Source organism: Helianthus annuus, chromosome 7, assembly GCF_002127325.2.
Source record: "Helianthus annuus cultivar XRQ/B chromosome 7, HanXRQr2.0-SUNRISE, whole genome shotgun sequence".
NCBI lineage: Eukaryota > Viridiplantae > Streptophyta > Magnoliopsida > Asterales > Asteraceae > Helianthus > Helianthus annuus.
In genome coordinates, this window is record NC_035439.2 from 9,362,489 (window position 1) to 9,434,577 (window position 72,089).

The 72,089-nt window shown below is 37.2% G+C and overlaps 1 protein-coding gene and 2 long non-coding RNA genes across 21 annotated transcripts; all 3 read right to left on the reverse strand.

Annotated features, from left to right (window-relative positions):
* Window positions 1–13,421: 13,421 nt before the first annotated feature.
* Window positions 13,422–57,422, reverse strand: LOC110890239 (ubiquitin carboxyl-terminal hydrolase MINDY-1). Of its 4 annotated transcripts, XM_035975476.1 has the most exons (13): window positions 57,137–57,422; window positions 55,052–55,170; window positions 54,814–54,920; window positions 54,653–54,740; window positions 52,890–53,409; window positions 52,425–52,814; window positions 52,285–52,339; window positions 51,937–52,018; window positions 51,772–51,852; window positions 51,551–51,655; window positions 51,390–51,439; window positions 51,075–51,213; window positions 49,837–50,069 (listed from the first exon to the last, which is right to left on the reverse strand). In XM_035975476.1, exons 1-13 carry the CDS (start codon window positions 57,276–57,278, stop codon window positions 49,971–49,973), a joined length of 1,977 nt encoding a protein of 658 aa, XP_035831369.1. In that variant the 5' UTR covers window positions 57,279–57,422; the 3' UTR covers window positions 49,837–49,970. The 4 variants fall into 4 exon arrangements, with proteins under 4 accessions (XP_021993524.1, XP_035831369.1, XP_021993523.1 ...); XM_022137832.2 differs by lacking the exon at window positions 49,837–50,069 and adding an exon at window positions 13,422–13,637 and having other exon boundaries at window positions 52,425–53,409; XM_022137831.2 differs by having other exon boundaries at window positions 52,425–53,409.
* On the reverse strand, window positions 15,393–17,667 carry LOC110890241. 2 transcript variants are annotated; one of them, XR_002564349.2, is made up of 7 exons: window positions 17,526–17,667; window positions 17,250–17,364; window positions 16,719–16,859; window positions 16,114–16,197; window positions 15,820–15,915; window positions 15,625–15,733; window positions 15,397–15,544 (listed from the first exon to the last, which is right to left on the reverse strand). It is a non-coding gene; the product is annotated as an uncharacterized LOC110890241 (long non-coding RNA). The 2 variants fall into 2 exon arrangements; XR_004863098.1 differs by having other exon boundaries at window positions 15,393–15,544; window positions 15,820–16,197.
* Window positions 17,788–20,548, reverse strand: LOC110890240. Of its 15 annotated transcripts, none has more exons than XR_004863097.1 (7): window positions 20,371–20,548; window positions 19,997–20,269; window positions 19,761–19,909; window positions 19,077–19,152; window positions 18,346–18,434; window positions 18,031–18,180; window positions 17,788–17,896 (listed from the first exon to the last, which is right to left on the reverse strand). It is a non-coding gene; the product is annotated as an uncharacterized LOC110890240 (long non-coding RNA). The 15 variants fall into 15 exon arrangements; XR_004863093.1 differs by having other exon boundaries at window positions 19,077–19,158; XR_004863092.1 differs by having other exon boundaries at window positions 18,346–18,456; window positions 19,077–19,158.
* Window positions 57,423–72,089: the final 14,667 nt, after the last annotated feature.

A 72,089-nucleotide genomic window follows, 5' to 3' on the forward strand; every position in this document is an offset into this window, starting at 1 on the left:
TGTAGGTTTAAAATCACATTATATTAGTATCTAAGTATGTTATTTTGTGCAAACCATAGGGACTAACTATGTTAATACCCTACAATTTAATACCTCCAAGCGTTACAAAATGAAAAGTTAATACCCTAGAAGGTGATTTTAAACTATTAGTATCTAAGTTTGTTATTTTGTGTAAACCACAGGGACTAACTATGTAATTAACTCAAATATTAAAAAACATTAACTACTAGAGGACTACATTAAATTTCAAATCAATTTTTTATGTAAGTTAAAAATCAATATACTTGCATATAAATTGAGAATCAAGGTACTCGCAAAAACCAGCTGATTTATTAGCCGCTGCCGGTTTAAAAATGCGTAGCTTCTTATTCAACGTTTTCTTCTTCTTCTTCGCATCAATTTCAAATACTTCTGTCGTTGCTGATGAATCCATAGACACTCCATGTATTATATTTGACAGATTTCATATGTATGTAATCAACAATATCCCTGCAGAGATCAAACTTCATGCGTATTCAAAAGACGACGATCTTGGAAACCATATCCTTCCTTACAATGCATTTTATGACTGGTCTTTTTGCTTTGGACCCAAGACACTATTTTCGGGCCAGCTTTGGTGGGGATCAAAATATATAGCTTTAAATTTGGTTGATAACCATGTTCACAAAATGTGTGACAGGTAAATGTTTGGAATTATACATTGTTACTGGTTGGTTAGACTAGAAGGTTTCTATATAGGTGTGAAAAACAACACATGGCCAGATGCAAGCTGGATATTTCAAACACCTTGGCCTTGAAAACCTTGTAAACTCTTTCTTTCATAAGAAAATATGATATTAAATAAGTTATAATATTCTGTGTCTTTGTTTTTATAATATTCTTTGTCTTTGTTCTGACTACCCCCGTCTTAAATATTATGTTATTATCTTTTCACCTAACTAAATTCGGATAATCGGATATGAAGTTGTTTTATTTATTTAGAATTTTAAATAATTTGTTTTGAAAGAATTTCAACATTGAAGGAAATCCGTGGTATAATTTTACTTTTATTTCATGAACCTGGTTCATATTATTTATGTGTTTATTTGTTACAAATAAAAAGTCGAAACTCTTTTGACAAGAAAGTGTACATGTATATATATATATATGTTAGTTAACATAAACTTTAACTAGTTAAAACTATATATACATTTTTAAGCAACGGAAGCGTATGTAGCAAAATCACACGAATATTTTATACCAAGGAGCACCCGTAATGGAACAAGGTCACCAACATGCAAACACGAAATAGAACAACAACCATAGGGGGTTTAGATATACCTTCAGTTAGTGAATAACCGGTTTAGACATTAAGGTTCAACGAACAAGGGATAGTTATACGAACTATCGAAACGCAGGAATGGGTTGAGTAGCGGCGAAGGTAGCCGGGGGTCTTGTGGTAGCCGGCGAGCTCTTGGCCGGTTGGGGTCTTGGTCGGTTTTGGGGTTATGGGTGTAGTGAGAGGTGTTGGTAAATTCTTGTAACCACACTCTTAAAACATCCATACACCTCCTACATATATATTTGAACCTCCATGCATGCTTTATACATGGTGGACATGCAAAATGAAACTTGGACAAGTGTTGAGAAGACTACTTGCATGTAATCCCATTGGTCGAAATCTAGGTGTGCGCCAAATGGCGATGCAAGAGAATTCTTGTCCTACCCGATTTACAAACCCGTCTCACAGTTCAATACCCGCGTATCGTTCGTAATTACCAGTTAAATTAGTTAAGTGGATTTTAGTTCGTTGACCACGGTGTAATCCTTACAGGTCAAGACTCGGTCGGCAGCGTTGACTTATCGAACCGGACATAAATATCCAAAAGCTCCCACTTGGACAGTCTCTAATAAGATCTCAACGCAGACAACTAGCGGTGTTCTAGCTACACATAGCTGCCCCCAACAGGTCATGACACTTTAAAGTCACTAACCAAGGTATCTTCCCTTTAGCAACGGCTTGCTACTTGACGACAATAAACTTATGGCAATCGTTGTCATCTATCCTTTCTGTAAAAGACATCAATTGAACAATGAGACATGGATCAGATTCAATCTCATATTGCGTTCAATCATTATCGTTCTCGTTCGCAGAATCAAAGTGGTCCAATCAAACACACAGTAAGTTTGGGTAAGGCCTTACACTTCACCAGTTTGAATCAAGGAGGGCGCCCAATGTCTAACTGTTACATATAATGTAAGAGTACAGAATTCCATCTTGACTACATACAACTCCCACTGAACTTCAGAACCATTCCCAACCAATGCCTTTATGAATGGCAGTTACGCGACAGCGGTTGACACTGATCAAAGATTAGTCTTTAGTAAACGAAAGTTCTAGTATGTATCTCAGATCAGAGGATACTAAATGAGTATGCCCAAATCAAAACATCTTATGACTAAGATCCATGAAGATGATTTGATGCGAGTTACATCCAGTGTCATTCATAATGAAGCCTGTGAATTTGGAAGTCAATTTCTTGAGTCCAAAATCAGATTAGTCTTAATTCAGAGTCGTTCCCACGAGTCTGCTCGACTACGGATAATTTAGAATACAAGATTCACAGATTAAACGTATCAAAAATCGAACATAGTTGTAGGATTCAAGAATTGCATTTAACTAATAAATCAAAATGAATACAGGAATACAACTGTTTGATGTTCGTACATCCAAATACTAAATCAAAACATTTCACTAGCTAATCTAAGCCCAATAGCGTCCATGTGACGGTCATGTTTTTCTTGAGTCATTGGCTTAGTAAATGGGTCAGCTAAGTTTTGATCTGTGTTAATTTTGCTTATAACGATGTCTCCACGTTCCACAATCTCACGTACGTAGTGAAATTTCTCAAAATGTGCGTGGCTTTGTGATGTGCTCTAGGCTCCTTGGCTTGAGCAATAGCACCTGTGTTATCACAAAATATCTGGATGGGTTTCATGATACTTGGAACCACATCGAGATCAGTTATGAACTTCTTCATCCAAGCAGCTTCCTTTGCGGCATCCGATGCGGAAATGTACTCAGATTCCACGGTGGAATCAGCTACAACACTCTGCTTGGAGCTTTTCCATGAGACAGCTCCTCTGTTGAGAGTGAACACGAAACCCATTTGTGAGCGAGAGGTATCTCGATCATTTTGAAAACTAGCATCAGTGTAACATTTTACAGTGAGCTCCTCATTGACTCCTCCAAATATCAAGAACATATCCTTTGTCCTTCTCAAGTACTTAAGGATGTTCTTAACTGCAGTCCAGTGGGCAATCCCAGGGCTCTACTGGTAACGGCTGGTCATGCTCAAAGCATACGAGATGTCTGGTCGAGTACATACCATAGCATACATGATAGAACCAATCGCTGAGGCATATGGAACTGCTTCCATTTGCTTTATCTCACGCTCCTCAGAGGGAGCTTGTGATTTGTCCAAAACAGTTCCTTTAGTCATTGGAACACCTCCTTTCTTGGAGTTTTCCATTTTGAAGCGTCTCATTACTTGATCTATGTATGTGCTCTGCATTAGCGCAAGAAGTCGCTTACATCTATTCCTATAGATCTTGATTCCTAGAATGTAAGCGGCTTCTCCAAGATCCTTCATTATGAAGCAAGGTCCCAACAAATGTTTAATCTCCTTAAGCATGGGGATGTTGTTTCCAATGATCAATATATCATCTAAATACAAGATGAGAAATGATATAGCACTCCCACTAGCCTTTCTGTAAACACAAGGTTCATCTTCGTTCTTGACAAAACCAAACTCTTTGACTTTCTGGTCAAAACGAAGATTCTAGCTCCGAGATGCTTGCTTGAGTCCATAAATGGACTTGTTTAGCTTACATACCCTATTAGGATATTTTGGATCGATAAAACCATTGAACCATATAAACATCTTCGGAAAGATGTCCATTAAGAAAGGCGGTTTTAACATCCATTTTCCAAATTTCGTAATCATAGTACGCAGCTATGGCAAGCAATATCCTAATCGATTTGATCATAGCAACGGGCGAGAAGGTTTCATCATAGTCAATACCTTGAGTTTGAGTGAAACCTTTTGTTACTATCCGTGCTTTATAGGTTTGTATGTTTCCATGCATGTCGGTTTTTCTCTTGAAAACCCATTTGCTCCCTACTACCCGAGATTCACCAAGTCCTAGACTTGATTGTCACGTATGGATTGCATCTCGGCTTTCATGGCCTCTAGCCATTTCACGGAATTTGGATTAGAAATAGTAGATTTGTAACTAGTAGGCTCGTCATCAGACTCGGCTACTGTCAGGACTTCAGAACCCTCAACATGCCAAAGGTATCTATCGGGTTCTTTACGAGTCCTGATGCTCCTACGAAGGCTTGTGTTCGGGTTTTATTCGGTATCAACAATTTGTCGTGGTTCAAACGTTCCGACCTCATCAACAGTTGTTTGTAGTCCTTGAACTTCTTCAAGATCTACTAAGTTACTTCCAGTTCCTCGACTAAGAAGTTCATCTTCAAGGAACCTTTTAGCCTTCCTTTTAATGGAAATCGTATTTGCATCAGGATGGTAGAAGTAATAACCGTATTGGTTATAGTATCCGACGAAAACAACCTTTTCGCCTCGAGGGTCGAGCTTGTCATCAGAGTCACTTGTGATGTAAGCATCACACCCCCATACTCTTAGGTAACTCAAATTTGGTTTATGCCCATGCCATATCTCATATGGAGTTTTGTTTACCTTTTTGGTCGGCGCTAGATTTACGAGTCGAGCAACAGTCATAAGAGCAAAACCCCAAAACGAGTGAGGTAAATTTATTCTACACATCATCAATCGATTCATATTTAGTAGGGTTCGATTTCTCCTTTCACACACGCCATTAAGTTGGGATGTGCTTGGTGGACTGGGTTGTGAAATTATTCCACGTTCCTTTAGATGATCGAGAAATTCCAAGCTGAGGTATTCACCGCCTCGATCTGAGCAAAGCATTTTAATCTTTCTATTAAGTTGGTTCTCAACTTCGTTTTGAAACTCTTTGAACTTTTCAGAAGTTTCATGCTTATGCTTCATGAGATAGACATAAGCATATCGACTATAGTCGTCGATGAACGTAACGAAGTATCTCTCGTGATTCCTAGTCATAGTTCTAAAAGGACCACATACATCTGAGTGTATGAGTCCTAGTATATCACTAGCTCGTTCACCAACATGGGTGAAGGGATCCTTGGTGAGATTTCCAGCTAAGCAAGACTCGCAATCATCAAATGAGCCCGTTCCAGTGGATTCAAGAATCCCTTTAGATTGGAGCCATTTTATATGTGCCTTGCTTATATGGCCAAGTCTACAATGCCATAGGAATGAATCACTAGCACCATTTTTCTGACATTTAGAAAGGTGATATATGTTACTGCTAGGCTGAACATTAATTTCATAGATACCGTTCCGAGATTTAGCCTCAAAATAGTAAATACCATTTAGATAAGCCAAAATAGCAACACCATTAAAAACATATCTAAATACTTGTTCAAAAAGCAACGAAACTGAAATGATGTTCCTGGTTAAACCAGGTGCATAAAGACAATTGTTCAAAACAACAACAAGACCAGAAGGACATGTAAGATTAAATGTGCCAGTTGCCAGAAGTGGGACTCTTTTCTCATCGCCAACAATGAGCTCCATGTCTCCCGGCTTCAGTTTCTTTCACTTCTCAGGCTCCTGCAAGACATTAATGATGTGATAACCACACCCGGTATCAAATACCCATGTGTTGCTTGAAACAGTGAAAAGTTCATATATTAGAATACCTAAAGAAGTGCCTTCTCCATTAGCCTTCTTCACTTTAAGCTTGGCAAGATACTCGGGGCAGTTACGTTTCCAGTGCCCCATCTTGTTACACTCATAGCATTGCCGCTCTTCTAGATGAGGAGCTTTCACAGCTTACTTGCTCTTGTTGGTGGCAGGTTTGGCAACAACAAGAGCCTTTCCTTTGTTTTTGTTGTTATAAGTCTTCTTCTCTGTTTTGGGCTTTTTAACCCCACCAGATCAAACCATTAACACTTGGCTTACTTTGTTGGAAATGTTCATCTCTGCAGTTTTGAGCATCCCATGTAGCTCTGGCACTGTCTTTACCCAGTCATTCATGTTAAAGTTCATAACAAATTGATCATAGTGACTGGAAAGAGAGTTGAGAATGAAGTCAACAGCCATCTCATCTTGGAGAGGATAACCAAGTTTGTTTAGTTGGTCGATGTAGCCTTTCATCTTGAGGACATGAGCACTAACTGAGGAACCCTCTTGCATCTTACAGCTTATGAGCTGTTTCATGGTGTCATAACGTTCCTGACGGGCATGTTTCTTTCTGAAACATGCCCTTGAGTTGTTCAATCATGTCGAAGGCATTCATGTCTTCCATATTCTTCTGAAGATCTGGAGACATGATGGCTTGCATAAGGCAAGCAACTTCCATGGCATCTTCTTTATGTTTGTCGAAAGCCTTTTCGCAACAACAGTGTTGTTCTCGGGTGCGGTTAGGATCGGGGTTTCCAAAACATAAAGCCTTTTTTCCATCTTGAGAACGATTCTCAAGTTGCGGTGCCACTCAAGAAAATTGGTGTTATTCAGTTTGTCTTTCTCAAGTATGGACTTGAGAGCAAAAGAGGAGTTGTTTTCAGATGTCATATGTTAAGCAAAAATTATTTAATTAGTATTTTTAATGTATTTCTTTATTTAGTGAGGTGAGACGATAAGGAGCGAGAATCCGGTTAGAAGCTCTTTCTAAAGGCAGCTGGGGCATGCAACATTAGCGAGAGGTTTAAGCGGACTGACAACGATTGTCAATTGTGAGAGAAGCACAACTCTCGGGGTTTATGAGGCTGCGAGGACAACCTTTGTCCTTGCATTTATACATTTGGCCTCATCTATGCCACTTTTGTTCTCGAGACGGCTGGGGCACGCAACACGAGAAGAAAAGTAATAGTCGTCCTAAAACGTTCACGTGTGGAAGGGCCGGGTGTGTCGACGGAACCCTTGCACCTTGGAAGGATAAACTAGACACCAAGTGTTGTGATGGGGCTCCAACACTGATGGTTCGCATTATGCCCCAAGTGTTACTCTTAGTAGGATGGCATAGACCATTGATTTTAATTTTTACCAAATAGGGTCGTTATAGTCGGTTTTAATTTAAATATTAAATTTGCGACATAACCAAAAAGACCCTTTCACCTCTCGGGACAATTAGTTTTAGATAACCTACAAAACTAAGTTTGTTGCGACTTGGAATAACCAATTAAATTTAATAGTGAAAACTATTAAGTTTATGAGTTTTAAAGATGTGAGAAAAAACATGTTGTAAAACTCTAGTGGTTATAAAAATATGCAAGTTGCTAGAACTTGCTTTTGTCAATTTCATTTAAAAAAAAAAACCTTTTAAGAATGCGTTTTAGGTTGAAGTATGATAACATTTATTAAAAGGCAACCATAATAGCAAAAATGAATATGTAAATCATATGGGCATGATTATGATTTTGCTAGAGCCAAGTACCAAGATCAAAGGGGTCACGGTCACAAAACACAAAACAACCACAAGGATGGACTTGAGTGCATCTTGTTGTCTTGAGCGACTCCCACTAACTCCAAGACTCCTCTTGGCATTCGGGTTTGCTTCGGATTTGCTTCGGGTCTTCGCATCAACAATATTTAACAAGTAAATATAACAAAAACAAAGAACCTTATCTATTACAACTTTGAACCACAAAGCGGGCCAAAACCATAAACTAATCTATTACAACTTTGAGCCGCAAAACGGGCCAAAACCATGAACAAAATCAAATATAAACACAACCACAAGGTCGGGCCCGATATACATATTCAACATAACCAAAAGGGTGTTTGGCCAATTTTGGTCAACCAAAAATTTAATAATTAAAATATGACCAAATATATATATAGCCCAAAGATAAAAATAAATCAAAAACTTTAGACTCTTAAAGTTCATGATTTATTATTCCGGTGAAAAAGACCAGTTTCGATTTGCATGTGGTGAGCATCGGCCCTGATACCACTGAAGGAAATCCGTGGTATAATTTTACTTTTATTTCATAAACCCCGTTCATATTATTTATGTGTTTATTTGTTACAAATAAAAAGTCGAAACTCTTTTGACAAGAAAGTGTACATGTGTGTGTGTGTATAGAAAAAGTATATCGTACATTACGGCTTAACATACTTCACGTACGATAACGTGCGTGATTTGTTCTATAACATGCGTAATTAATGTTTTCAATATGCGTGATTATTGTGTTTCAACATGCGTGATTTTGGATTTTTGAGTTATAACGTGCGTAATTTTAAAATGAACGTGCGTAATTACCTGTCGTACGTGATGTACGTTAAGCTTAATGTACATTAACCTTCCTCTATATATATATATATATATAGAGAGAGAGAGAGAGAGAAAAAGGTTAACATACTTCACGACTTATCATACATCACGTAGGAGACAATGGTAACCGTTGGATCAGGGGTATACGCATGGGACCACATAATCACGCATGGGACCACATGGGACCACATAATCACGCATGGGACCACATAATCACGCATGGGATCCAAAATCACGCACGTTATTTTGGTCAAAAAAATAATTACGCATGTTATATATTTCGTGAAGTACGTTAATGTACGTTAAGGCGTGAAGTACATTATACTTTCTCTCTCTATATATATATATATATGTGTGTTTGTGTGTGTTAGTTAACATAAGCTTTAATTAGTTAAAACTATATATATATTTTTTTAAGCAACGGAAGCGTATGTAGCAAAATCACACGAATATTTTATACCAAGGAGCACCCATAATGGAACAAGGTCACCAACATGCAAACACGAAATAGAACAACAACCATAGGGGGTTTAGAGATACCTTCGGTTATTGAATAACCGGTTGAGACACCAAGGTTCAACGAACAAGGGCTAGTTATACGAACTATCGAAACGCGGGATTGGGTTGTGTAGCGGCGGAGGTGGCCGGGGGTCTTGCGGCGGCGGCAGCCGGCGAGCTCTTGGTCGGTTGGAGTCTTGGTCGGTTTTGGGGTTATGGGTGTAGTGAGAGTTTTTGTTAAATTCTTGCAACCACACTCTAAAAAAATCCATACACCTCCTACACATATATTTGAACCTCCATGCATGCTCTCCACATGGTGGACATGCAAAATGAAACTTGGACAAGTGTTGAGAAGACTACTTGCATGTAATCCCATTGGCCGAAATCTAGGTGCGCGCCAAATGGCGATGCAAGAGAATTCTTGTCCTACCCGATTTACGAACCCGTCTCTCAGTTCAATATCGCGTATCGTTCGTAATTACCAGTTAAATTAGTTAAGTGGATTTTAGTTCGTTGACCACGGTGTAACTCTTACAGGTCAAGGCCTGGTCGGCAGCGTTGACTTATTGAACCGGACATAAATATCCAACAAACATATGGAGCGGAATGAGGACCGTTGTTGACGGATGGAGAATTTGTTGTTTTAGAATTCTTGGATGGCATAATAGAGATTATTGAGTAGAAAATGATTCAAGAAGAAGATGAAGATTGTGTAATGATCAAATGAATAATTTGCACCATTTACACTGTCAAGAATTGATTCCAATGGCTAGGAATCGATTGCAACGGTAACAAAGTCATTAAATGCTTGGTTGCAACGGCTAGGAATCGATTCCAACGGTAACAAAATCATTAAATGCTTGGTTGCAACGGCTATGAATCGATTCCAACAATAACATCATCAAGAATTTAACGCACCGGGTCGGAATTGATTACGGAGGAACCGGTTCCAGATAGGAACCGGGTACAGACTGATTTTTTATATAAAAAGTGAAACCGGGTAACAACCTACGGGTTTTTTGAACCCGGAACCGGTTCTTCAATAAAGCTGGTAGGAACCGGAACCGGTTCTAGGTCGGGTCTACCGGGTCGGGTTTGGAACCGGTTATTATGCCCATCTCTAGCTTTGAGAATTGGGGCAGATGTTTAGCATTTCTTTATAGTCTAGGCGGATTTTGCATTGATTGTGTTTTCATATATGTTACCTATCCACTTCTTTTGTTATTTAGTATTGCTCTTTTTAAAGATATGTGTCGTTTCTCGCTTTTCTATTATATGTCTTTGGTGTCGAGGGTCTCTCTGAAAGCAGCCTCTCTATCCTTAAGGATAGAGGTAAGGTGTGTCTACATCTCACCCTCTCCAGACTCTACCAATAGCTTTGTTATTTGTAAGATTTACTAGGTACGATTGATCGATTATACTTGAATTGTTGTTACGTGTAACTAGAGGAATCTGCTAGGTCTATGTAATACTTCTGAAACATCTTTTTAATAATTGCTCATTGACTTTTAAATTGGTCAATTTTGATAATTTTGATAATGCGGACATTCAATATTTTTACGCGAAAAGAAAAATAGATAATAATCTTTGAACAACTTAAGGTCGAATGCATACACTTTATACAAGTGTAATATATCAAAATTGAATCAAGGGACTTTTTCATGTGTTTTTTACATGTTGGGTGGAGATATAATAGAAAGTTTATTTGGTTAAGAAGTGATCTTGATCATTCATTTACTTAATCAATGGCTAAGATTAAATGAATGAAATTGAAGCAAAAAAAAAAAAAAGAGGCGCGTGGGTTTGTTAAGACCATGGGGTATGGGGCGGGGGTTTGGGCGTGGGTTGGCTGAAAACGCCCAAGCCACCACCCCGGGAGCTTGGGTTGGGGCGTGGGTTTGGGCGTGGCCCCATTGGCGTGGGTTTGAAGCCGGGCGTGGGGCGGGCTAGTAAGTGACATGGCAGGCTCTCAATGGCCAAACCAAACTCATGCCCCCAACCCAAGCCTCACCATACCCCATGGGCGTGGGTTTGAGTGGTGGGGAAGCTCCTATTCCACGTGTCAACAAATGCCCCGCCCCACCATACCCCACGGTCTAAGGGCATTCTAGTTAATCCAAAGCAATAGTTTCTCTCTCCTCCAATTCCCCTCATTTTTTAAACGTTAATAACTCTTTCATACGACATTATTTTTTTATAAAAATTGCACCAAAAAACGAGTGTTTTTTAATCTTTGAAACGAGTATACTATTGCTATATTTTCGAAAAAAAAAATTCTAAAACCCAGTTGCGTAAAACGCAATGGAAAAAACCCAGTTGCGTAAAACGCAATAGAAAAAAAAACCTAAAAAATGACATTTTCATAAACGCAATGCAAAAAAAACACAAAAAAATTTCTTATTTGTAAAACGCAATGGCCAGAAAACACAAAGAAATGTGTTATTTCTAAAACGCAATAGCAATGTGTTATTTCTAAAACGCAATAGCCTAAAAATACAAAAGAAAGTGTATTTTCTAAAACGCAATGGACTGAAAACACATAAAAATGTGTTTTACCTAAAACGCAATGGACTAAAAACACTTCTAAAATGTGTTTTTCTAAAACACAATGGTCAGAAAACATATAAAAATGACTTATTTCTAAAACGCAATGACCTAAAAACACAAAAGAAAATATTTTTTTCTAAAACGCAATGGACTGAAAACACGTAAAAAAATTGTTTTTCTGTTGTGTTATAAAAAACAATAGACAAAAAAGACACTAAAATGTGTTTTTTTTTTTTCATTATATTATAACATTGCGTTTTACAAATACATAACTGGAAATGTTGAAAATATTCAATAATTGGTAAAATTGCGTTTTACAAATACTTAAAATAATCAACCCTTAAAATTGCGTTTTACAAATACTTAAAAAAAATCAATTTTGACCTGTACATTCATCCTCATCATTATCTTGATGTAATTATCATTGAAATGTGGTCACCGTCAACATACTTTTTCCAAAAAAAGAACTTACAAAATGAAAACACAGCAAATTAGAAATTGTAAACTTACTTCAAGTGGGATATCGATTACTCCACCAAGGTCATAGCCAGCAAATTCTTTGTATTTCAGCTCTCTTTTCAAAGTTTTTTTTTTTTTAAATTACGAAGGTAATGCGACAAGGCAAGAGGAGTTACGCCGCTTCCAGTGACGGAGGGGGTAGTGGTGAAGTGGTGGTGGTGGTGTTGGTGGTGATGTAGGGGCGAGATGAATCATAAAAGAGAAAGACGTGCTGGGTTTTTTTCTAGGGTTTCATGATATTAATTTGTGGTTTGACTAAAATACCATTTCTTTTATTTTAAATTTTGTCACATGTCATAATCCTATTGGCTCCTATCCTTCCTAGACAAAATAAACTTTTCCTATTTGATCATCTCCCTTTACATGTTTACGGACTTTAATATGTCATATATACAGTGAGAGACATTTAATGAAAAATGATAAAATATTTTGGTTTTTTTATATAACTAGTGTTATTAAATCCGTGCGCTGTGCGGTGGGTGGGTATCAGTTCGTTTAATTACGGTACTGACACTCGTTATAGCAATCAATAGAGAAAAAAAATCATGATATGACCAAAAATATACCAACACGGCGGAAATTTGATGGTATCAGTTTGTTTTGTTACGTCACCTACACTCGTTACAGCAACCCATAGAGAAAAAAAAATCTTGATATGATTAAAAAATACGGACACGTGAATTACATTGATAAAAAAACAAACGCAAGTTACATAATATATATAAAAGAACCATATAACACATGTAAAAAACCACTAAATAACACATAAGAAAACCTTTAAAACAAATTTACTTTCCATTCAGTTTATCTATTATTAGATAAACCGGTACCGAAAATACCGTTACCGAAATCCCCAAATGTGGGTACCGGTACTGCATATACCTGGTACGATACGGTACGGTTCGGTACCGGTCGATACTGGTATGACACCGGTATTTTAGGGTAAAAACCGGTGAATATCGGTGCCGAACCGGAACCAAAAATACAACCAGTTTGCTAAATTTGATACCGGTACCCGATACCATTTGCTCATCACTTAGTGATGTTACTATTGATTTAATTCTATTTTTAATATATAGGCCCAAAAGTGGGTGCCGGTATTAAATATACCTGGTACGGTACGGTTTGGTAACGGTCGGTACTGGTACGGCACCAGTAATTGAGGGTAAAAACCGGTGAATACCGGTGTCAAACAAGTACCGAAAATACACCTAAGTTGGTAAATTTGATACCGATATCGGTACTCGATACCATTTGCTAATCATTATTAATATATAGTAATGTATTAATATGTTATTATAATATTATAAATTTACTGTCCGTATTATTAATATATAGTAATAATAATAATAATAATAATAATAATAATAATAATAATAATAATGCCGTATATTACCTTAAAAAAATAGAACCTAACACAATTTATTCTTTTCAAATTCAACCTGTTTTTTAGAAAATCAAAGATGAAAAAATTAAGAAAATTTCTACAACCCTTGAGATTTATTCATGTTAAAAGTTGATATTTGGGATGTTAAACAAAGTTGAAAATGTCAAAATACAATGCAAACATTTAAAGAAAAAACCTTTGGATTTTGCTATTTTCACATCACACAGCATTTATCCTTCGAGGACTTCGATTCCTGCTTTGATGACGATGATGAGTTTCGCGGCCTTGAAGGCTGCACATGCTGCAAAATTCAAAAACAGCCTACTATTTGAATAATAACATCTATTTGATTAAAAGGATTGTGTTCACGTTGACTTGTTCAACCCATTTAACTAGTTTAATACCCGTCCGATGGACGGGTTACGTTGATGCATTTTATATCAACAATATGAAAGCTAACCTATATTAAGTGTACACAAAATTAAACAACATGACAAACAAAAGCACCATTCTTTAATTTATAAAAGGAAAACGAACGTCAACAGTTTACAACCACAAAACTATAAAGGGAAGTGCAAAGAAAGTTATTGCCACTCTGTCAAGCAATGACCATTGAAGAACATACAAGATGGTATCCATAATAACCCTTAGGCCAAAACTACCTATGGATCTCGTAAAATAATACAAACTCTTTTATAATTATAATATTTAAATTAAATATATAAAATACATAACGTCATAATAAAGTTACCGCATCTGCAACATTTGAATAAGCTCTATAAAGACCAGTCCACACATGTATAGTGGCTAGAGTTGGTAGGACATAATCTCAATTATAATTCTAATCAATCATTATTTAATCATAAATTCATAATCTTGAATGTCTACTAACATTCCTAACATAACAATTTCAAAATCTATATATCTCGGCACTTTCTTTATGTGTGTCGCCATCTCAAGTTAACTATTTCACATTTATACAAAAAATTATGTTATGTATTAAACTTATATATCAAGATTGATCATACCACTTGAACCAACTTTTTATTTCTGATAAAAATCCTATAATAACGATTAGAACATGATTCCAAGTTAAGGCCCATGCCCTTCACAATGGCAAAACTATCTTTCTTTGCATTCTAAACCAAAATAGTATATGTTTAAGATAAACGCACAACTCGTTTAACTTATGAGTAAAAAATGACCGACCCTATTCAAATAATTTTTTAGTTTGTTACACGTCAGCTAGCCGGAGAGTTCAGTGTCATAACTATCTTTATTAAAATATAAAAGAATAAAAACACAACAAAATTTTTCTACCCAAAGATGAAACATTAAATATTGATAAACACTGATTTTAATGTTATAACTTACCATTAATTATGTCATTAGTTGTTGACCTTTGACTTTTGATGTTCAATCGTCAATATTTCAAGAGTAAGTAGAGTTGGTATGAATCCACCTAGTCGTCATGATCCATTCATCAAGAGACGAGTTCATTCGGATAATTTTTGTTCGCTAAAAGGGTTGACTTATATCACTCAAATTATACAATTGTTCAAAACGGGCCACTCCAAACAAAATGGGTCCAAATGGGCGAGCACCACCGACCCTCCACCTTTGAGTGCCACCACTATTTACCAATCGCCGTTGAAACAACCACCACCATCCATATCACTTACGCCACCACTGGCAAAAAACAAATATAGTGGATGAACCCAGTTTTTGTTTCTTAGTTTCTAAAATGACTCATTCTAATCCAAACCAAATTGAACTTTTTTAGAACCAACGGTTTTGGAATGTTTATATGCGAAGTACAAAAGGATAATATGAAATTATGAATAAAAAACACCTAAGCAATCCTATATACTATTATACTATTAAAGCTCACCAGAAAAGAAACATATAGAAAGATTTAAGCAAGTTTTGTGCTCAACCCATCTATTCAAATGGATTTAAATCTTCAAATTGTGAAGATTGAGAACTAAGTAGTGAATCAAAAGCAAAGAAGGAATCTATTTAATTACTCGATTAGGACTCATGAAAGAAGGGATTGTTTGAGGATGAAAATAAAATAAAAATGCACTATTGGTCATCTATAACCAATAAACTTATAATAAAATTTATTACTTCTGGTATGTTTTCTACCTATAAAATTATTACTTTTTACAAAGCCTTTCTTCTTGATTGGCTCCGCATGCTCCACATCTATAAAACGGTACACAATCAATCCATCATAATAATCGGGTCAGAATTGTATGTTCTAGTTGACAGACATAAAGAATGACCTTAGTTTCCAGACGTACGTATTGCTAGCACAAGAAAATGCATTAGCAAATCCTTTTAAATTGATAATCTTCTCCTTTTTGTTAAATATAGCCATGATTTATGCGAGCTCTGGTGTTTAAAGACCAGGTGGCATTAAATTATGAAAAATATATGATTTTTTTACTGTAATTCAAGAAATGAAATGTAATGATTACCTGCATAACTTTCTCAAGTTACGAAAAGATCCTTATGCTGAAATTGAGGAAATTTCAAAAACCATATATAGAAAAAGGAAAACCAACCCTTTTTTCCTGCAATTTAGATGGCAAGAAGATGAAGAAAAGAACTTTTAATGTCCTTTTCGTTTAAAGGTATAAACATTAAAAAGAACATCTTTTTAAAGTTCCTACAAGAGGCCAGCACCATAAATACATGATATGGCATCAGTCAACATTTAACTTCAAATTAATAACTTATTGTAAGTTAAAAAACGTAACATAACATTTTACTTCAATTAATAAACTTGACCGTCATCTGCTCTTTAAATCGATTGGGCTTCTACAAACTCCTCAACCTCGAGTGCTAAGACATACCTACCATTATCATAGTTATATAAAAAGAGTCAACTTCATATTACTTGATAGTACAACAATCCCATATCAGATAGTCAGATACTATGATAAAATGAAGGAAAGAGTAGTTAATAAAGGTCACCACAAGGGCATTCATAAACCGTTGACCCAAGTGAACCACCCAACAAAAGTGAGTCAACAGGTTCGGTTCATTGTTCCGCTTTGGCAGTTTAACTACGAGTACTCGGCTCACAGTTTTTTCCTATTTTTTATGAAAGGGTCCACGCATAAATTAGTCAAAAAAGTAAATTAAAGATAGAGAGGACACTTCTAGCCAAGTTACGTTAAATAAAATAGGTTACAGGGAGCATATTTTATTGCCAAACGGGTCAGTGGTAAAATTAAGATATTTTAACTTAATAAGAAACAAGCCAAAATGATTAAAAGTCACTTAGAGTATACTTAAGTGTTGAGATGACACAATCTGACACGGCCTGTTAGTAGACATGTCCGGCCCACCCATTTTGCGAGAGGATAAATACCTTAAAAGCACTTGCATAGGCAGCATGTAGATTTGACATGCCTTGGAATGGTAACTTGTGTATGCACTCCCACGTTACAATTGCAAAATAGATGGCGTCTACTTTGTGATAATGCTTTTTTTCCTCGACTCCTGAGTAAAGCTACATAAACACAATGTAGAATCAATTGGAAAAGATCTACTTAAAAATCATGCAGAATCAATTGGAAAAGATCTGCTTAAAAATGTATTTGATTTGGGTTATAGTTAGTCTCTAATAGGATGAATGAAGAAAATAAAAAAATAGCTAAAAATAATCCGTATCCAATAAGTTAAACATGTTAAAAAATCGACCAAAATGTATCTAAATTCTTACACGTTTTATTCAGAAAAGATGGGTTACATTTTTACGATATAGCTTCCATAATCAAAGTACATAATCCATTAACACAATTCCATAAAAAAAGAAGATGAATAAGTGTTTATGGGTCAACCAACCCAGCCCGTTTTGCCTTAAAGTTATCTTGACAAGTTAACCCGATTTACTAATTACCTTAGGAGCCATCCAGCAATAGTTCCAGTTTCTGCAATCCTCATCTCTGTTAATGATTCTTCTCTTGCCAGACCAAAATCAGCAAGTTTTACTGATTTATGATTAACAGTAATTTCTGAAATAAAAAAAAAGAATATAGCTAGAGTGACACATTAAGCAATCAGTAATCTTACTTACGTGTCAAGTAAAATAAAATTGAACTGTGACTTGATGAAAATACCAAAAATAGAAACTAACAATTGAATAGCCGGAAATATAAACAAAAGGAGAGCTCACATTGTTATATTTGCAACATGTTACAATTAATGTCCTTCCAGAGCTTATTGTACAGGTATCTAAACGACATAAACATAATGCCACGTCGGTGTGGCCCGCCATAACATACGAACATGACATCGAGCCAAGATCACACACTCGCACCTACAATAATACAAAATCAAATTTCATATTGATAAAGAATCGTTTAACAAAAGTTTAGAAACTTGCCTGTTCAACACTTGTAGCAACAGCAAGATCACCGGTTTTTGTGCTTTGCACGCATGAAGCAAAGAAGATGTGGTACCAATAACAAATACAAATTCAATTGCTTCATTGGTAGGTATACTTGTTGTGCAACTGTAGTCATGAAGATTCCACAAGTTTACAACCTAAAGTTATTAGCACATCAGCTAAGCTGCTAAGGGGTTAATTGTCTAATAATTCTAAACTAAAGAAAGAATAACATAAAACATTAGCTAATATTCAACAAATCCACGTAAGGAAACAAATGGTTCAAAAATACCTGATCTCTGCCGCCACTCAACAGAGTCTATCCATCATCTGATATTGCAATGCTAGTCACATTTGAATGGTGTCTTTCTAAAGTTGCAACACATTTCTTGTTTGTTAGCTCCCATACACATATAGTTGTATCATCGCATCCAAAAAAAAGCTAAAAGAGAAAACAATATGTAAAATTAGTTTTCAAGCAGTAAAAAACAAATACGAATTGTAACGCTACTAACAATGATCAAAGAACTATTATAATCACGACATGGTGTTTATTGATGTACTATGACCCTTAAAGAAATGGGTACGAAATCCGCCATCAACATACCATACAAGTATTTTGGCATTGGCTCTAGTCATTACCAGCAATCCACTAGAAGCGTGACATGCCATCTCCATGACTGGACCATGGTGACCCTGACGAGTAGAATGGGTAACACTGAAATAAGTAAGTTAGTAGGAAGCAAGAAAATGAGAAAATATAAATTGACTCATTTGAATAATTGTAATGACATCTAAATAACATTGGTTCTGAATCATTGACTACTTTGCGATGCGATGAAGTAGTAGGGTTACCAATCAGTTGTTGGTAACGACTCCCATGGATTGTTGATGAAATCGCACCACTCCACTGGACTGTAAAGTTGGATGAATTTTGAATTGCTTCAGGGTTTGGGGGAATAGACGAAGAATGTATGTCTGAGAATGAGAATGGAAGGTTTGTAGAGATGATAGATTAAATAACCTACAAGAGGTGCGGTTGTAGTAGCGTGGATTTAGGAGGAGAAAAAGGAGAGTGGGGTGAACTGTTGGTGAGAATAAACTATTGGCAACTGCTGCAATAGCGGTTAAAAATGGAGTTTCAATGGTCAGGATTTAGTTTCAGCAAGGTCCAACGGTGAAGATTGATTTCAAAGACGGTTAGACTATGTGGACTTAATCATGAATAGCTAGACTTGTAGCAAGCAAACAAACTCAAATGCTAGTGAGTTTCAAATATATTTGTTTCTAGCAAAATTATGTGACAGATTAGTTTTTTGTTTAAGGTTAAATACGTACACTTTAGATGACAATAGAGAATATCCATAGCAAGAAACTGAAATGAGCACCAGGAGCTGAGTTATAGAGGAGACAACTGTTCCTTCACAAAGACAAAACCAGTAAGAAAAGAGACCACTCCACAAAAGCAAAAAAAATGATTTCCTCTCATCTCTCAACAGTAAAATCTATGCAACTGCATCCACAACATAAAAGCCCTAAATTATCTTATTAAACATATGGCATGCAGGTGGCAGATAGTTAGCATAGTTATCAAACGCAGGCTGTTCAAACAAAAAAAAGCTATGAACTGCAATGGCTAATTAACTGTAAAAAATAAAAATAATGAACATGAACATGTTTGATTGGCGAATTATATCAAGTACACAAACCTTAAGCTCAGAAGGTATGGATTGCGTTAATCACAAAATGGTTCAATTGATCGCTAAGAACGCCTTCCACAATTTTGCAGTCGTATCAAAACTTAGTTTTGTATTGATTGTTGGATGAGCAAAACAACAAACAACTTGTGGGCATGAAAGTAAACCGAAAATCAAACCTGATCCTATTTTGAGATTAATTCATGGAAGTAATCAACAGTTATAACTAATATATTTAGTTATTTACATATAAAGCTCGTAAAAGAAATGAAGTATCAAACTACTACTTGGTAATCTACGTCTAAAAATGAGCAAGAAGTAGTACCATTCCATCTTTCATCATCTCCTCCCAATTTGTGTGTACATGTGAAATTAGAGACAACCCCGAAGAAAACCAACTCTTCACCTGATCATGATCAGGTATTTTGTTTTCAGATTTCCTGGTGTACTTTCCTCCGGTACCGACGGCTTGATCTGAGAAAAAAAGAGGCAATTACGAGGTGAAGGGACACTAATGACCGCGGAAGCGACCAGAGAATGAAAAAAATGAAGCTCCACAACCCTAACGTCACAGTTGTTCGTCAACCCTCCGGCTCCGGTTATCAATTTCATCGGCGGCGATCATGAATTCGTGGAATTTGCGGTAAGGGATTTAGTGATATATCTACAAAAGTTGAAAACAATCAGTAAATAATTTTTCTTTTTCAATTACTCTGCTCCACACATGTATGAATTGTAGATTTTCAAGTTAAACGCTCTTTATCAATATTGACGCTACTGGTGATGCTGTTCGGATTATCTGAGACGATGCAGAGGAGAGGAGACCACCGACAACTGCAACCCAAATTTAGGTGATAAGAAGAAGGGCGACACAAGTTTAGGTGTTTAGAGAGGAAACAACCCTAAAAATAAGAAGGGGGAGCGGGCTACTGAACCGTTGATAACTGCAGAGGAGAGGAGACCATCGACAACTGCAACCCACGATGCAGTTTTGTGGAGAAAATGGGCAGGAAAAGGCAGAGCATGGGAAACTGCCGTGAACTGCTATGTTAGCAGTTTAGAAATGGAGTTTAAAAGGGCTGAGATTTAATGGTCAATATTAATTTTAAAGGTGGTTAAACTTAATGGGTTTCATATATATATATATATATATATATATAATTAAACACATTCACATGTTTACACCTTCACAACCCTTTTAAAACTTGATAACCAATTTACAACCCACCAACCCGTTTGACTGGTTTTAATAAATGGGTTACAATGGTTGTGCAAGAGTTAGTGTTGAGGTCAATTAGACCATAGTAGTCAATAGCGAGCGTAGCGATCGCTATAGCGCGCTACGTAGGATATAGGTCTAGGCTCGCTATTAGGGTTGTAGCGATAGATAGCGACAATTTATTTATTTTTTGTTTTTTAATATAAATAGCAATTAAATATCGCTCTAAAATAGTTGGATTTTAGGTGTTTCTTAAATATACATGTAAAATAGCATATATACCAGGGTATTTTGATATATTATACATATAAAATTTATAAAATTTCTTTTCCTAGTGTAACACCCCGTGTTTTTGAATGTCAAAGTCAAAGTCAAAGTCCAAGACAACTTTGACTTTCTTTGACTATAATTAGTCTATTTTATGTTTTATTTGTATTATGGGGAGTAAGTGTTGTAATCAAGAAAGAATCGAAGTAATCGAATGTTTGATCGACGCGAACCGACTTACGACTGTGAATGGTAGGAAGTAACAATGCAATAAAGTTAATCAATCAATAATCAAGCTAATCAAATCATCAATCGAACTCGAATCTCGAACTATGCAAATTTGGTGTTATATTACTTGTGTGTGCCTTATGTGTTACCTGTGCGTGCTTATTTTATGTTTTGTGTGGTATTCAATCGAAACTCGAATCGAAGCTCGAATCTCAAATCAAATGCAATCGAAATCGAACTATGACGAATGGTAACGTAAGGATAGTGTGAAATATAGATAATTGTATGTTAGATATAGTAGTTGAGACTGAAAGTAATTTGAATAGAAAATCTATCGTGCTCGTCTCGTCTTTAATCGAAACCGAAATATCGAAAATCGTCACACCGAACACTCGAACTAGGCTGTTGATCGAACAGGCTGTCAGCCGATCGAACAGCCCAGCTGATCGGACAGACTGTCCGATCGAGCAGGCTGTCCGATCGGGATGCCTGGCCGATCGGCCAGCCCTTTCCTCTTTTGGAGCCTATAAATAGGGCTGTCATTGTCATTCTTTCCACTTTTAGAAACTCTCTGATCGACCAGCTCGTGCTCCTCACCTTTTCTCAGATTTCTTCCGATTTCGGTAAGTTTTCATCCTAAATCTTGTACTTTCTTGATCAAAACATGCTCCTACACCTTTCTATCTTTCAAATTTTGATTTCTAACCGTGAAATCACCAATATCTAAGCATTCTTGGATGATGTCATCATGGTGTTCTTCAAGAACATCATGTTTTGGCTTCAATCCACCGTGAATCGCCCGGATCTAATCGATTTCCACATAAACAAGTCAAGATCTATCAGAGATCTAAACATTTACATGATGTAAAGGATTGAAAGGAGGATTTCCAACTTTCTTTCAACTCTTTTACACTCAATGCATTCAAATCGGTAGAAACGGAGCTTGAGTCAACTCACCAAAACATTCTAGTGGATGAGTGGTTCAAGATTCAGGATTCTATCTACGAGGTTCATCGACTTCGGGTTAAACGTTAAACTGCCATCCCGAACCGTTCACCGGCCGGACTTGGGTGATTCCTGTCCGAGCAGGAGAAACAAGTAAGGATAAAGGTTCCCTGGTTCAGCTCGTTGTCAAACTACCTCAATATAACGTCAAATAATCAGAACAGCCAAGTGTTAGATGAACAGGCCGACCAGGTCAGGATGCTGGCCGAACGGTTAGGCGGTTCGAACGAACAGCCCAACCGATCGGACATGCCAGCTGATCGACCAGGCCAGCCGATCGGCTAGCATATGGCCCCACACCTTAACAATTTCATGAAGTATGGTATTGAACGAGGTATTGTTCGATCGAACAGCCGTTTGTCAACATTACTCCTCGGATCATGAGATACTATGCTTCAACACTTAGTCGATGTTCAATTTGTTTGACGTATAGGAATGCCATCCGATCGAGCATGTTGTTCGATCGAGTATGTTGTTCGATTGAGTGACATCCTGCTGAGGACTACTACTGAAGTTCCTAACCGATCGGTTAAGCCGGCCGATCGAACAGACCGTTCGATCGATCGACCTGAAAGGTAAGAACACTTCAGTGTTCTCAAATACTACAACGGAAACTTCAAAAGTTCAAACCATCATACACAAACACATCCTACTCAAAGGAAAAAACAATCCACTCGAACAGTCCAGCCGATCGAGCCTCCCGGCCGACCGAACAGACTGTCCGAACAAATCTTCTAACCGAACGAACAACCCGTTCGATTGAGTGACATCCTACTGAGGACTACTACTGAAGTTCCTAACCGATCGGTTAAGCCGGCCGATCGAACAGACCGTTCGATCGATCGACCTGAAAGGTAAGAACACTTTAGTGTTCTCAAATACTACAACGAAAACTTCAAAAGTTCAAACCATCATACACAAACACATCCTACTCAAAGGAAGAAACAATCCACTCGAACAGTCCAGCCGATCGAGCCTCCCGGCCGACCGAACAGACTGTCCGAACGAATCTTCTAACCGAACGAACAACCCGTTCGATCGAACCTGCTGTTCGATCGACCAGGCTGTTCGACCCACTTACACGTGTTTCCATTTTACGTGTATTCATCGTTATGCTATCGAACTGTTCAGGCTAACCCTACTCTCAAGCGCTCCCTTCAATCCATCAATCAATCGCTGTGAGTATACTCGATCCCTTTTTGCTTTTAGCACTTTTGGGTGTTACATACGTTACCTATCAAAATCACTATCGAACACACTACTCAATTATTTGAACGCTAACCGATTCGCATGTATTGCGTGACTAAATGAATGCTTGTTTATTGTGTTTACACGTGGAATGTTGTCTACCTGCCTTAACGACGTAGTACTATAGTTTGGACTCAACACCCGTTCGTACGGGGGTTGTTAAGGACAATTACTTGCATGGATTACGGTGGTAATCATGTATTGCGAACTGTCTCGGACAGTCAACCCGCAGTCATTGGTATCGATAGGTCCATGTCGATAATTAACATGCTTCGTTTTCCTCTGTGTACGTGTTGGTTATGCGTAAACTATTTCGAACTCTATACGCTATTATCAAACTAGTATGCTCACCTTTACGTTATGTGTATTGACTTTATTTTAACGTATGTGACACGTGTTTAAGATGTTTGCTTGCTAGGAAAGTGAGGCTAGAATAAAGCTCTAGAGGCCCCCAACAAATAGTTGTCTGTCAGGAAAAAACAACTAGAGCATAGTTGTCTGTAGATCTTGTCAGGCTGGGCCTTTAGGAGCATTTGAACAATATTTATTTGTTTTATTTAAATCTGAGTTGTCGGAACAGAATACTTGACCAGTTGATATCTGTAATAATTTGTTTATTATTTGGGACACGGTATGGGACGTGTTATTTAAACTGAATAGTGATAATAATTGTTATGGAAACTTCTGGACAATCTGTTTCGCTCAGTGCCATGCCCCGATGATTCCGCCATCGGTTGGGGTGTAACACCTAGTGTATCGCTACTTATAAAATAGCCGCCCACTATTTATCGCTATTCGCTATGTAGCATACTAGCATATACATTGCTATTTGTTGCTATTTGCCAGGGACAACTATGAATTAGACAAATAGATATATGGGTCATGTTTAGGTTCAATAGTTCAACCAACACGATTGCCAACCCTAGATGTAGCTGTGACAACCCTCACCAAACCAGGTATCCGTACGAATTAATTAATATTTAATTACTGCTTAATTGTTGTCCTTGCTTGAGATTGTGGATAAACTGCTACTTGAATACTGATACATGTACATACTTGCATCATACTTTATTTGTTGTCACTCTATTATTTACATACAGAACTCTAGTGACAACCTTGATGCACAAAAGCACAGTAGCACAATGAACGGATAACCCATTAAACATGCTGGTATAGCCAGCATCAGGCAGACACTGCCTCTAAGGCCTGTGTGAGCCCGAGATAGTTTACTACACTAGTAGAGAGTGTAGGGATAAGAGGATTGTAGAACTGCGTCACTAGGTGATAATTATAGTGACTGGATGTGCCTAAAACGTACTTTAAGTACAAAATTCAGCACTTTAAATAAAAATTCAGCATTTAGCTACCTAGTAAAGTGCCAAAACATGAGAAAAATATTACTAGACACTTTCCAAAGTGTCGGGAATAAATCGTGTCACTAAAAATAATAATAACGACACTCTAAAGCTTTGTTAAGCACTTTAACGGATCACTATCCAACCGAACAACCGGACTTTACCCGGAACATAAAAATATTGCCATCAACATTATTTTTCTTCGTTTAAGCCTGTTAGGGTCCCCGAATACCCTAACACCCGTTACAACTTACTACATGCTAATAACCGGATTAACCTCCTAATTAACTAACTAGATCTTGTTCATTTAGTTGAAATGGAACCAAAGACCCCCCCCCCCCTAACCGAAATCGTCCCCAAGGGGACACCCCTTGTCCTTGATTAATTATTTTAATCCATCTTGTTAAATATCTAGGCTACATTTTGCATGATGGACAAATGAGTAAGAATGGATTATAAATAAACATCATGGGTAACCACATAACCTAAACCACACATCAAAAATCATCTACCCTTTCCTCCCTTCTCTCTTCCATTCGGCCGAGATCCAAGGCACACCCATCCATCATTTTCGATTTCCTTCAAGACATTCGAAGCATCTACAAGGGTTAAGGATCAGATATAAGGAACCTCGGTGCACTCGGATTGCGAAGGACCTCGGTACATTGCTTTTATCCACTCGTTTTTCGACTAGTTTCTTCCCTAGCCTCGAGCTAGTAGTAAGTGACTCTTAACGCCTTCTTGATCTATTCTAAAGTGGTTAAAATGAACTTTGTCGGTTAATAATCATGAACATACAAGATTACATGTTAAAAGTTTACAAAAGTGATAAACATGTTGGATAAAAGCTATGAAATTGTGTAAAACTTGTAAGACTTGTTTTATTATGATTATTTAGTGTTGATCTATGATAGTAGTAGCTCGGATCGTCATCTAACCTGGCTAAGTCATGTCCATGTAACATGACCTAGAGTATGTTTAAGTGTGAAAGGGGTTAAATGATGAACACTACTACACATTAAGCATGAACTTGTGTAAAGACAATATTTCTTATGAAATAGAGTTGTAAACTAGTAGATCTACGGATCCACAAGTGGTATTTTCAAAGGACCAAGCGTCAAAAGAAATCATATTTTCTAAACCGGGTTTTACATGAACAAGAGTGATTTTTGTAAACACACAAGCGTGTAGACACTTGTGTAACATAAAGTTTTGACAAAAGAACTATTTTTGTAAATGTTGACAAGAAGTTGTAAAGACGTAACTTCTTTAAAAACGAGACTCTCAAGAAACCGAGTTGATTTATACAAAGACCCACTAAAAGTAATGGAAAGTTACTACATATTTTAGATAAACCACAAGTTCATGTATTTTTGCAATTTATATCTATTTTGACTAGTTTGATGGTTTGGATATGGTTGATTGTTGATTGAGAAAATTGTTGGTTTGAATTTTAAAAGAAAATGATACGCTTGAAAGCGTGGCCACCTCCAGTTACAAGGGAAACTCTGTCGAAATTTTTCCAAAAACCTAACACTTGGAAATATTTTCATCACAAGTGTTATAAATACATTTCTAACTTGTTTTCAAAAATGTAAATTTCGCCACGATTTTATTTACAACATTTCTAAGTGTCGGAGGTGGGATTTTCACAAAATAAAACTTGATAAATATATATTTAGTATATATTTTTCATAACAACACTTGTGAGATTTTTACGATTATTTTGTGAACTATACAAATATTATTTTTAGGGTAAAAATAATATTACCGAATATTACCGACTCCAAAATAATACGAACGCCTTCACAATAAATATTAAGTTACAACGGTATTATTATTACCGCCATATCTTTATCCGTAACTTACTATTTTCAGAAAATACTATTGAATGCGTATTTTGACAAAAGTATTATTTTGGAAAAGTATATGGAATAAAATATAATATTTTTGGGAAAAATATTTATATTTTGGATAAATGGAATAAAATATATTTTAATAGAGACTTAATAATATATTTCGAAGATTCACGAACGCACATGTATTAAAGCCCCCATCCTTGGGAAGGAATATATTTACCAAATAATTACGAAGTGTAATTACGAAATAGTTGCCTAACTATTTCCCCAAAGACATTAAACCATAAGCTAAGGCACGGCCGTCCGTCTAATAGAAATTAGTACGTGTAGGTCGACGCTCAGCAGATTGACCAGGAGATTTTCTTGTTAGAGACGCACCACTGTGAGTTCATGTCCCCCTTTTCTCTTAACTGTTTTCAGTTTTCTAAACTGCGGGGGTGAAATACATGCTACTATGATTACAAGTACTTTCTACATGGTATGGTTAGCGTAAGGAGGGTTACTACTTAGATCATGTGAGTGGGTAGGCGCAACTTGAGGCCATTAATCCTCATTGTAGGACCGAGGGACAGTAGCGGTAGATCTATCTGGGTGTAGCGAGCCCAGCCCCAGGCCCAGCATAACGGACCTCGGGGTGACTTTGTACCCAACGCCAAATCCGCTAGGTTTGAGTCTTCCTACTTGCACTTCACACATATCAATGGCCTTGCAAACCATTGGTGATCTCTTTTTCCTTATTTGCTACATACCAGGGATTTTTATACTTACAAAGGTTTTATTACTCACTACACATGAACTCGCTCAACACTATTATTGATTTTTCCAACTTACATGTATTTCAGGGAACTAAGGATTCTGGCACGGTACGCTCCGTTTTCACGCTGCGTTAAAGTTATGAGGTCATCCAAGTTTAAGGGATGTGACTTTTTCCTGGACGAGTCACAGTTCTTAAATTGCGTTTGTTTCTATGATATTAGGTTGTAACTTCCGTTGCATGTGTCAACGTTTCAGATAATGTTATGTTACTTTTCAAACATAAATTAAATGGATGATCTGCATGTTTTTTATTTCATATAGCTTTGTTATGATTAAGCTATGGTATTAAGAAGTCACACCAAATTAACCACGCTTCTGCAAAGCCAGGGTGTGACAGCTTGGTATCAGAGCACAGATCATAGCGAACTAGGATTCCTTCTCGAGTCTAGACTATGATCACTAGGGCTCTCACGAAAACATTTTTACGTTGCATACCACTTAAGTCCAGATCCAAAACGTTTTTACAAACAAATGTTGAGCACATTTTATATATTAGTTATAGGCTCAGTCTGGGAGGCTGAGGCTCGGTCTGGGAGGCCGAGGTAGTTGGCTAGTGGGACTAGGAAGAGTAGTCTGGGAGGCTGGGAGCCTAGTGGGACTAGGAAGAGCAGTCTGGGAGGCTGGGAGGCTAGTGGGACTAGGAAGAGCAATCTGGGAGGCTGGGAGGCTAGTGGGAGGAAGAGCAGTCTGGGAGGCTGGGAGGCTAGTGGGACTAGGAAGATCAGTCTGGGAGGCTGGGAGGCTAGTGGGACTAGGAGAACTATTTGATAGCTAAATTGGTGACTAATATGATTATCTGATTGTATGATTGATTATTTGTGCATATTTGTGTTTGTGTTACAGACACTATGGATTCATCATGCACTGGTGAGTCAGACACTACGGACCCTATGCCCATCGTGTCAGACGACCGAGAGTCATCGGAGCATGAGGTACACACATCAGATACCACCAGCACGGATGAGGATGATTTCCAGCCCTTCGCGCTACCCGATGTTGCCGCCGAGCCCGCTGATGGCCCCTTTTGCCGGGGATTTGCCGCTCGTAGAGATCCATGCCCCTATACCTCTTGCCGCTTATCCTGCTCTTGATATGCTCCTTGACGACGACGCTGACGACGACGTCGATTTGTTGGACGACGAGCCACTAGAGGATGATGTTGAGGGCGAGGCCCGCATAGCTGCTGGCGATCCTTTGCTGCTCGCAGATGCTCCTGCTAAGGAGTGCCCTGCACATTCACCCGTCCCAGACTCCTTTGAGTATGTGGCCTCTGCACCGTCGCACACTCAGGGCGCGCAGCACTATTCTCATGATCCAGATCCCGATAGAGCATCATCTGCTGCACCTGCCCCGAGCTTCGCCTTTGATCGCGACATTGATGAGGATTCCGACCCTGTCTTTCCACCTGGGTTTGATCCTGACCAGGACATTGAGTTTATACACCTGGATCAGCCTATGGAGGACCCGGTTGACCCAGTTGACCCTGTTGATCCTGCGTTTGCCGACCACGCAGATTTCGAGATGGAGTTCGATGACCCAGAGCCTGCTGTGGCCCTTGAGCCAGCTGACGCTCCTGACCCCGTGTTCGAGCATGAGCCTGTTCATGCTGATGTACCCATTGTTGATCCTGTGATTGCTGATCCACCTGTAGATGATCACCCTGTTGTTGCTCCACTTTTGGGGGATGAGCATGTCGTTGATGCTCAGGTTGATGCCCCACACATTGCTGATATACCCGCCGAGCCTGATGTTGTCGCTCCTCTTCCTGATCCTGTTCCTTTGGAGCCCGACCATGCCCTATTTGCGACACATATTGATCCCCGTTATGCGCACACCCGGAATGGGTGGATTGATGATGATGATGAGTACCCGCCCTTTGTGGTACCAGTTACACCTGTTCCAGCCCCTATGTCAGTTCCTCCTGAGGTTCCTCTGCATGCCGTTTATACTTCCGGTGTTTACCACACTGACCTACCTGTTATGTTCCATCAGTTTACACCTCCAGCACGACCTGGAGAGGGTTCCTCGACTCATCCCTTCAGACATGTGCCGACATCTGTCCCGGTTATACCACAGTTTTCTTCTGCTGTTCCCCCCGTTCCACCATTTTCTGTGCCACCTTTTACGCCAGCCAGTGAGCCTTTACTTTGGTTGTCACCACCTATCATGCCACCGTCCGATCCCTACCATCCTTTTCATATGGGATATTCTATTGAGGACATCCTCATGTCATTTGTAGTCCAGCAGGAGGCGCTCACGAGACGCGTACAGGAGCTCAAGAGAGCTCAGAGATCCCCATGTCAGTGCCAGGGTCAGACTCACCCTGCTATTTCGCTTTCCCCTCGACCTTTACCACCGGACTGTGCTGCACGCTTTTGGGCACAAGAGCAGCAGATAGTTTCTTTGACATGTTCACACCAGGCCATGGAGGAGGACTGGCTCCACATGCGTCGTTTGCTCTTCTCTCTTTTTCCCCCTCCTCTGCCGCCATCAGTGTAGGGTCATTTTGTACAGCTTGGGTAGACTTTTGGTGAGAAGACGGTGATTGCTCAGACCGCACAGCTTTTTGGAGACTGCATATTGATCCTAATTTTTGTTGTTATGTATATGGGATGTATTGACACTGATTTGATATTTTTGGACTGGGGTGATGTAGCCCTTAGTCGTTGATGTTGTATGTTACAGTTATGTACTTGTACACTTTACCATGTGGTCTCGATTTATGGCAATGCAATCACAGTATTCTCATCACATGCGATGTTTGATTGATTATTTATGCTTTATAACATGGGATGTTATGTGTTTGATTTATGTATAACATGAGATGTTATGTATTACTAGTATCGTTATATACGTACCCATTACTACTATGACCTGACCAACGTGAACACATCTTTTAGAAGATGCCGCCGAGACATTAAACACACATGCCTACCAACGAGGCAGAACTTCAGCAGGTCATCGCTGCCGCCATCGCGCAATACGCCGCCTCACAAGGAGGGACTAGCGGAAGTAATTCTGGCAATACCGGCAACAACAATCCGCCTCATGGGTGCACCTACAAGCAGTTCCTAGACTGCAATCCGGTCAACTTTGATGGCACCGGAGGTGCTGTCGCTTTTGTTCGTTGGGCCGAGAAGACAGAATCAGTTCTCCGCATGAGCAAGTGCGCTCCAGACCAGCAAGTTACTTACATTTCTGGGCTATTCTTGGACGGAGCCCTGTCATGGTGGAATTTACAAGTCCAAACTCTTGGTGAAGCCGCTGCATACGCAATGACATGGAACGAGCTGAAAGAGCTCATGTGTCGAAAGTATTGCTCTCGCGCTGAAATTCAAAAGTTGGAAACCAAATTTTGGCATCTGAAGATGGAAGGTCAAAAAATCGCAGAGTATGTTCAAAGGTTTCATGACTTATCTCATGTGGTACCTTATATGGTCACACCAGAATTCAAGCGAGTTGAGCGCTTCATTTGGGGTTTAGCTCCTCAAATCATAAGTATGGTGAGCTCATCCAAGCCTGCAACAATTACTGAGGCGATTGATCTGAGCGTAGCTCTCACTGAGGAGGCTATCCGCCTAAACAATTTTTCTGACGATGAGCCAAAGAAGAAGGAGACTCACGTCGAGTCATCCAGGGGTAACAAACGAAAGTTCTCGAACTTTAAACAAGGCACTAGTGGGGTTGTTAAGAAAGGAGAGTCAAGCACGCCAGCTCAAGTTACAGCCGGTGGTGGAAGGAAAGGAAAAGGATATATGGGCACCCATCCCAAATGCAACACCTACCAACGACACTATTCTGGTCGGTGTGGTTTAAAAGTATGTGAAGCATGTGGGAAAACTGGTCACTCGAAGGATTCTTGTTGGGCTACTGTAACAACTGTCACTAAAATCCATAATTAGGATGGTAATTAAGTAATAAGGAAACCCTAATTGAGAAACCCAAGTAATTCAGCATAAACCCTAAAATTTTCATAACAATCGGAATTAAGGATCTGGGCCCCTAAAACTCAGGGGGGTTAAACCCTATTGGACATTTATCTTGAAATACTTGCTGGAGAAGTAAAATTTTCGTTGATTAACAACTCATCCAAGCTACTGGGACACGAACCTACCCTACCCTAAATTGTTACCCGTCGCGACACGCGACAGGACCAGGTCTCCCTGTCGCGACACGCGGGGGAGTCCAATTTTTAGTATAAATAGAAGGGGTTGGGACTTAAATTCAGATGTTCATTCGACGTTAAAACTCATAATACACACTGAGTTAGACGTAAATCACTATCAAACACACACTAATCACGAGGTGCTGCCACAAGCAGGGTAATAACTCGATCGCTATTACGATTCAACGTCCGATCGATTATAACTATCCAACGATAGTCCAGGTGCTGCTCAATTGAGCTTGTACTTTGATTATTCGTCGTGATTTCGACTTGAATATTTGAGTGCTGTTCGAATTCGGACTATGCTCTGTTATTCGTTGTGAATCCGATTGAATTATCAAGTATTGCACTGATTAATCGTTGTGAAGGTTAATCTCGTGAATTGTCGTAACTGCTGTATTAGTTACTAACCTGTCTGTGTGTGCATTGTGTTAAACTAGGTGTAATCAAGGCTAATCAGTAGGCTTATATCTATTGCTCGTTAATCTGCAATGTGAGTCATTCTTCTTTTTAAATTGTTTTCTCACCATTTGTGAGTAAGTATTACAATACCTCAAATTATTTTCAAGGTTATAATTACAGGGATTAAGTCTTTGTAATCACCAAATTACAGCTGGTATGTGGGGTATTGTGCACATTACTATTTTTATCACTCTATGTGAGTGAATATTACTCTATGTGAGTAATTATTACTCTGTGTGAGTACACCGTCACTATTAGGGCAACGGGACCCAATAGTGGTATGACCACAGTCACAGAAATGAATCGAGTGACAAATACCCATTCTTGATAATTGGTTGATAGAAACATTGTAATCGCTCTTAATACTGTAAATTATAACTAATGGGTCGTTTTAGAAAACAGAATGATTCACTCAGTATTTCCCCGCTGACAAAACCTTTTTCAAACATGTTTCAGGTGATCTGTGTGATCCAGGAAAAGTGCAGTAAAGCACTATCAAGCTCAGAGAAGTGGCTCAGTATAAATAAACCAATAAAACGTGTTTTGGAAAATAAAGATTTCTGTGTGAAATCAACTTATTGTAAATTATGGGATTTATCCCTTAAACTTTGTGATATATATTAATCGAGCATTTTACGGTGAAAAGATCCTGTTGTAAAAAGACTTCCGCTGTCGCATAAATTAAATACCACGGGTACCACTGAAATCTGCATCGTGGACCCCGACTCCGTCCAGGGTGGGTCGGGGGCCGCGACAGCTACTGTTGGCCGGGGAGGCCAAGGAGGATTTGGGAATAGAAACAATAACCGGGGTGGAAATGGAAATCGCCCACAAGGAAACAATGGAGGAAATGGGAATCGAGGCAACAATGTGAATCAAGTTGGTAATGCAAACTGAAACAACAACAATCAAGCTGGGAATGGTGGAGGAAACGGGCAAAGACCAGGTTGCTTTAACTGTGGTGATCTTGGGCACTATAAGAGGAACTGCCCAGAATTGAACCAAGCCCGTGGAAGAGTGTTCAATATCGAAGCAAGGGAAGCGCGCCAGGATCCCAATGTTGTCACTGGTACGTTCCCTGTAAACCAATGCTTTTCATCCGTTTTATTTGATACGGGTGCCGATTATAGCTTCGTATCGTTAGAGTTTAAGAATATGCTTGGGTTAGCCGCTAGTAAGTTAGATATTCCCTACTCTATCGAATTAGCTAATGGAAAGTTAGTAGAAGCCAATGAAGTGATCAGAGGTTGTGTGATTGAGTTGGGAGAGCGTGAGTTTGCTTTGGATCTACTACCAGTTCAGCTGGGGAGCTTCGACGTGGTAGTAGGAATGGATTGGTTAGCGAGTAACAAGGCTGAGATCGTTTGTCACGAAAAGGTCGTTCGTATCTCAACCGAAGATGGTGAAACAATTGTGGTTCATGGTGAAAAGTGTGATACGCCGTTAAGAATTATCAACTGCCTGAGAGCGCGAAAGTGTTTACAGAAGGGATGTGCTGCCTTCCTGGCGCACATTGTAGACAAGAAAGCTGCAGAACCAAAAATCGAAGACATCCCTGTCGTAAGGGAATATCCAGAAGTCTTCCCAGAGGACTTGCCAGGCTTGCCACCCCAGAGGCAAGTGGAGTTTCGTATCGACTTAGTTCCAGGCGTCGCGCCTGTGGTGAAGGCACCTTATAGACTTGCCCCGTCTGAGATGCAGGAGTTGTCAACACAACTTCAAGAGTTGTTAGACAAGGGATTCATCAGACCAAGCTTCTCACTTTGGGGAGCTCCAGTCTTATTTGTCAAGAAGAAGGACGGTAGTTTCCGTATGTGCATTGACTACCGGGAGTTGAATAAGTTGACTATCAAGAACAGATACCCTCTGCCAAGGATCGATGATTTATTCGATCAGCTCCAAGGTTCAAGCTTTTATTCAAAGATCGATTTGCGATCAGGATACCATCAGCTAAGGATACAAGAGGAGAGTATCCCTAAGACAGCCTTCAGGACTCGTTATGGACACTACGAGTTCCTAGTTATGCCGTTTGGGTTGACAAACGCACCTGCAGTTTTCATGGACCTGATGAACAGAGTTTGCAAACCGTGTTTGGATAAGTTCGTGATTGTGTTTATCGACGACATTTTGATTTATTCAAAGAAGAAGGCTGAGCACGAACAGCACTTAAGAGCAATTTTGGAGCTGCTGAAGAAAGAACAGTTGTATGCCAAATTCTCTAAGTGCGAGTTTTGGCTACGCGAAGTCCAATTCCTTGGACACGTGGTGAATGGAGATGGAATTCATGTGGACCCCACAAAGATTGAAGCAATAAAGAACTGGGAAACTCCCAAGACGCCAACCGAGATTCGACAATTCTTGGGTTTGGCTGGCTACTATCGAAGATTCATTGAGGATTTTTCAAAAATCGCTCAACCACTGACACTCCTCACACAGAAAGATAAAAAGTTTGATTGGGGAATCAAACAGGAAGAAGCTTTTCAGCTGTTAAAGGATAAGCTCTGCAATGCGCCAATCTTAGCACTACCGGAAGGTACAGATGATTTTGTGGTATACTGTGACGCCTCGCGTCAAGGATTGGGTTGCGTGTTGATGCAACGCCAGAAGGTTATAGCTTACGCATCGCGTCAACTGAACGTACATGAAAGGAACTATACCACGCATGACTTGGAACTAGGCGCAGTGGTATTTGCTTTAAAGATCTGGAGACACTACCTATATGGTACGAAATGTACAATCTTCACAGATCATAAGAGCCTGCAACATATATTCAACCAGAAGGAGTTGAATATGAGGCAGAGACGTTGGGTCGAGCAGTTAAACGACTATGACTGCGAAATTAAGTATCATCCAGGGAAGGCGAATGTGGTCGCCGATGCCCTAAGTCAAAAGGAGAGAATCAAGCCCATCAGGGTTAGGGCTTTAGAGATGATTATCCAAACAGATATTTCCTTGCGCATTCGTGCCGCGCAAAAAGAAGCACCTAAGGAAAGTAACCTTGAAGAAGAATATCTCCGTGGGATGGAGAAGCAATTAGTGCCAAACGAGGAAGGAACGTTATGTTTTATGAAAAGGATTTGGGTTCCTCTGTTTTGGAGGTTTGAGGAAAGTTATTTTTGATGAAGCTCACAAATCACGGTACTCTATCCATCCAGGAGCGGATAAGATGTACCAAGACCTTAAAGATTACTATTGGTGGCCTGGGATGAAAGGCGACGTTGCTGTTTATGTGAGCAAGTGTTTAACATGTGCCAAGGTTAAAGCTGAATACCAGAAGCCTTCGGGACTTCTGCAACAACCCAAAATTCCCAAATGGAAGTGGGAACAAATCTCAATGGATTTTATAACAAAGTTGCCAAGAACGCCAAGAGGTCATGACACTATTTGGGTAATAGTGGACCGATTAACGAAGTCCGCACACTTCTTACCTATCAGAGAGAAGGATAACACGAGTAAGTTGGCTGAAATTTATATGAGAGAAATCGTTACACGCCATGGAGTGCCTCTCTCAATCATCTCTGATAGAGACGGAAGGTTCGTATCAAGGATTTGGCAATCCTTCCAAGAAGCTTTTGGCTCGCAATTAAATCTGAGCACTGCATTTCACCCACAGACCGACGGACAAAGCGAGCGAACGATACAGACGCTGGAAGATATGCTGAGAGCATGTGTTATGGATTTAGGCGGTAGCTGGGATAAGCATTTGCCATTGGTCGAATTTTCGTATAACAACAGCTACCACACCAGTATTGGTGCCGCGTCATTTGAAGCCTTATATGGCCGTAAGTGCAGATCACCGCTTTGTTGGTCCGATGCAGGTGATAGACAATTAGTTGGTCCTTATATGGTCCAGGAAACCACAGACAAAATCGCGCAGATCCGAGATCGCATCAAGGCGGCTCGTGATCGTCAGAAATGTTATGCGGATCGAAGAAGGAAACCTCTAGAGTTTGAGGTAGGCGATATGGTATTGTTAAAGGTATCACCCTGGAAGGGTGTGGCACGCTTCAGGAAGCGTGGAAAGTTGAATCCGCGGTATATTGGTCCGTTCAGAATTTTGGAAAGAATTGGGTTAGTAGCATACAAGTTGGATTTACCCGCTGAACTGAACGGTGTTCACGATACATTTCATGTATCAAATTTGAAGAAAAGTCCAACTCCAGATACCGTTGTCATTCCCACAGATGAGATTCATGTTGACGACACACTCCACTTTGTCGAAGAACCGGTTGAGGTTACAGATTGGAAGATCAACAAGACCCGCCGGAGCAGTGTCAAGCTCGTCAAGGTTCGTTGGAATGCCATACATGGTCCTGAACACACCTGGGAGCGTGAGGACCGGCTGAAAGAGAAATACCCCCACTTATTTCCCAAGAACCCTGCATCTAGAAGCAGAACTTAAAATTTCGGGACAAAATTTTTCTAACGGGGGGAGCATGTGACAACCCTCACCAAACCAGGTATCCGTACGACTTAATTAATATTTAATTACTGCTTAATTGTTGTGCTTGCTTGAGATTGTGGATAAACTGCTACATGAATACTGATACATGTACATACTTGCATCATACTTTATTTGCTGTCACTCTATTATTTACATACAGAACTCTAGTGACAACCTTGATGCACAAAATCACAGTAGCACAATGAACGGATAACCCATTAAACATGCTGGTATAGCCAGCATCAGGCAGACACTGCCTCTAAGGCCTGTATGAGCCCGAGATAGTTTACTACACTAGTAGAGAGTGTAGGGATAAGAGGATTGTAGAACTGCGTCACTAGGTGATAATTATAGTGACCGGATGTGCCTAAAACGTACTTTAAGTACAAAATTCAGCACTTTAAATAAAAATTCAGCATTTAGCTACCTAGTAAAGTGCCAAAACATGAGAAAAATATTACTAGACACTTTCCAAAGTGTCGGGAATAAATCGTGTCACTAAAAATAATAATAACGACACTCTAAAGCTTTGTTAAGCACTTTAACGGATCATATCCAACCGAACAACCGGACTTTACCCGGAACATAAAAATATTGCCATCAACATTATTTTTCTTCGTTTAAGCCTGTTAGGGTCCCCGAATACCCTAACACCCGTTACAACTTACTACATGCTAATAACCGGATTAACCTCCTAATTACCTAACTAGATCTTGTTTATTTAGTTGAGATGGAACCAAAGACCCCCCCCCCCCTAACCGAAATCGTCCCTAAGGGAACACCCCTTGTCCTTGATTAATTATTTTAATCCCTCTTGTTAAATATCTAGGCTACATTTTGCATGATGGACAAATGAGTAAGAATGGATTATAAATAAACATCATGGGTAACCACATAACCTAAACCACACATCAAAAATCATCTACCCTTTCTTCCCTTCTCTCTTCCATTCGGCCGAGATCCAAGGCACGCCCATCCATCATTTTCGATTTCCTTCAAGACATTCCAAGCATCTACAAGGGTTAAGAATCACATATAAGGAACCTCGGTGCACTCGGATTGCGAAGGACCTCGCTACATTGCTTTTATCCACTCGTTTTTCGACTAGTTTCTTCCCTAGCCTCGAGCTAGTAGTAAGTGACTCTTAACGCCTTCTTGATCTATTCTAAAGTGGTTAAAATGAACTTTGTCGGTTAATAATCATGAACATACAAGATTACATGTTAAAGTTTACAAAAGTGATAAACATGTTGGATAAAAGCTATGAAATTGTGTAAAACTTGTAAGACTTGTTTTATTATGATTATTTAGTGTTGATCTATGATAGTAGTAGCTCGGATCGTCATCTAACCCGGCTAAGTCATGTCCATGTAACATGACCTAGAGTATGTTTAAGTGTGAAAGGGGTTAAATGATGAACACTACTACACATTAAGCATGAACTTGTGTAAAGACAATATTTCTTATGAAATAGAGTTGTAAACTAGTAGATCTACGGATCCACAAGTGGTAATTTCAAAGGACCAAGCGTCAAAAGAAATCATATTTTCTAAACCGGGTTTTACATGAACAAGAGTGATTTTTGTAAACACACAAGCGTGTAGACACTTGTGTAACATAAAGTTTTGACAAAAGAACTATTTTTGTAAATGTTGACAAGAAGTTGTAAAGACGTAACTTCTTTAAAAACGAGACTCTCAAGAAACCGAGTTGATTTATACAAAGACCCACTAAAAGTAATGGAAAGTTACTACATATTTTAGATAAACCACAAGTTCATGTATTTTTGCAATTTATATCTATTTTGACTAGTTTGATGGTTTGGATATGGTTGATTGTTGATTGAGAAAATTGTTGGTTTGAATTTTAAAAGAAAATGATACGCTTGAAAGCGTGGCCACCTCCAGTTAGGGGAAACTCTGGCGAAATTTTTCCAAAAACCTAACACTTGGAAATATTTTCATCACAAGTGTTATAAATACATTTCTAACTTGTTTTCAAAAATGTAAATTTCACCACGATTTTAGTTACAACATTTCTAAGTGTCGGAGGTGGGATTTTCACAAAATAAAACTTGATAAATATATATTTAGTATATATTTTTCATAACAACACTTGTGAGATTTTTATGATTATTTTGTGAACTATACAAATATTATTTTTAGGGTAAAAATAATATTACCGAATATTACTAACTCCAAAATAATACGAACGACTTCACAATAAATATTAAGTTACAACGTTATTATTATTACCGCCATATCTTTATCCGTAACTTACGTATTTTCAGAAAATACTATTGAACGCGTATTTTGAAAAAAGTATTATTTTGGAAAACTATATGGAATAAAATATAATATTTTTGGGGAAAATATTTATATTTTGGATAAATGGAATAAAATATATTTTAAGTGAGACTTAATAATATATTTCGAAGATTCACGAACGCACATGTATTAAAGCCCCCATCCTTGGGAAGGAATATATTTACCAAATAATTACGAAGTGTAATTACGAAATAGTTGCCTAACTATTTCCCCAAAGACATTAAACCATAAGCTAAGGCACGGCCGTCCGTCTAATAGAAATTAGTACGTGTAGGTCGACGCTCAGCAGATTTACCAGGAGATTTTCTTGTTAGAGACGCACCACTGTGAGTTCATGTCCCCCTTTTCTCTTAACTGTTTTCAGTTTTCTAAACTACGGGGGTGAAATACATGCTACTATGATTACAAGTACTTTCTACATGGTATGGTTAGCGTAAGGAGGGTTACTACTTAGATCATGTGAGTGGGTAGGCGCAACTTGAGGCCATTAATCCTCATTGTAGGACCGAGGGACAGTAGCGGTAGATCTATCTGGGTGTAGCGAGCCCAGCCCCAGGCCCAGCATAACGGACCTCGGGATGACTTTGTACCCAACGCCAAATCCGCTAGGTTTGAGTCTTCCTACTTGCACTTCACACATATCAATGGCCTTGCAAACCATTGGTGATCTCTTTTTCCTTATTTGCTACATACCAGGGATTTTTATACTTACAAAGGTTTTATTACTCACTACACATGAACTCGCTCAACACTATTGTTGATTTTTCCAACTTACATGTATTTCAGGGAACTAAGGATTCTGGCACGGTACACTCCGGCTTCACGCTGCGTTAAAGTTATGAGGTCATCCAAGTTTAAGGGATGTGACTTTTTCCTGGACGAGTCACAGTTCTTAAACTGCGTTTGTTTCTATGATATTAGGTTGTAACTTCCGTTGCATGTGTCAGTATTTCAGATAATGTTATGTTACTTTCAAACATAAATTAAATGGATGATCTGCACAGTTTTTATTTCATATAGCTTTGTTATGATTAAGCTATGGTATTAAGAAGTCACACCAAATTAACCACGCTTCCGCAAAGCCAGGGTGTGACTGTAGCATCCAAAAAAAGTAGTTCTTAACAGCTTTTTAGCCAAGTTTTTTGTTATTCAAAACATTTACAGATAAATTGGCACAACTAAAATTCTCCAAATAAAAGATAGCATACTTGTGGACCTGTAACAAGCCCCGGCTGTCCAACAGCTCTTGATTGTGGTAACTTGTGTTATGTCTGCTGTTGTTGCTGCTGCTGTTGTTGTTGTTGTTGTTGCTGATCAAATTCTTGTTGGTGAAGAGCTATAGCTAGCTGTAAATCCGAGCTGCCAAAAAACACAAAAAGAAAATCTTAAAGTTACGTATTTCTCCATTATTTTTGTCATAAACTAATTGATGATATTGATTATGTTCTGCAAGATTCCTCTATTTTAGTCAATTGTGGAAAGCAATAAATAATTCAGCAAAAAATCAAAAATAACTTCCCAAATTTGTCATTTTAGTCCAAATAGTTTTTTTTTTTTTTTTGCCTCTGGGTCCCTGACTTTCCCACTTTGTTGCCATTTTGATCACATTGACTAACTCCATCCAAAACCCCCATTTTTAACAAGGGGTATTTTGGGGATTTTCAATTTAAATCTTTCAAATTGCCATTTTGATCCATTCTTTTTTATTTTGAAAAAATAAAGAGTAATCTATAATCTATATAAAAAAACATATAATTTCTAAAAACAAAATATTCGTTAATATATATATTAAAAACCCCTTTAATTTTTATTTTGAAAAAATAAAGAGTAATCTATAATCTATATAAAAAAAACATATAATTTCTAAAAACAAAATATTCATTAATATATATTAAAAAACCCCTTTAATTATAATAATTATTATATTATTCTTATGATCTATACTTTATTATTATACACAATTATATATACTGATATTATATACACACACGTATACTTTTTCTCTCTCTTTCTTGACCATCACCATCATCTCCTTCTCTGTTCTTGAACCATATATCGAGGGATTTGATTGAATAACATGAGATTATGAATTGGGGGTTTAATCAAAATAGAGAACTCAACAAAAACCCACCACCCATAACCAAAATCACCCACAAGTTTGCAACTGTCTCCCCAAATCTTCCCTAATAAACCCTAAAAATCAAAATGAATGGTGAACAACATACCAATCGACATCCCGACGGAATCGTTGGGTATGGTGGGGTTGGTGGTGACGGCAATCGTTGAATCCGGTTCCTCTCCTTTGATTTCGACATGTCACCGTTTTGTTCCGGTGGAGCGGAAAAAATGGTTGATATAGCCAACATGTGCCACTAGCTTCCGTTGAGATTAATGGTGGCATACGGGGAGGAGTAGTGGTGGATCTGGCCGAAAAAGGTAGAGATGGTGTTGTGGGGTAAGTGGTGGCAGTGGTGATGGTGGTGGAAGGTATTGATGGTGTTGTGGGGTAAGTGGTGGCGGTGGTGGAAGGTTGAGGGAGAGAGAGAGCGTGTGCGGCATGAGAGAGAGTGTGGGGTTGTGAACGGTGGTGATGGTGAGTGGTGGTGAATGGCGGTGGCAGTGGTGGTGCACATCGGTGATTGTTGTGGCGGTGGTGGAATGTTGAGAAAGAGAGAGCGTATATGGCATGAGAGATAGTGTGGGGTTGTGAACGGTGGTGATGGTGAGTGGTGGTGAATGGCAGTGACAGTGGTGGTGATTGTTGTGGTGGATGAGAGAGAGGGGGTGGGGGTTGTTTTGAGTTATCTGTATATATACATATGTTATAATAATTATATTATAATTATTATTTATAAATATACAAATATAAACGGTTATTATAAAAGAATGGTTTGATGAAGAATGGTTCGAGGGAGAGAGAGCAGGTGAAGAAGGGAAGGGTATGAATGGGTCCCACTAATTAGATATTTTTCTTTTATTTTTTTCAAAATAAAAAAAGAATGGATCAAAATGGCAATTTTAAAGATTTAAATTGAAAATCCCCAAAATACCTCTGGTTAAAAATGAGGTTTTTGACGGAGTTAGTCAATGTGATCAAAATGGCAACAAAGTGGAAAAGTCAGGGACCCAGATGCGAAAAAAACTATTTGGACTAAAATGACAAATTTGGACAAAACTCAGGAACTAAAATGGCAATTTACTCAAAAATTATAAAGAGTAAACAGTGTCCCCTCAAATTTATAGATGAACAATAACACTTTCTCTCTCCTCTACTCATAACCACTTACAAACCACCTACAAACATTTTTCAAAAAAAAAAAAAAAAACATCACATAATTTGGGGGAAGGGATGCGAATGCTCTATGAGTTTTTATCGATTGGTCATTGAATGAAATTATTAACATTTTGTTGGTGCATATGAATTGTTGACCGGAGATCGGAGGAGACGGTTGGAGTTGGTGGTGTAAGTGGAGAGGTGGTGGTGATGATGGGCTGAAGGTGGTGGTGGGTTAGAGAAAGAGAGAGAGAGAGGTATGGGGATAAGAAGATGAGGGGTGGGTCCATCTCTTTTTGGGTTTTTTTTTAATTTTTTAAATGTTCAGGGATAATTTAGTTATTTTATACAGATTTAATTGGAAATTTTAACAAAGGTTAGTGTTAAAAACCACCCAAGTTTTAAAATTGCAACTACTAGGACCAAGTATGTAGTTAATGAATCATTGGGACCAAGTCTGCAATTTTCGCAAACCACAGGGACTAACCAGACATTTAACTCGGGAGAACTAAAAAACAAACATTTAATGTCACCTGATAAAATGAGTAACTAGCCTATATAAGAGGTCTTGTCTCATCTAAGAAAACGGTACAATGCCTAATCTCTTGGTCATTGGTGTTCTCGTCTTCATCTCAACGTTTTCTTGTGCAAATTCACTATGGTGCTTTGGGACTCCTGATTGGCATATGTTCGTTATCAACGACATGCCTAATGATGTCATTGAAGCTCACATATATGATACATATGATGATCACCCGAAATGTGACCATTGTAAATTGTCGCCGGAGCAAGTTTTTGATTGGTACTTTTGTCCTGTTGATAGTTTGTATCATGGAAACTTCACTTGGGGTACAAAATCAAGAAGTGTGGAATTATATGGCAAGCACATTAGTAACGTATGCTTCCATTATAAATTCTTTTTAGGTACACAACATTGTTATTGGTTGGTTAAACCAGATGGATTTTATGTTTCCAGGCATAACTTGTCACATTCTGATCCAAATTGGCGTTATGAAGGTCCTTGGAATTGAGAATATATGTATTATGTGACGTGGTTTACAATCATAATAAAGTTTCTACCTAATTAATTCAAGTCTTGTTCATATTTATTGACAATTACCTATATATTAAAAATAGAACCCAAATATTAAAAATAGAACCCAATAAATAGTAACATCACCAAGGGATGAGCAAATAATATCGAGTATCGGTACCGGTATAAAAGAGCGTCCGAAATTTAGTTATAAAAGACATTTTGTGTGCTTGCTAAAGACAAATGATAAAAAGTGCAAATGACTATAAAAATAAAGAACAATTCATTCATATTCATATATGATAATAATGAAACAGAATGAACAGTACTAATTTATTATTAAATTCAATTTAGAATTATAATAATTTAAAATTAGAATTAAGAGATGAGTAAATGGTATCGGGTATAGGTACCGGTCTCAAATTTACCAAACCGGTGTATTTTCGGTACCGGTTCTACACAGGTATTCACCGGTTTTTACCCTCAAATACCGGTGTCGTACCAGTACCGATCAGTACCGAACCGTACCATAATGAACAGTAGTGATTTAATATTAAATTAAAATTAGAATTAGAATTATTTAAAATTAGAATTAAGAGATGGGCAAATGGTATCGGGTATAGGTACCGGTCTCAAATTTACCAAACCGGTGTATTTTCGGTACCGGTTCTGCACAGGTATTCACCGGTTTTTATCCTCAAATACCGGTGTCGTACCAGTACCGACCGGTACCATACTAGGTATATTCGGTACCGGTACCCACTTTTGAGGATTTTGATAACGGTATTTTCGGTGCCGGTTGGTACCGAGCTCATCAAATCCTGTAGCAATGCAGCAATGCAAGTAATTGCACCGTTTAAATTACTTTTCATATACACAGTAAGTAAAGTGTATTTCGTTTGAATGAGGTTTTATATACACCATAACTTATTTTGCTTACTTTTTTGTTTTTTTCTGTAATGAATGAATTGTAGCATGTAAAATTAACTTGAATATTTAGAATATTGATGAGCAAATTGTATCAAATCCTGTAAACGAACCGGTATCGTATCGGTACCAAATTTAATATACTAAATCATTTTCGGTACCAATTTGATACCCACCTTTTGGCGTTTTCAGAATCGTTACTTTAGGTTCGACACCGGTCTAGCACCATACCTGTATTTATTGATTTTTACCTTCAAATACCATACCGTATTTTACCGAGAATTTTCGGTGCCGGTACCTAATTTCGATGATTTTCCAGATCGGTATTTTCGCTTCCGTTACCGGTACCGAGCTCATCCATATTTTAACGTGTTAGTACCATAATAACTGAACTGAAAACAACTGAATTTCCAACATGTAGGATGTGTGGGTCCTATTATTATATAGTAGGTTATTTAAAATCGTTTTTTTTATGACGGAGTGATTATCCTTACCACGTAATTTTATTTATGTTTTAATATTCGGTATCTGTTTGCCGTTGCTGACACGTCTTTTGTAGTCATTGGGTCCCGCCGCAACGCGCGGGAGGAAAATAACTAGTTTCAATAATTTTCTCATAAACCTTTTTGGTTCTTTTATCGTAATAGTTTTTTAAGTATAGATAACTAGTGTGAGCTTCAACGAGTAACATTAAAAAAGTGGGGAACCGATGTACATTGCATTTAACATGTTAAATATATAATAAAAATTCAATTTAAAATGCTAAAACATGTTTTTTTTTTTTGGAGCTGTTACATGTAAAGATGTGTATGATTGTCCTACCAAACAACAGATTATGATTTAAAAAAACAATTTCACCATACTCGATAAATCTTATAAATAGCCAAATTATTGATAAGATAGGAGAAGGATGAGAAACTAGTAAACCTTATCTTTATCCTTATAGATAGACTAACTGCTTCTAAGAGACCTCAGTTCTCTTAGAAAACATTTGTCTTAATTATTCTCTTGATACTTGTTGTATTTATTCTTTTTATTATATCTTATAATATACATATCCTAGTTGTAAAAGTCGTAATGCGCTCCCTAGTTGATTGAGTGGGGAGTTGAGAGAACTCGGCTTAGGCGAAAAGTATTTGGGGAGTACTCAGACATGTTAAATTATTAAAGAAATTAATTTTTGAGAAATTGTCTATATGCCATATATCAAGTTTACTAATATTTATTACAAAATTCGTGAATATCAATATAAATAAAAATACATGTTTAAATAGTAAAGTATTTCAAAAATTGATATTCATTCCTTTAAAAATGATATTTATATATAATTTAGTACGTTAGACATAAGAATTATGTTTTATTTTTTTTAAAGTCAAACTCGACTCGAGTTAACCTACTAGGTCTGATTCTAGCCGAGATTGACCGTATTTAATCTATTCCGAGTAATTTGACCGAATCGAAGAAAGTCGTGTCGACAGCCAACCTTCTAAAATTTTCATGGTTTTGATGAATATATGTTTTATCAATATGACCTCTTTATATTTAAATATAAATCATTAATATTATATTACTTTCATAAATCCAGATTTTAAGATTTTGCTAACATGGTTTGTTTCGCACCACAATGTATTTCTATATGTATCAAACTTTATTTTAGGCTTTTAGCTACGATTTATATTATACATATGAATTATTGTTATTAATATTATTATTATTTTTATTATTATTATTATTATTATTATTATTATTATTATTATTATTATTATTATTATTATTATTATTATTATTATTATTATTATTATTATGAATTCAAACTTCTGATGAATAGTGTTTATAATTTCTAAGTATTTTATTTTTTTCGTAATATTTTATACGTTATTTAATTTAATTTTTAGTAATAAATATTTATTTTTATATTAAAGTATATTATTTATTATTAAATTTGAAATTTTAGTAATAATTTGTGTTCGTTAACTTTAAAAAAAATCAAAATCCGCGTCTATGTTTATTTATTTTTTTAACATTTCGTGGGAATTGGATTGGTATCGATACAGTTTGTTACAGTAACGGTACTATAATAACTTGTGTTCATTAACTTTTAAAAAAAATCTGAACTGTTATTATTCTTTTGTTTAAATTTGCTTCCATTATGTGTTTGATTTTAAATTGTGCCGGAGTTATATTATCCTTGTAGGGACATATCTATGATTTTGTTGAAGTGGTATATGATTTCCGTAAAAGGTATATGATTCTCTAAATTATTTAGTACAAACAAAATATATCAATGTTGTAAATGCACCAATTTCATTCAACAAATTGTTTAAACTTTATCATTTAACTTTTTTTTTAAAAAAGTAAAGTTCATTAAAAACTACAACTGCCTCAAACCAAGGCAGCCGAAACCAACATTACAATATTACAAACTTTATCATTTAACTAATATTCAATATTTCTAATATTACAAAAACATTAACTACCAGAGGACTGCATTAAATTTCAAATTAATTTTTTATGTAAGTTAAAAATCAATGTACTTGCATATAAATTAAGAATCAAGGTACTCGCAAAAATCAACTGATTTATTAGTCGCTGTTGGTTTAAAAATGCGTAGCTTCTTATTCATCTTCTTCTTCTTCGCATCAATTTCAAATACTTCTGTCGTTGCTGATGAATCCATAGACACTCCATGTATTATATTTGACAGATTTCATATGTATGTAATCAACAATATCCCTGCTGATATCAAACTTCATGCGTATTCAAAAGACGACGATCTTGGAAACCATATCCTACCTTACAATGCATTTTATGACTGGTCTTTTTGCTTTGGACCCAAGACACTGTTTTCGGGCCAGCTTTGGTGGGGATCAAAATATATAGCTTTAAATTTGGTTGATAACCATGTTCACAGAATGTGTGACAGGCAATTGTTTGGAATTATACATTGTTACTGGTTGGTTAGACCAGAAGGATTCTATATAGGTGTGAAAAACAACACATGGCCAGATGCAAGCTGGAAATTTCAAACACCTTGGCCTTAAAAACCTTGTAAACTCTTTCTTTCATAAGAAAATATGATATTAAATAAGTTATAATATTCTGTGTCTTTGTTTTTATAATATTCTTTGTCTTTGTTCTGACTACTCCTATCTTAAATGTTATTATCTTTTCACCTAATTAAATTCGGATAATTGGATATGAAGTTGTTTTATTTATTTAGAATTTTAAATAATTTGTTTTGAAAGAATTTGGGTACAACATATGGAGCGGATTGAGGACCGTTGTTGACGGATGAAGAATTTGTTGTTTTGGAATTCTTGAATGCCATAGTAGAGCTTATTGAGTAGAAAAAGATTAAAGAAGAAGATGAAGATTGTGTAATGATTAAATGAATAATTTGCACCATTTATACTGTAAGGAATCGATTCCAACAGTAACAAAATCATTAAATGCTTGATTGCAACGGCTAGGAATCGATTCCAACAGTAACATCATCAAGAATTTAATGCACCGGGTCGGAATTGATTACAAAGGAACTGGTTCCGGATAGGAACCGGGTACGGACCGATTTTTTATTTAAAAAGTGGAACCGGGTAAGAACCTACGGGTTTTTGAACCCGGAACTGGTTCTTCAATAAAGTGGGTAGGAACTGGAACTGGTTCCAGGTCGGGTCTACCGGGTCGGGTTTGGAACCGGTTATTATGCCCATCTCTAGGTCTGAGAATTGGGGCAGATGTTCGGCATTTCTTTATGGTCTAGGCGGATTTTGCATTGATTGTGTTTTCATATATGTTACCTATCCACCACTTCTTTTGTTATTTAGTATTGCTCTTTTTAAAGATATGTGTAGTTTCTCGCTTTTCTACTATATGTCTTTGGTGTCGAGGGTCTCTCTGGAAGCAATCTCTCTATCCTTAGGGATCCACTCTACCAATAGCTTTGTTATTTGTGAGATTTACTAGGTATGATTGATTGATTATAGTTGAATTGTTACGTGTAACTAGACGAATCTGCTAGGACTATGTAATACTTGTGAAACATCTTTTTAATAATTGCTCATTGACTTGTAAATTGGTCAATTTCGATAAATGCTAAGGTCGAATGCATACACTTTATACAAGTGTAATATATCAAAATTGAATCAAGGGACTTTTTCATGTGTTTTTTACATGTTTAATTTGGCAAAGCAAAACCAAGTCGGGGAATCCTTACGTCGTACTAACCCCTACATTTTAATTATCTCAATTCAGATTCAAGAGATTTTAGCTCACTTGTACTATTTATTGGTAACTGTTGTTCCGACGACAAAGACTTTTCTAGACATTTAATTATTTATATCCATAGCAATGTTCTATCATTATCATACTTTGTAACTCAATTACTAAAAATCTTGTGCTTGTAAATATCAATATTTACAAGAGTAGGGGTGGGTTCGGTACATTCATTAATCCTTTCAAGTTAGACAGACCAATTGATTTTCAATAGCCACCATAGTTTATTTTGTTTCCTGTTATGTGGTAGGCTTATATACATAAGCTTTAATCTTAGTAGTATCTTTAGTTACAAACTTAATTTATTTAAAAGAAAACTCACTAGTAAAAGTTCATAACCTTTATTCAAAAAAATACATCTCAAAAGTTCACGAAAGCTTTGTTCAAAAATTATATCTCAGGAGTCAAAATGTATAAGCATTATCTTTGAAAATATCAAGATTAATTAAAACCAATTTAATAAGATTCTAAATCACATAATGACATCAGGTTGTAAAAAAATAATAGTATACACAATATTATTACTGATTGTTCAAAGCCCCATACTTATTCATACATACTAAAAATAGTAGTATACACAATATTATTACGGACTTTAGGGTGTAAGGGGCACTCCCCTAAGAGCATCCACAATAAGACATTTTTGGGTGTTGTTTTTACTCATTTTTCCACATCATCCATTTTTTCTTATTGTGGACCTTGTTTTTGTACCTCATTTTTTAGATATGTTTGTCTGCAAAAACGACTAAAAACAACAAAATGGTGGGACCCATGTACTTTTAATATATATAATATATAGAGAGAGAATAAGTGGTGTAAATGTGTGGTTAAAAATTAAAAAGGTGGTGATGATGTGGTAATGTTTTTAAGTGTTTTTGTGTTTTCTTATTGGGTGGGTTTTTGATATTTTTGAAGGGTGAATGTTTTTCTGATGTGTCAGCTGACAGGACATGTTTTTAGGTGTTTTTAATGGGCCTTATTGTGGATGGGAGTCCCCTCTCTTACGCATAACCAATCCTCGTGTGCCACGTCAACTCCCCCTCTTAAACTCCCCTAACACCCTAAATTGATGGCGGCACTCCCCTCTTAGGTGACTTGGTTTTTTATTAAAAGAAAAAAGAAAATTTTTCATTGGTCCATCTCCTCCCTCTCTTCGGTGACTTCCCACCGATTTCATTCCCCCAAATCACTCACCTAAGTGATGGCGGCGGTGTTCCCCTAAGGTGACTTGGGTCACCGAATGGGGTCACCGAAGGTGCCCCTTACACCCTTAATATGTCATATATACAGTGAGAGACATTTAATGCAAAATGAAAAAATATTTTTTTTTTATATATTGCCGTATATTACCTTATACAATGAGAGACATTTAATGAAGAATGATACAATATTTTGGTTTGTTTTATATGGTGCCGTATATTACCTTAAAAAAATTAGAACCCAACACAATTTATTCTTTTTAAATTCAACCTGTTTTTTAGAAAATTAAAGAGGAAAAAATTAAGAAAAATTCTACAACCCTTGAGATTTATTCATGTTAAAAGTTGATATTTGGGATGTTAAACAAAGTTGAAAATGTCAAAATACAATGCAAACATTTACAGAAAAAACCTTTGGATTTTGCTATCTTCACATCACACAGCATTTATCCTTTGATGACTTTGATTCTTGTTTTGATGACGATGAGTTTCGCGGCCTTGAAGGCTGCACATGCTGCAAAATTCAAAAACAGCCTACTATTTGAATAATTACATCTATTTGATTAAAAGGATTGTGTTCACGTTGACTTGTTCAACCCATTTAATTAAACACATTCACACGTTTACACGTTCACAACCCTTTTAAAACTTGATAACCAATTTACAACCCACCAACCCGTTTGACTGGTTTTATTAATGGTCGTTTTTGGGTAAGTGTGCAAGAGTTAGTGTTGAAGTCAATTAGAGCATTCACATCCATGCCATCAAATTATGTGGGTAGAGTTTTTATAATGTAAAGAGTATAAAAAGTGGTTGTGAGTGGAGGAGAGAGAATATTACTGTTCATCTGTATATTTGGGGAGACACTATTCACCCCCTATAATTTTTTAATATATTTTGAAAGTGGTTGTGAGTCGAGGAGAGAGAAAAGGTAATGATAAAGGTATAAAAAATATTATTTAATTGAAACGGAAAGAGAAAATGTAGTGTTTTTAAGTGTAATTTAGGGTAAAAATATGATGGAATGGATGTGAATGCTCTTAGACCATAGTAGTCAATAGGGTCTAGGCTCGCTATTAGGGTTGTAGCGGTAGCTAGCGACAATTTATTTATTTTTTGTTTTTTTTAATATAAATAGCAATTAAATATCGCTCTAAAATAGCTGGATTTTAGGTGTTTGTTAAATATACATGTAAAATAGCATATATACTAGGGTATTTTGATATATTATACATATAAATTTTTAAAATTTCTTTTTCTAGTGTATCGCTATTTATAAAATAGCCGCCCACTATTTATCGTTATTCTTATTGCTATTTGCTGCTATTTGCCATTGACAACTATGAATTTGACAAATAGATATATGGGTCATGTTCAGGTTCAATAGTTCAACCTACCAACCCAACACGATTGCCACACCTAGATGTAGCATTACAAAAAAAGTAGTTCTTAACAGCTTTTTAGCCAAGATTTTTGTTATTCAAAGCATTTACGGATAAACTGGCACAATTAAAATTCTCCAAATAAAAGATAGCATACCTGTGGACCTGTAACAAGCCCCGACTGTCCAACAGCGCTTGATTGTGGCAACTTGTGTTGTGTCTGCTGCTGCTGCTGCTGCTGTTGTTGCTGATCAAATTCTTGTTGTTGAAGAGCTATAGCCAGCTGCAAATCCGAGCTGCCAAAAAACACGAAAAGAAAATCTTAAAGTTATGTATTTCTCCATTATTTTTGTCATAAACTAACTGATTACTCTATTTTAGTCAATTGTGGAAAGCGATAAATAATTCAGCAAATAATCAAAAATAACTTCCCAAACAATGCTACTTGAAATACAAAAAGGTAGACAATTACTTAAAGCTGGTGTTCTCTTGTGCTGCGTTATCAATGCTTGCAATATAATCCTGAAATACAAAACGTATGGAAAATATACAGCATCAGTTTATATTAGATGCATCACGTAATTTGAATAAAAAAAACAATTCCATTTTTTTATAAAAGAGAGGAGTACTTACAGCAGTAGTGGCCAATGCATTCTGCTCATCCCATGAACGCGGTTCAGGATTTTCAGCATTAAATTCCTTAAAACTACCTGTCATATATACTGTATCTCCATTTACCTAAAAACATGTATCGCCATATAATAATACATTGATCAAACTTATAGATGATTTTATTTATTATTTACCTAAATAATTTTAAAAGGCTAAGTACATATCATATGAAAAAAGCATACCTCGTTAAGCTTTTCCCACACCAAATCAGGTTGATTAATATAGCCTTGATCTGTAGCTAAAAGATATAATTCTCCCTCAAACTGCAAAATAAACCAAAGTATTCAGTAACATGACGGTGCGCAACACTAACTTATTATCGAAATACAAAGTACACATTAACTAGCCTTGAACATTGTGTTGAAGTGATTATTCCGGAAGAACACACATAACTCACGTTCTTTTAGCCCATCTTGCAAGGAAAATAACCTGCAGGCGTCAAAATAGCAAAATAAATTGCGTTTATAATCATTGGCGAAGCTTTGAAGGGGCGCCCGACCCCCCGAACTTTTCGCTCAGTAGTGTTATATATGTAGTTTTCGTATAGAAATTTTTGGGTATATACGTTTTCGCCCCCCCGATTCTAAAGAAATTTTGGGTATATACGTTTTCAGACCCCCCGTCGAAAACGTCAAGCTTCGCCACTGTTTATAATATACGTAAATGTGTATATAACACTATTAAGTAGAACATACCCATATATAGTGAGCTGATTTGCACTATTCTTCAGAAAATTCCTGATTAGTTCCCCTAATAGAAAAAAAAAAAAAAAAGCGACTTAACTTTATGCTTTGAGACGACATGAACATTTAAAACAAAACACAAACATTAATACCTTGCTTAGGTGTAATTCCATCCTTGCCCTTTACCTCATCTGCATTACTACTAACCTTATCCACTTGTCCTGCTAAAACGACCTCACCTTCATACACTGGTTCACGATTTTCATAATTTGCAGTGCTCGTTTCCTGTATGTGTTCTTCACCTTCATAAATGGGTTCACTTCCATCACCACTTTCAGTTAAGCACTTGGACTCGGATTCATCGTTGGATTGCATTAGGTCCTTCGATGATTCCAAATTTACAACATTGCCCTCAACTGATTGATCCTGTATCTTTTCAATTGGAGGATTATCTACATGCGTATTGACAGGTGGCGCAAGATCTGATTTTTCCTGATCATGTATCTTCTCAACCGAAGAATTATCCACATTGGTATTGACAGTCAGTGCAAAATCTATTTTTTCCTCATCATGTATCTTCTTCTTAACCGAAGAATTGTCCACATTGGTATTGACAGGTGGCGCAAGATCTGATTCATCTTGACCGTCCGTGTCCTTTTCTGATTTAATCAACGTATCATGCTTCTCAGATGCTCCCTCATTTTGATCATGAAGTTTATCTTGCAAAGGAGAGCTAACATGTTGCACCCGATCCGTTTGAAAGGTTAAACCGTCATCATTTTCGGGCTTTTGTTTTTCTTCAAGAGATGGATCATTTGAATTTTCAGATGGGTTATTCTTAGACGTATTAACAGCTACATCATTTTCAGTCTCTGATAGCTTCAAGGCTCTCAACAGCTCTTCTTCCTCTTCAAGATCTCCTTTTCTTTCCTTTTTCTCATCGAAAGATTTTGTTGTAGATAGGGAAGGTGAAGGGACACCTAAACTCGCTGTCGTTGCGGCAGCAAAATCAACAAAATCTTCTTCGGGGTTCGGGTTCTTTACTTCACTTTGCGGATTTTGGGTATCAAGTGCAACAAGTTCTCCCATCAGTGTATTGTAGGACTTTAGCCCAATGGCTTCAGCGGTTTCAGAATCCTAACATAATCAACTAAAAGCATAAGAAAACAGATGTTTACATGCTCATGTGAGTCAACGGCAATGGGCCGGGTATTGGTAATCCCAAGCCTGTACCCGGTTGTAATTCTTTGTCCCATACCTGGCCCGTTACCCGTCGGGTAATTACCCATCGGGTATACCCGTTAATTTGTTAAAAATACCATTGAGGCTCCTATGTGCATTTTTTTGCTCTAACGTTTATATAAGAGTTAAACGCCATTTTAGGCCCTGTGGTTTGGGTCATTTTGTCAGTTTAGTCCAAAGGTTTCATTTTTCTCCTGTGGGTCCAAAAATGTTTCAGCATTGCCATTTTAGTCCACTGGGTTAACTTCATCCAATTTTTCTGTTAACCAGAAGGGCAATTCGGTCATTTTATATGTATTTCTGTTAACTAGAAAGGCAATTCGGCAATATAAAATGACTAAATCGCCCTTCTCGTTAACAGAAATAACGGATAAAGTTAACCCAGTGGACTAAAATGGCAACAGTGAAACCTTTTTGGACCCACATGCGAAAAATGAAACCTTTGGACTAAACTGGAAAAATGGCCCAAACCACAGGGACTAAAATCGCATTTAACACGTTTTTATAATTTACTATTTTAATATCTACAATAAAGGAAAATATGACCAATAACATACATATCATACTCAAATGCATGTTTGAAACATTTATCTACATAATTTAACTAATTAAGATACTACAACTTTGGAACACATAATGTCAGTTTATGTATCTTGCATTTAATCAAACACCATACATGAAAAATAGTAGCACTAATCAGGACCCAAGTAATCCCCCTAACAACTTGACATGTATTTAGAAAATCTCAAAACTAACACACATTTTTAATCTGCATAGAAACTCATAACTAAACATAAAATCTTGTACGTGTATGTTAAAGTCTTGAAGACAAACAATCGAGCAAAATCTATGAATAATGAAGAAGTGTATGTACTAAAGTTTATATAAATAGAATATTAAATTTAAATTCGAGTATCACTCGGGTAAACGGGTCGGGTATGGGGCGGGTATCACTAAATCCCATACCTGTACCCGTACGGCCGTACCCGAACTTTTTTTATATTTTTAATCCCATACCCGGCCCATACCCGGCGGGCTTCGGGTATACCCGACCCATATGTTTCGGGTTTCGGGTATACCGTCGGGCTCGGGCTTTTTTGCCATCCCTATATGACATGCAAAGGTTGAGAGAACATGCCTGAGGATCAACAATCCAACCATGGTAAAGTGGTATGTCCAATAAATCGAATATTGCACACTCTCTAGTGAACTCAAAATCAGAAATTCTGCAACAATTTAATACTGTGTGTTGTTAGTTTGAGCCTATAAAGTAAAAAAGAACGAGAAAAAAGAACATACCGTGTGAATTTTAAGTTAACATCAATGCCAGTTGTAAGTCGTGGGAGCAAATCAATGGCATCGGAAATGTTCTGTTGTTGATTTTCAATGTACCCTACATCTTTATTCTGTACCGCAATTAAAGTGATCAAAATCAATCCAAAAATGATACAAAAACAGTTTATCCACTTAACTTCTAACCTTAAAAACTCGTATCCACAATGTAATGGATAAATGAACAATATAAATAGAAGATTACATTAACATTGCTGTTGGAATCGATCAACCGTTCTGCCACAAGTGAAAGTAGCTTCTCCTGTGATACTTCAGCAACATCCGCACTCAGATTCAAATTGTTTCTGAGCAAGAGAACGTTACCTAACACAAAATGATCACCAAAATACCATTTGTAATTATATGTTCCTGAAGACCATGTTAAAATCACAAAACCACAAAAACAATGTTGCACCACGTTCATAAGCATGTTACTCAACACAATAAATAATAATCTAAAGAATTAAACGCTTAGACTAATGAGACAAAACAGATCATAAAATCTATCACTAGTTTTCCATATATACAACAAATATAGCATTGAAATGATCTAATAAAGTAGAGTTCCACTATAATCAAATTCCCTTCAGTTTTAACCATGACCTGCACGTATAGCCATAGTGTTTAGCGACAAGGTACCTATACGCTACGTAGCGATAGCGATGAAACAGCGCCCGCTATTTCGTGTTTAGCGATAACGTAGTTAAAAAATTAAGAAATAAAAAATAGCTATCTATAATTCTTTATATATATAATGTTAATTTTACACCTTTTTATGTATAAATTTATAAGTTCAAGGACCAAATGTAAGATAGTGAAAATAGGGGGGGGGGGTATATGTTAAAATACACAAACTAATAGATTGTTACAGGTTTTAGAGACTAAATGTAAACTAATAAAACATAGAAGGGTTAAATGTTAAAATCTATGAAGTTATTTAACCCTAAAAAGCCTCAAACGCAACAAAACGCAGCCGCTCTTCTTCTTCCTAGTTTCCAGCAAGTTTCCGGCAGAAATTGCAGGTTTCCAGCCGGAATTCATCGTCGGAATCCGCTACAATCGCGCTATGGAGTCGCTACACAGCATATAGCGAGGGTTTGGCGTAACGCGACGCTATTCGCTATAGCGGTCGCGATGGCCGCTATCGGTAACTATGCTCATAACCACTAATAAAGTCAATTCTCAACCTTGAAATTACAATTCAGACCTAAAACTTTCACAAATGATGTCATAAACCATCAGAAATCACATAACCATAAAACCAGTTGCAAGATTAATAAGCAAAATACTCAACACGACAAAAGATGATCTACAAAATTAAATGTTACGACATTGCTTAGAGTAATCCAGTGAAACCGATCACAACTATACATCTATCACTACTTTTCCATAAATACAACTAAGTAATATCCTAACATCATTAGGTTTATCAACTAAAGTACCATAATCATCATCATACTCGGTAAATCCCACCAATAGCAAAGCTAAGGTAGGGTCTGAGGAGGGTAGATGTTGACAGCCTTACCTCTACCCCGTAGGGATAGAGAGGCTGTTTCCGGTGAGACCCCCGGCTCAAACTAAAGTACCATAATAAGGAAAAAAAAATCCCATCTCTTTTATCCTTGACCTGCACTCATAACCGCTAATCTTTCTCAACTTCCAATTCCAATTAAGCCCTAAGATGTACAAAAAACACATCCAAAACCATCACAAATACAAAACCTGCTGTTCATTTCAATCTAACACCTCAAAAACCTAACTTTTCCATAACACATACATAAACAATTCACTTCACTATCAAAATAACCTACAAATAACACAAATCAACAATATTCTCCTAACTAACATCCTAACAAATTCTAGCATCACAATACCATAAAAAAGCCCCTTAAACACAAATGATCCACCAAATGAAACATTAGCCCTTCCTTAGATTAATGATCATGAGGGTACACCTATCACTAATTTCCATAAATACAACAAAAATAACATTAAAAAATCATTAATTGCATCAAATAAAGTTCCATTATAATCAAATTCCCTTCAATTTCAACCATTAATACAGCCAATTTCCAACCTTCAATTACAATTAAGCCCTAAAATATTCACAAAAAAAATCTCCAAACCATCACTAACAAAAAAAAAAAAAAAAAAAACCTAACTTTTTCATAACACAAATATAAAAATTTCACATCACTATCAAAATAACCTACAAATTACACACACAAAAAACCCAACAATATTCTCCTAATTAACATAAAAAAAAAACCCTAAAAAGAGTAACAATTACAGATAGCGAGAAGAGGGCAGGGTCCATTATCATTCTGCAGAATAATCGGCGTATTTCTCCCCAAAAACTGAATCAGTTTGGTTTTATGCAACATTTCTTTGGTCGCCGGCGGATCCGGCAGCTCTTCCGGCGGCGATGACATGGTTCCGGGAAGTCGGTGTATAGATATAGGGAAGAGTGTATGTATATGTCGTATACGTGTGTGTGTTTTGGGGAGTCAAAAAGAGAGGAAAAGTAAAAACACCGGTGGATGGAGATGATGAGATGCGAAAATGACAAATTTCTTGACAAATATGTTTATATACGGAGGGAGATGTCACTCGGTTTTTATTTTCATTTAGTGGAAACTTTATTGTGTTTTCGGTTTCATCACAAACATTTATTTCTAAGATTAATATAATAATTTAATGTATGAGTAACTAAATTATATATTTTTTTTTAAGTTGTGAATTATTCGTGAATTTCGGGAGGTCTAGCATATGTTGTCTTAATTGGGTCTGTGTTAGAGAGCCCACTCACACAATAGATGCCCCAATTTAAACCTCTCAATGAGAAAACTCTATCACCCAAACTCGAACTTAAGACCTGAAGGAGAAAACTCACCCAAACCCACTATATGTGGAATTTAAATACCCGTGGTCAGAGTAATTATATTTCATTTGAAGACAATTAAAAATAATATTTTTGTATTTGGCATAAATTTAGATGCATAAACAAGTTACCATTTACGGTTTTTTTGATGCATTTAAGAAAATATTAAAAGCTAAATGCATTTACGATGATTACTCTTATAGTTAAAATTTATTACAAGAATCATTAATGTTTTTAAAGAGTTATAAACTTATTAAAACTAGAGTTAAGACTCGCCCGCGTTGCGGCACGGATACATCGTAAACATTGAATGGATTATTCCAAACGTTATATGATGCATTAACCATATGAAAACACACATTTCGACGTATCCAGTTAAACTCAGTGTAACATGTATAAGCATTGTGATTGGATCAAACGTAAAGTAAATGGAATTCATATCAAACAATCATAACATGTTATATGTGACCCAACTCATAGATAGAAAACGTTACGGGTATGAAGGAAAATATGCACATGTAATCGAAAGAGATGAATTAGATCTTTTGGAAAAATGGGAGAAAAAGAAACCATAATTTGACTCCACTTGGTTCGAAAAAAACTTTACGAAACATACATAAAATAAACATGAAAACATATCATATTTGACCTGAATCATTTCCCAAACGTAGAACAACTTGAATTTATACCAAAACGTACATAAAAATATGCACATAAAAATGGTTTCTTTAAACGAAAACGTACTATATTTGACCTGACTCGTCTATAAAAAAAGTTTACGTTGGAATGTAGAACAAGTCATATTTATACATACCCGCACATAAAATATGCACATAAAAAATAGTTTTTAAGTAAAGGAAGTATAGGGGTAAACTGACTAAAACAAAATATTAAACGTTCGTAAAACCGTGCCAAGTAGCACCAATGCCACAACGACATCGACTCCCAACATCGTAAAAATAAAACAGATAAAATGGTAAAAATTACACTGAACGAAAAGGAGACTAAAATCATTGAACCACACACACCCGTTACAGTGTCTTAATGCGAAGAAATTAACCAGAAACGTAAAACATACAAAATAATAACTTAGTCGATCTAGGACCCGCCCGTTGCGGGGAAGTTTTCAAAAGGGAAAAAATGAACGCGTTGCAATGGGTCTGTCAAATATAAAAAAATAGAGCAAAAATGTCGAACCTCGCATGCACGCTACGACATGTTAACTCGCAAAACTTAGAACGAAACATAAAACGAAAAACTTGCGAAAGATATAAAGTATGGAGGGGCCAAAGTTGTAAATAATAAAGTGTTGTGTTAAATTACAAAAGATGAAAAAGTTTGAGTTAAAACTAAAAACTTCAAATGGGTTATAATGTAAAAGAAAAAACTTTAAGGGTGAAAGTGAAAAATCAAGTTTTTTTTTTTTTTGAAAAAAGTCCCGAAGCATAGGGTACAAGTCATGATGCACAAGAAATTATTAAAACTAGTTTTAAGCCCTAGCGTTGGGTAGGGATGATCAAATGGTATCAGGTACCGATTCGGAACCGGTACAGAATTTCTCAAACTAAAATATTTTCGGTATTGACTTTTGGCGTTTTCAGTACCGGTACCCTTTTTTAGGGATTTTGGTACTGGTATTTCCGGTACCGGGTGGAATGAGCCATCCCTAGTTGTGGATCACGGGCGTAAACCGTGCTAACCGAACGAGGACCAAAACCGGGGAAAACGTAAAACAAATATACGAATTTATAACACCAAGTGACCAACTAAAAATATACATAAAAATAAGGATAAAACCATATTTATTTGACCTGACGGGAAAAAGTTTATGTCGAAACGTAAACAAATTAATATTTATATCAACGCGTACATAAAAGACAGCACGTAAAACACTAGAGAGTAAAAATGACATTTTACAGAGTTTTTAAAAAGTTAAGGGACTGTAAGTGTTAGTGTTAAAAGTTAAGGTAAAAGTAAGAAAAAAAACAAAAAAAAACAATAAATGAAAAAATAGACACATTGATATGTTATGAATGATATGTTATGAATTAACATATATAATAAAGAGTTAATTGCCCGGATAGTCTCTCTGGTTTGCTATTTTTTCATCTTTAGTCCCCATCTTTTCAAAATAGCATGTATAGTTCCTATGGTTTAACAAACTATTACTCGGATAGTCCCTGTAATGGATGGGTTTTAAATAATTCAGTTAAGTGGGTGTAAAATTACAAAAATACCCTTATAACAAGCCCACCCTCACCCTCACCCAACCCCTTTCTTCTCCATCCAAACTGTCGCCACTATGATTTTCCGGCGACCAACGCACCACCGCCATTGGACTGGCAGGATATTATAGACGGTTTATCCGAGATTTCTCTAGAATAGCCATTGCATTAACCAAACTGACCTACAAATCAGTTAAGTTTGAATCACTGATTAAGGAAAATCAAAGAAAAAAATCTTCATGATTTGTTTAGCTTGATTCTGTAAACTGTTCGTAGATAACCAAAGTAAAAATCAACTGAAATCGAAAGAAAGATACGTCGTTAATAGACATAAACTGATAAAATTAATTATATACCATAGTGGAGACAGTTTGGATGGAGAAGAAAGGGGTTTGGTGGGGTGAGGGTGGGGTTGTTATAAGGGTATTTTTGTAATTTTACACCCACTTAACTGAATTATTTAATGCACATCCATTACAGGGACTATCCGAGTAACAGTTTGTTAAACCACAGGGACTATACATGCTATTTTGAAAAGGTGTGGACTAAAGGTGAAATGTCAAAGCCCCTGACCCCTACCCCGGGAGCAGGTGCCGCGAGATCCAGATCAGTGGTATCGGTGTTTATTAATTTAGCAGTGGAATACATCAGAGTTTAAACACCAAACTTTTCATAACAAATCTTTGGGATAAAACCCAAGTTTATTTGACAATACATTTGTAGGGATAAACCCTAATTATTGAAAACAAAAACTCCTTTTATTTGAGGTAACTTTTATAGCCACTTTTCCAAGACTTCAGTGCTCTCCAGCTGGCTTCTATTGGCTTTCACATTGTGTTACCTGAAACGCGTTTTAAAAACATTTTATTAGCAAGAAATACTGGCAAGTCCATTCCATTTTTGTAAAGCATCAGTTGTTTAGACATTACAATATTAAGGGCTTACAATGTTTATATCTACACAATTAATCGGTCAGTACGTGTCACTCGACGGATCTGTGACTATGGTCATATCACACATTGGATTCCTGTGCCCAATTGTGAAGGTTATCAAGTACTGTATACAAACCCCATAATACTGGCAGCAATTGTAGAATTACAAAGACTTAATCACTGCAATTGTATTTAAAAACATTTGAGGATTTGGTAAAACATTTTGACTCACAAAAATGTACTCTCAAATAGTGAGAAAAAGTGAATGTACGTACTTTGTTGACTTAAGTGATACTACTATAGCTTCCTGGTGTAACTCCTGGTTATTATCTATTAAAATTAAACAATGCATGTGTGTTTTCAAAATAACCCAAATCACATTAACCGTACAACTCGAGACAGAATTCTAATGACTGAGTCAGGCAGAGCCTTGACATGCATTACGGAATCCTAGATCAATCGGGTGTAACACGAGAGAGAACTCCAACGACTGAGTCAGGCAGAGCCTTGACATGCGTTACGGAGCCCTAGATTGATCGTGTAGGGTAATAGCAGGGTTATAATACTTACAACGAGGCAGAGCTTCGCTTTATAGGGGTATTATACCCGTGTATAATAATTGCCTACAGAAAGTTGAGAGAATTCAGAAATTTTGAACAAATTCAAATGAACTCGATCGATCCTATTTATAGGTTTTTCGTATGGCGGCTCGCGGCCCATGAAGACTATAGCTAACTCTCTCGCGGCCAGCGAGAGAGCACGTGTCGAGTATAGCTTGGTCGAGTCAAGGGGCTAGCTTCGTCGAGTCACCAGACACGTGGCACCATGCAGTGTCGAGCAAGCAAAGGTGCTCGCGCCCCGCGAAGGCTACAAGGGTCTGGGTCGCGGCCCGCAAGACCCTTGTATACTTGTTTTTATTTGATTTTTATAAGTATAAGGGTGTTTCGGGCTCGTTTCTCGCGTACGGGGTATATACTAAACGTTTAGGGTTACGTTTAAGGGTTCTAGGAGGGTTATATCCTCCTCACCTTGTTTTAGATCTCGTCCTCAAGGTCTATTGGAACAGGAGTGGGTATTTCCTTTGCATTTCTGATTCGAGTTCCCAACTGTATTCTGGCTCTCTTTTGGAATCCCATTTCACTTTGACTAGAACTAGTCTCTTGTGTTTGAGATTCTTGATCTTTCTATCTTCAATTTGAATGGGTTTCTCGATAAACTTAAGTTTCCCATTTACCTCTATGTCCTTAAGAGGTATTACTAACGATTCGTCTGCTAAGCACTTTTTAAGATTACATACATGAAACACATCATGTGTTCCTGCCATTTCCTCTGGCAGTTGTAGCTGATAGGCTACTGGTCGTATTCTTCTAATAATCTCAAAAGGTGCAATATACCTGGGGCTTAGCTTTAGCTTTCCTCTTTTAACGAATCTGACTATTCCTTTCTATGGAGAAACTTTCAACAATACCTTATCTCCTACTTGAAATTCCAAAGGTTTTCGTCTGTTATCTGCATTACTCTTTTGACGATCGCGTGCTGCTTTTAGTCTTTCCTTGACTTCAATTATCTTATCTGTTGTTTCTTGCACTATTTCTGGTCCAGATAATTGCTTTTCTCCAATCTCTGCCCAACAGACTAGAGTTCGGCACTTTCGTCCATAAAGTGCTTCAAAAGGTGCAACATTAATGCTTGTATGATAGCTGTTATTGTAGGAACATTCTATTAATGGTAAATGGTCGTCCCAATTTCCTCCGAAATCAATTACACAGGCTCTAAGCATATCTTCCTTTGTTTGTATTGTCCTTTCGCTTTTTCCGTCCGTTTGTGGATGATAAGCTGTGCTTAGATTTAACCTGGTTCCCATTGCTATTTGGAAAGTTGTCCAAAAATGAGAAGTAAAACGGCTATCTCTATCAGATACGATAGATAAAGGAATTCCATGTAATGAAACTATTTCATTTGCATATAACTTGGCTAACTGTTCCATACTGAAAGTTTCCTTCATTGGTAAGAAATTAGTAGATTTGGTTAATCTGTCAACAATCACCCAGATTGTATCATTTCCTTTTCTTGTCTTGGGTAATTTGGTAACAAAGTCCATTGTTATCAATTCCCATTTCCATATTGGCATCTCTAATTGTTGCAATAATCATGAGGGTTTCTGATGCTCAACTTTAACTTGTGAACAATTTAAACATTTAGCAACATAGTTGGCAATATCCGTTTTCATTCCTATCCACCAGAAATTCTTTCTTAGATCTTAATACATCTTATTACTTCCGGGATGTATCGTATACTTAGACTTATGAGCTTCTTCTAGAATTATGTGGCGTATGTTTCCTTGTTTAGGTATCCAGGTCCTTTTCTTATGGAACTTCTAAATTCCATCTATTCCTTGTGCTAATTCCTTGATCATTCCTTTTAAACCTTCAACATCATCCTTGATTGTTGTTTCATGTACCTTTCTAATTTGATCATTTAAATCTACTTGTAGATTTAATCTGAGAGAACGTACTCGTTTCGGCTTTTCATGATACTTTGACTTAAAGCATCAGCTACTACATTAGCTTTCCCTGCATGATATTGAATATCACAATCACAATCACTAAGAACTTCCATCCAGCGTCTCTGTCTCATATTTAATTCTTTTTGCCCAAAAATATACCTTAAACTCTTATGATCGGTGAAGACAATGAATTTATTTTCATATAAATAGTGTCTCTATATCTTAAGGGCAAAAACTATGGCTCCTAACTCTAGATCATGGGTTTTATAATTCTCTTCATGTTTCATAAGTTGTCTAGAGGCATAAGCTATAACCTTTTGTCGTTGCATCAACACACATCCATATCCTAACTTAGACGCATCACAATAGACTATAAAGTCTTCAGTTCCTTCTGGTAATGCGAGTATGGGTGCGTTGGTTAACCTTTGCTTAAGAATCTTAAAAACTTCTTTCTGTTTTGGTCCCAATTCAAACTTAACTGATTTGCAGGTCAGTTTGGTTAAAGGAATAGCTCTTCTAGTGAAATCTCGGATAAACCGTCTATAATATTCTGCCAGTCCAAGAAAACTTCTTACTTCCGTTAGAGACTCAGGGATTTTCCACTTAGTAATCGCCTCGATCTTTGTGGGATCCACATGAATTCCTTCATGATTGATCAGATGTCCAAGGAATTGCACTTCTTGTAACCAAAATTCATATTTTGAGAATTTAGCATAAAGCTTCTCTTTTCTCAACAATGTTAGAAGTGTATGTAGATGCACTGCATGTTTCTCTTTACTCTTAGAGTAAATTAGAATATCATCTATAAAGACAATTATGAATTTATCCAGGAATGGTTTACATATCCTGTTCATCATGTCCATAAATGCGGCTGGGGCATTGGTTAAACCAAATGGCATGACGGTAAATTCATAATGACCGTACCTTGTTCTGAAAGCAGTTTTAGGAATGTCCTCTTCCTGTACTTTCAGTTGATGATATCCTGAGCGTAAATCGATCTTAGAAAAGAATCGAACTTCTTGAAGTTGATCGAACAGATCATCGATTCTCGATAGTGGGTTCCGATTCTTAATCGTAACCTTGTTTAATTCTCGGTAATCAATGCACATACGCATCAATCCGTCTTTCTTCTTAACAAACAACACCGGTGCTCCCCACGGTGATGAACTTGGTTGTATAAAACCTTTGTCAAGAAGTTCGTCCAATTGTTTCTTTAGATCCTGCATCTCTGTTGGTGCTAGTCGATATGGTGCTTTGGCAATCGGTGCCGTTCCTGGTATTAGGTGAATTCTAAAATTCAACCTCTCTATCAGGCGGTAATCCAGGTAACTCTTCTGGAAAGACGTCTGAGAATTTAGATATTACAGGAATATCTTTTAATTCTTTTCCCTTAGTATTAATGATTACAGAAATCATATATACCAATCCTCCTTTCCTTTCATAACTTGCGGCTTTCATCACAGAGATGAACTTTGTCGATCAGGTTGGCTTATCTCCTTTGATTGTGATCTTTTTACCACTTGGTGTATTTACTTGTACTGACTTTTGATCACATAAAATACTGGCACGATTGGCTACCAACCAATCCATTTCTAATATAATATCGAATCCGGCTAGATTCATTGGATAAAGGTTAGCAAAGAAATGATGGTTCAGGATTTCTATTCTTGCTCCCTGCAAGATTTCATTTATCTTAATGGATTCTCCGTTTGCTGTCTCTACCAGACAATCTTGTTGAAGTTTGGCTAAGGATTGGTCAAGAAATTTGTAGAAAGCAGTATTGATAAAACTTTGGTTTGCACCAGAGTCAAACAATACCTTGGCAAATATATTATTAACTAAGAACGTACCGCCAATCACATCCGGAATCATTTTGGCTTCCTCGGTTGTCAGAACAAATGCTTTGACATTTTTTAGGAGCTTCAGTTGTCTTAGCCTTATTAGTTGCTGCTAGAGCTAGTTTCGGACAGTTCGGTTTGATGTGACCAGTCTCTCCACAATTGTAGCATATTCTGGCACTAGCCTTTCTCCTACAATCTTCTTCCTTATGTCCTGGGTACTTGCAAAAGTTGTAGGACACATCACACTTTCCTGAGTGCTTCTTTTTACAAAACTTGCAGTAGGGTGCAGAAGAACCTGTTCCTTTTCCATGGTAGGAATTACCAAAACGAAATTCCTGGGTAAGCTTTTGAGCTAGGTTCTTTCTCTGGTTTTCCTCTTATGTACGCACCAATTCATCAGTCAGGGTATTGGCTAGTTCTACTGCTTCTTCTATGGTTTTTGGTGTAGCTGCCTTGACTACGTGTCTAATCTCACTAATTAATCCCCAAATATAACGGGAGATTAACACTGGTTCAGGTGAGGCTAAGGTTGGCACTATTCTAGCATATTCGAAGAATATGGTAGTGTAACCTTTGCAGTCTATTCTAGTCATTCTAAGATTTAGGAACTTATTGGCGATTTGTTCCTTTTCTTTAGGAGGACATAATTTTCTTTCAACTATTTCCTTAAAGTTGGTCCATTCCATATTATAAACTCTGTCACTTCCCCTAGACTGTAGAATAGTATTCCACCATTCTAAGGCTGCATTTTTTAAAAGATTAGAAGCAAACATAATCTTATCTTCATCTGCACATTTACTTATTTTTATGACTGCTTCTGTCTTTTCTATCCAATGTAACGCTGCAATGGCTCTTTCATTGCCTGAGAATTCTATTGGTTTGCAGGCCAAGAATTCTTTATAAGAACAACCGTAAGAAGTGGTTCTTCTTCTTTTAGGAATTGGAGCTTGGATTATAGGTCCGTTGTTATCGTTCACACTGTGACTTGGCTCAGTGTGTTGGCGTTTACTTCCATTTGCAGATTTATTATTTTCTGCCTCTTTAACAGTCTTCATAATATAAGGCATAGCATCTATAATTCCTTGTGCTACTATATGTTAGATTGCATTGTTATCTATTTGGTTTCCATTATTCTCATTATTCTGGTTTTCCTGATTTACTTCGTTGTCCATCTGAATTTGTGAACATTTATCAAGTATTAATTATCATAGAGTACAAATATTTATACACAATCACACAGACAATTTGATCAAAAACGTCGATCATTGCGACTTTTACTCTTTCTATATATATGCATCGGTTACATACTACAACTGGAAATCAAATATACTAGTAGCTATGCATCCGTATCTATTTTAGTCTATCTATAGATTATATATATATATATATATATATATATATATTATCAAAATACAAAATCTAAGCATTTTTCTAAGTATCATGTATCCAATCATGTATATCACGCTCGACATGTTTCCACATATGCTTCTCTCCTATCTGTCGGATTCTATTCCCTTCATTTACTAAACGTTCTCCATACTAACGGAGTTCTTGCACACATTCTTGACTCATTGGTGGGTTTACTGGGTCAGGGTGATGAGGTATGGGTTCCTCGTAAGGGTCTGCGCTATTCATTTCGAAAAATGTTATATTATCATCCCACCATGGATCACGTTCTAAAGGTATTGGGGTTGGGATTCTAGGTAACTCGTTGGGGTCAAATGCAGGTATCGAGAATTGGTTTTCTTGGTTAGGTTCTAGCATTTGTTGGTCTGGGAACAAAGGTAACAGTGGCGGTTTAGCTTTTTGGTTTAGGTTAGCGTCTACTGCTGTAGTGGCTAACATATGGAAATCTGCCAATTGTCTTGTCACACCCCAACCGATGGCGGAAACATCGGGATGAGACGAAAACGAGATTGCAAGAGGCTTCATAACACTATTGATGACAAGTCTTCATTTATTGATTTTACATCACTTGAATTAATATACAACAAGTTTAAATCATTTACAACAAATAGTCAAATAATAAACCTTTATTTCATTTATGTAATGTAGTACATGATTTGGATATCAAATCCATCAGGTTTGGAAGTAAAATACAATATCATAAGCATTAAAGTTTAAATGCGTTTCTAGGCAAATCCTACTAGAATCCGGGCATCTTTATTTATATCGTCAACCTGCAATACATGTTAAAGCATAGTTCAATACAAAAAGCATTGGCGAGCATACAACTTTTGGATATAAATATAGATAAGAAAGCATTTTAATCAACTTCGCATGCGTAACTAACATACTAGATTAATGTAAACATCACGCGCGATCTACAATTTATAACACATATGATTTGCAAGTATAACACGTAAGATTACAAGTAAAACACATAAGACTACTAGTATAACACGTAAGTTGTATAAATGATTTTTAAGTACACGTATTGTCCCCAAAAATAGTAAAGCGTAAAAAGGGGATCGAGTATGCTTACATTGGTTGCGTTTAGAGATTCCTTGGAATAACGCACGAGTATCGATTGAGAATCCAAGAGAACAAACGTAAGCGATTATCCGGAAGATGATAAGTTCCAACGAGTTACGTTAATCACGGCGACTCGATTCCGTCTGTGGACTTGCTTTAACCGTGACTGGCCAGTTGACCGCGTCTGACCCGAACTAACTGAACCGAGCAACCTGACTTTGAACCGAAGCCGCTGTTGACCGTTTTTGACCAGGTTTGACCAAGTCGAACCTGCTAAGCCGTAACCTGAACCGGCTGACCAAGGTTGACCGCACTAAAACTTGACCCGAATCATCTCATGACTGACTCGAAACCGAACACAATCTCGAATCGGTTACCCATTTGCTCGAACGTGCGTCTTGAATGGCCAAGAAACCACCGCATTCGTCAACGCGATTCAGGTTCATGACAGAACCTTAACAGATTAGCGAGATCTGGTTGTAATTGTCGGAGGGCCGCTAGTCGCCGGCTTTTAAAGCCATCTTGAGTACTCCGACCTTGGAGGGCCGCGTTCGCTGCCGCTAAAGGTCACCCGAAACTGCCGGATCTAGACCAGCTCCTCCCCTCTCTAAATCTCTTTCTCATAAATTATCTTTAAACTCATATGTACGTATGTGTAAAGGTAAAGCAGAATTGTGGGTGTAGATGTTTATGGTGTTTGTCAAAGAGAAAAAGGAGGGAAAAGTATGAATGTGTGTGCGGCTAATGCTAGACATTATTAGGGTTTAGAAGTTGTGTTCGTGAAATGGAAATGAGGAGTTAAGTTGATTTATATAGCTAGTTTTTTCTTCTAATGGGCTTGGGCCCAAGGCCCACAAGCCCAGTCGCGTGTTTATGGTGGCCCAACGCACGTACGAACCCGTTTTCAAAACCCGAAGTCGTCGGAACGTCATAATATATAATTTTAGTTTTAAAAATATGTAAAATAATACCGGTAGTCGTTGTCGTCGCGCTTGACCATCGGTTGCGTTAAAAGCGCGCGAAAATGCATCGTTTGACGTTTTTATTCCGTTTTTCGATCTAATTTTCTAAAAATAGAAAACGAACTTGAATTTTCTAAAAATATAAATATACGAAAATACGAGGCGTTACAGTCTCCCCTACTTTAGGAAATTTTGTCCCGAAATTTATTCAAGAGGAAGACCTTGGGGAAAGATGGCATTTTCGAAGTGTGTTTTGGGTATAACCGAGAAATAGGTGGTGTGTGATCAAAGTTTGTATTCAATAAGGTCGAAGGAAACACCGAATTTCTCATGGCACGTTTTTACGAAAGTTTGGTAATATGGTAGGAACAGTTATATATAGGAAGTACCAGCGGCGTATCCACCATGTTCATATCATGTTATGTCCGTTTCGTGACTCAGTGTCATGTTACGTTCCGTGTTATGGTACACAGTAGAACCTACTATGGTTTTCATGCATCTACCAATATAATCCCGTATGCATCCGCGATTATCTTGGTATGTCCATGATCCACATAGTTTGTACTAGTAGTGTACGGGTCAGGGTACATTAACGTATTACGAGTGAGAATGATAACGTATAGTAATTTAAGTATGTGAGCATGAATGGTATTTAAGTATGAGAGAGGTTATAAGTATGAGTAAGATTAAAGTCTTTGAATAGTCCACACGAGATATTTAGTTAACTAGATTAATGCATTACTGGCATGTGATCTCACTGGTCAAACCATCGTGTCCGCAAGTATGTATGAATGTCTTAACATGACCTCAAGTCCATGCAGTGGGCGTTACTCCTATAGTGCTACACAAGCACTATATATGTTAAGGTGAGGCTTCATCCGAAGTTAATGACAAAATGTCAACCCAACGTTTAACGCAAGCGTCATCTAATCATAGCACATGTCATCATTTCGTTGCTATGAAAAGATCCGTAAAAGTTTAACTTAACATGACCCCAAGTTCATGAGGCGGTGCGCTACTCCTATAGTGCTTCACAAGCACTATATATGTTAAGGTGAGGCTCGAACAAATCGTACCAACGTGTCCGCTAGTATCATCTCTATAGCACATGTCATTATTTCGTTGCTATAAAGACCGTAAAAGTTTAACTTAATGTAACCACAAATCCATGTGGCGGTGCACTACTCCTATAGTGCTTCATAAGCACTATATATGTTAAGGTGTGGCTTCTTACGAAGCTAATGACCAGTTCATCACATAAAGAATGTCCAGTAATCCCGAATCAAGTATAACGTATCAGTATGCGTGTATTAATTTATTGTGTAAAAACGATGAATAGGTAACAATTATTAAATCGCATTAATATAAAAGAGAGGCTTGATAAGTATTAGAGTGCTTCGGGTTTAGAAACTTCGACTATTCCAAAGTGAATCGCAAGTCCTGCCGAATTAGGGAGACATGCTTTGGCCTATTAGGTATAATACTCTCGTCGCCGGGCGATTAATGGTATTTTACCCTTCCAGATAGTACATGTCCCTAATTTGATTGAAAATATGAAACTTTGGCGAGATTGAAAATCGTAGGGCGGGACCAATCATCAAGGTGTGGATATCAATCCTAGTTTGACAATTTCGTCCCCAAAATGTGGTTTATTGAACGAAACAAGATAAAATCTCGACTCGTCAATAAGGGACCACTAGAGTATGAAATGGAAATTCCCATAAAGATACGGATATCACTCTTGACTTGATGGTGAAATCTCGTGCAAAATAACATGTAAGGTGGATTGAAATTCGTCACCAAAGGCGGGAATCACCCCTATTCTGGCGAGTCGTTTCGATTGTGGGATATAAGTATCTTCAAGTATGTATTATGTGAAATGTTTTAGAAAAGACACATGGTATATTTAGACAAAAGAAGAGGTAGAAGCAAATAGGAAGACTTACATATTAAGCAAGAATAAGGAATGGTCAAGTTTTGGTACATAGACTATAGACAAGGTCGAACATGGCAATTCTACCTATTTCTCTATAGTTACGGATCTGATACCAATCTGTCACACCCCAACCGATGGCAGAAACATCGGGATGAGACGAAAACGAGATTGCAAGAGGCTTCATAACGCTATTGATGACAAGTCTTCATTTATTGATTTTACATCACTTGAATTAATATATAACAAGTTTAAATCATTTACAACAAATAGTCAAATAATAAACCATTATTTCATTTATGTAATGTAGTACATGATTTGGATACCAAATCCATCAGGTTTGGAAGTAAAATACAATATCATAAGCATTAAAGTTTAAATGCGTTTCTAGGCAAATCCTACTGGATTCCGGGCATCTTTATTTATATCGTCAACCTGCAATACATGTTAAAGCATAGTTCAATACAAAAAGCATTGGCGAGCATACAAGTTTTGGATATAAATATAGATAAGAAAGCATTTTAATCAACTTCGCATGCGTAACTAACATACTAGATTAATGTAAACATTACGCGTGATCTACAATTTATAACACATATGATTTGCAAGTATAACACGTAAGATTACAAGTAAAACACATAAGACTACCAGTATAACACGTAAGTTGTATAAATGATTTTTAAGTACATGTATTGTCCCCAAAAATAGTAAAGTGTAAAAAGGGGATCGAGTATGCCCACATTGGTTGCGTTTAGAGATTACTTGGGATAACGCACGAGTATCGTTTGAGAATCCAAGAGAACAAACGTAAGCGATTATCCGAAAGATGATAAGTTCCGACGAGTTACGTTAATCACGGCGACTCGGTTCCGTCTGTGGACTTGCTTTAACCGTGACTGACCAGTTGACCGGGTCTGACCCGAACTGACTGAACCGAGCAACCTGACTTTAAACCGAAGCCGCTGTTGACCGTTTTTGACCAGGTTTGACCAAGTTGAACCTGCTAAGCCGTAACCTGAACCGGCTGACCAAGGTTGACCGCACTAAAACTTGACCCGAATCATCTCGTGACTGACTCGAAACTGAACACAATCTCGAATCGGTTACCCATTTGCTCGAACGTGCGTCTTGAATGGCCAAGAAACCACCGCATTCGTCAACGCGATTCAGGTTCATGACAGAACCTTAACAGATTGGCGAGATCTGGCTGTAATTGTCGGAGCGCCGCTAGTTGCCGGCTTTTAAAGCCATCTTGAGCCGCCTCCGACCTTGGAGGGCCGCGTTCGCTGCCGCTAAAGGTCACCCGAAATTGCCGGATCTAGACCAGCTCCTCCCCTCTCTAAATCTCTTTCTCATAAATTCTCTTTAAACTCATATGTACGTATGTGTAAAGGTAAAGCAGAATTGTGGGTGTAGATGTTTATGGTGTTTGTCAAAGAGAAAAAGGAGGGAAAAGTGTGAGTGTGTGTGTGGCTGATGCTAGACATT

What these genes read in the sequence shown, in the direction of transcription:
- LOC110890239 (XM_022137831.2), bottom strand. Translation starts at nt 57,278, where the DNA reads ATGTCATCGCCGCCGGAAGAGCTGCCGGATCCGCCGGCGACCAAAGAA. An exon ending in GTTGGATTGTTGATCCTCAG is followed by an intron (nt 53,410 to 54,652) that starts GCATGTTCTCTC and finishes TGATTATGTTAG; the next exon opens with GATTCTGAAACCGCTGAAGC. An exon ending in TGGAATTACACCTAAGCAAG is followed by an intron (nt 52,340 to 52,424) that starts GTATTAATGTTT and finishes TTTTTCTATTAG; the next exon opens with GGGAACTAATCAGGAATTTT.